The 60,961-nt window shown below is 43.1% G+C and overlaps 3 protein-coding genes, 1 non-coding gene and 1 pseudogene across 5 annotated transcripts; all 5 read left to right on the top strand.

Annotated features, from left to right (window-relative positions):
- The first annotated feature begins 1,818 nt into the window (after positions 1–1,818).
- Positions 1,819–4,591, top strand: LOC123080815 (probable splicing factor 3A subunit 1). The gene is made up of 2 exons (XM_044503770.1): positions 1,819–4,020; positions 4,115–4,591. The coding sequence occupies exons 1-2, from the start codon at positions 1,906–1,908 to the stop codon at positions 4,382–4,384; spliced, it is 2,385 nt and encodes a 794-aa protein (XP_044359705.1). The 5' UTR covers positions 1,819–1,905; the 3' UTR covers positions 4,385–4,591.
- Positions 4,592–11,742: 7,151 nt separating this feature from the next.
- Positions 11,743–18,795, top strand: LOC123080814 (myb-like protein L; annotated as a pseudogene).
- A 17,874-nt stretch (positions 18,796–36,669) lies between these two features.
- TRNAR-UCU (transfer RNA arginine (anticodon UCU)) lies at positions 36,670–36,742 on the top strand. The gene has a single exon. It is a non-coding gene; the product is annotated as a tRNA-Arg (tRNA).
- Positions 36,743–39,110: 2,368 nt separating this feature from the next.
- LOC123080813 (E3 ubiquitin-protein ligase RGLG3) lies at positions 39,111–43,606 on the top strand. 2 transcript variants are annotated; one of them, XM_044503768.1, is made up of 12 exons: positions 39,111–39,311; positions 39,923–40,056; positions 40,538–40,622; positions 40,723–40,863; positions 40,964–41,077; positions 41,855–41,952; positions 42,034–42,107; positions 42,178–42,283; positions 42,525–42,652; positions 42,766–42,910; positions 42,995–43,051; positions 43,206–43,606. In XM_044503768.1, the coding sequence occupies exons 2-12, from the start codon at positions 39,940–39,942 to the stop codon at positions 43,287–43,289; spliced, it is 1,149 nt and encodes a 382-aa protein (XP_044359703.1). In that variant the 5' UTR covers positions 39,111–39,311; positions 39,923–39,939; the 3' UTR covers positions 43,290–43,606. The 2 variants fall into 2 exon arrangements, with proteins under 2 accessions (XP_044359703.1, XP_044359704.1); XM_044503769.1 differs by lacking the exon at positions 40,964–41,077.
- A 2,489-nt stretch (positions 43,607–46,095) lies between these two features.
- LOC123080812 (E3 ubiquitin-protein ligase RGLG3) lies at positions 46,096–51,110 on the top strand. The gene is made up of 15 exons (XM_044503767.1): positions 46,096–46,361; positions 46,845–46,898; positions 47,013–47,087; positions 47,196–47,252; positions 47,366–47,540; positions 48,050–48,134; positions 48,235–48,375; positions 48,478–48,591; positions 49,317–49,414; positions 49,496–49,569; positions 49,643–49,748; positions 50,024–50,151; positions 50,265–50,409; positions 50,504–50,560; positions 50,721–51,110. Exons 2-15 carry the CDS (start codon positions 46,858–46,860, stop codon positions 50,856–50,858), a joined length of 1,434 nt encoding a protein of 477 aa, XP_044359702.1. The 5' UTR covers positions 46,096–46,361; positions 46,845–46,857; the 3' UTR covers positions 50,859–51,110.
- The last annotated feature ends 9,851 nt before the right edge of the window (positions 51,111–60,961 follow it).

Genomic DNA, 60,961 nt, shown 5'->3' with positions numbered 1-60,961 from the left:
CACGCCGGGAGCACACACTCCTCCACTACCTCTATGTGTTCTCCGTGCCACCAGACCCCCGATATGCCGAAAAATCGCCGGATCTATGTGTTGTCACCTGCATCATCGCCTCTGAGGATTGCCGGGGAAGGTCGTCAAGGAGGGAGGGGATGGAGGACGCATAGCGAAAAAGGTGGGAGATGGAGAAAAATAAGAGAGTCAGTGAGGCCAGTCCGTGAGTTCAATGGGCAAGGGAAAAAAGTTTGTTCACTCGCTTCGTTCGCCCGAGTGAACAACTGCAGAAAGTGATGTGGCAGCCACTCATGCGCCAATATCCGTGTTACCCAATCAATTGTAGATAAAGTGTTTTGATTCCAAATCCCAAGAATCCGATGTCCGATTTTTAGCCCTTTCATACCATATTTCAGACGAAAATTATCCTAACAACTTTCACCCTTATGCGTATCATATCCTTAAAAACGGATACGGATCTCGAACGAAAATTGTCTGTACCATTTGCATCCTTAGTCAAGTCTACTAGGTACGCCAGTATTTTTTTTGGACGGGGAAATATTTGGAGCTTTATTCAACAATCGAAGCCCCTGCAGAATCTGCAAGGAGGCTAGTTACAATGATACCAGGGGCAGAGTCAAACCAACATTCTGTTACATCCAGTGTGCTTGCATGTCTAGCACATAGGTGAGCAGGGTAGTTGGCTGTTCTCAAAATATATTGAATACAGAAAGACTTAAAACTAGTAGAGTGCTCCAAAATTTCGGACAGGATGGGCGCCACAACAGTCCTATCATCATGACGCGAGTTCCAGAGATTAACGACCTCCAGGCAGTCGGATTCTATCACGACTTTCTCGTAGCCCCTGAGCTTAATTAGCAAATATGACACCGTCCCGGATTGCTAGGGTTTCAGAGATAAGGGGGTCGGTAATCCCCTGATAAGGTTTACACCATGCAACTCTGAAAGTGGAGTGGGATCGAGCAACTCCTCCCACTCCTCCTCTTCGAGCTTCCAATGCAACACTGCCATCAGTGTTTATCTTGATCTCCCCCTCCTCGGGTGGCCTCCATCCATGGCCCGGAAGCAACCGGGCCTGAGCCTTTGGTAGATCAAGCAAAGCTAAAGTATCTCTGGTCATTTTCATGGACTGTATTGGGTCGAGACCACCTTTATCATGAGTTATATTATTTGTTGACGTCCAAATAGCCCACATGATCGTCACCAGCTTGGCTCGGTCGGACTTAGAGAACTTGGGATCACAAGCGATATCCTTTGACCATGTTAGAGGATGTAGATCAGGTCGTTGTACCTCAAGCCAAACCGGGGCTTGAGTCCAAAACCCTCTCGCATGGGAACAACTCAACAATGCATGCAACATGTCCTCATCTTCATGCTGACATATTTTGCACTGGCTCACTGTTGCTATATGTCGATATTTGAGTGTGGATTCTACTAGCAGGATACCTCGTAAAACCCTCCACCAAATCAAATCATTTTACTGTTGCAGGTACGCCAGCATGTACATACACCAAATCAAATCATTCTACTGGCAGGATATTTGAGTGTGGATTCTACTGTTGCAGGTACGCCAGTATGTACAAACACCAAATCATTTTTTTAGCAATATATGCACCAAATCAAATATACGGGGAAAGAAAAATGAAAATGTGCTACCAATTACCAAAGCCTCTGGCACAACGACTGGTACTGACTCGAGCCGAGTCGGCCGACCAGCCCGACTTCGACTTGGGCTGGGTACCGGTCCGATCCAAGTCCAACCGACCTCCTCTCCTCTCTTCACCTTCCCAAATCTGCGGCCCGCACCCCCTCCAACCGGATCCCCACCCACCCACCCCTACAATCGCTTCCGATCTGCCGCCGAAACCCTAGACCCCGCCGCCGCCGCCGCCGATGGGATCCCCAACGGTGGCCCCCGCGCCCCTCCTGCCCGCCGCAGTCCCGGACGGCGGCGAGGCGGACGCCAACGGCGAGCACGAGCGGCTGCAGCAGCTGCAGATCGTCCCCTCCTCCGCCCCCGCCGCCGCCGCCCCCTCCAAGCCGCCCGAGCCGGCGCCGACGGTGGCCACCCACACGCGCACCATCGGCATCATCCACCCGCCGCCCGACATCCGCGTCATCATCGAGAAGACGGCCACCTTCGTCGCCAAGAACGGGCCCGAGTTCGAGCGCCGCATCGTCGCCCACAACCAGGGCAACGCCAAGTTCAACTTCCTCCAGCCCTCCGACCCCTACCACGCGTACTACCAGCACCGCGTCTCCGAGATCGCCGACGCGCCGCCCGCCCCCGACGCCGCCGCCGCCGCCGACCCCGACGCCCTCCCCTCCGACGACTCCGCCGCCGACGGCGCCCCCGCCGACCACTCCGCGCCCTTCCGCGTCGGCCCGCCCGCCAAGGTGCTCGTGCCGCCCAAGGCCGAGCTCTACACCGTGCGCCTCCCCGAGGGCATCACCACCGAGGAGGTGGACATCGTCAAGCTCACGGCGCAGTTCGTCGCCCGCAACGGCAAGACCTTCCTCGCCAGCCTCGCGTCCCGGGAGAGCACCAACCCGCAGTTCAACTTCCTCCGCCCCACCCACAGCATGTTCCCCTTCTTCACCGCGCTCGCCGACATCTACTCGAGGGTGATGAGGCCCGACGAGGGCGTGGCCACCCTGATGAGGGAGCTCAAGGAGGGGACCAAGGACCTCACCACGGTGCTGGAGCGCTGCCTCAACCGGCTCGAGTGGGACCGGTCGCAGGAGCAGGCCAAGCAGCAGGCGGAGGATGAGGTCGAGATGGAGAGGATGCAGATGTCCATGATTGATTGGCATGATTTCGTCGTTGTCGAGACTATTGAGTTTGATGATGATGAGTTCGAGGGCCTCCCTGTGCCGCCTACGCTGGAAGAGTTGAAGCGCCGGAAGAGGATGGAGACATTGGGAGAGGAGGAACCCATGGAGTTGGCTGAACCAGCCAAGGATGTTGAGATGGAGATGGATGAGGAGGAGATGCAACTTGTCGAGGAAGGAATGAAGGCAGCAAGGCTCGATGAGAATGATGGAGGAGCACAAGTTAAGGTGGCCAGTAATGATGATGAGCCGCCTATGAGAATTGTCAAAAACTATAAGAGGCCTGAGGAGAGGATCCCTGCGGAGAGGGACCCGACCAAGGTTGTTGTCTCACCAATAACCGGGGAGCTCATTCCGATCAGCGAGATGGAGGAACACATGCGCATCTCGCTCATTGACCCCAAGTACAAGGAACAGAAAGAAAGAATGCTGGCCAAGATTAAGGAAACCACTCTTGCTCCTGATGATGAGATCTCCCGTAACATTATTGGTCTTGCACGTACAAGGCCAGATATTTTTGGAACCACCGAGGAAGAGGTTTCTAATGCCGTCAAGGCAGAAATTGAAAAGAAAAAGGATGAGCAGCCAAAGCAGGTTATTTGGGATGGTCATTCTGGGAGCATCGGTTGGACAGCCACTCAGGCAATGTCTGTCGGTGGAGAAGAACAGGGTGATGCCTCAAATGCTCCTGGTCCAGCTCCACTTCCCCGGCCTGGCATGCTGTTGCCCCGGCCTCCCCAACCACTTTCCTTGGTCAATGTTCCCCGATTTACACCCAATCCAATGCCTTATCATGTCCAACCCCCCCATCATATGCAAGTAGTTCCACCACATATGATGTCCAACATGCACCAACCTCTGCCACCAGGTCAACAACACATGATTAGGATGTCAGGTCCTATGGGTCATATGCCAAGTAATATCCCTCCACCGCCTCCAGGCCATAATACTCAGTTCATGCCTGGTCCACCACGGTTCGCTATGCCCCCTCCCCCGCACATGCAGAACATGCCAACCATGGTCAACCCCATCGGAATTCCCCAGCCTCCACCACCTTTGCCTCCACAACCACCTGCGGAGGAGCAGCCACCTCTACCTGAGGAACCAGAACCTAAGAGGCAGAGAACAGATGATGCATCTCTGATCCCAGCTGAGCAGTTCCTTGCCCAGCATCCGGTAATGTCTCTTTTCATATACTTCCACTCTAATCCCCTACTTCTCTTTCTTATTATTCTGCGCTGTCATGCTAATTTATTTGTTCCTCCTGCAGGGCCCTGCTCGCATCTCAGTTTCTGTGCCCAACCTTGATGAAGGAAACTTGCGAGGCCAAGTTTTGGAGATCTCTGTCCAATCACTCTCTGACACAGTCGGCAGTCTTAAGGAGCAGATTGCTGGAGAGCTGCAGCTTCCTGCTAATAAGCAGAAGCTGAGTGTGAGGACTAGTTTCCTCAAGGACAATCTTTCTCTTGCTTATTACAATGTTGGCCCTGGGGTGGCCATCAATCTAGCTCTGAGGGAGCGTGGTGGGAGAAAGAAATGAGCTTTTCTTATCTCAGTTTACTCACAGGACAATGCTTACAACCAAGCTTCAGTGGCTATCATGGAGATTATTTTTGTTGGTTGCTGCCTTCTGGATTCTTGTATTATGTGTTTTATAAGTCCAGCACTATGATTTGCATTGTAGTTTTCGGACTTGTCTATGCTTCTTAATATGGCTACATATTGTTGGAGATGTTTATCCTTTTTATTACTTTTGTGTTACTCAAGAAAGCTAACGATGCCTACCTGCCTACTTGATAGTGCTCCAGAGTTCAGGTGCCCGCATTGGCTCTACCGTTTGCCTTCTAAGGTGTTCTGATATCTTGAAAATGCACAATGCTTTTCCCCATGTTGGAATGTTCTGGGATGTTCTCTTATATGTATCTTTTGTGTTATTGTAGATGCTTCTGCACTGCATCAGTAAAGGTACTGTCTCTTCAAGTGCTTATTATGAAAGGTCTGTGGAAAGCCTATTATTGCAGTTCTAATTAAATTAGAGTTATGGGTGATGGCTGATGTTCAAAATCTTGTTGACAGAATAGCATGGCATCTATCAGAGATCACTGCTGCTGGAATCTTGTAACAAGTATAGTAGTGCATTGCTTATTGTGAACTTAATTATGCATGCAGTGAGTAGGGATGAGTATGGTTGCTCTTGCTGCTAAAAAGGCAGGCTGTGCCCTTTGTTGTGGTTGCTAGCGGTCATAAGTTGATTTCTGTAGGTTATGCATTTATTTTCATGTTTATTGCGATGTTTTCATCCTAAGTGACTAAAAAAATCACAATAGATGCTTTCCAGTTATTCTGAAGGTGGCATGTGTTTGGTCAACATAGGCATATATGGTTGTTTGGGTACTGATAATGATTGTGTGTTTTTTTCTGTTGTTAACCGACTTGTTCCATTGTCAATAGTAAATGAAGGGCAAAAGTAGGCACAAATAAGTTATGGTGCGACACTGTGTTTGCCATGTCACAGAAGTGTCATTATGATTGTGTCTCAACCAAACATTTTCACTTCATGAAGCCTTTCCCAACCCTAATAAATATCTGAGTTGGTGGTCGTCTGTTCGCCCCTTACCCATCCCCGTTTGAACTTCAAACCTAACAACCTTTTCATGCCAAAGCTCATCGAATCTTGAGAGCGAAGGCTACCAGGGTTCGTCCAGTCTATAGACCTTGCACCAATTTACCTCGCATTTAATAGCAGTTCCTTTGTTCATAGTCTATAATTGGTAAATGAACACGCCAGAGTGAATATCATTTGAGTAAACTATGTTCTATATGGGTTTTTTTTTTGCTTTGGTAGTGTAGTACTCCCCCCGTTCCTAAATATTTGTCTTTCTAGATATTTCAACAAGTGACTACATACGGAACAAAATGAGTGAATCTACACTTTAAAATATATCTATATACATCCGTATGTGGTAGTCCATTTGAAATCTCTAAAAAGACAAATATTTAGGAACGGAGGGAGTACATGCATCTTAACTAGTTCAAATATAAAATGTGTTGTGAACTTGGTCATTTACTATTGTCCACAAATATTCTGATCATCTCAGTTGTCAGGATGCGACTTTGATACTTGCAGGTTTTATAGTCTGCGTTGTGCATTGCGCTTATCTCAAAGTGTATGGTGCGAGCATAAGATTAGGCACAACTGGAGAAAGATTAGACACATCATGTTTGCTCTTCTTTTTTCTAGTTTAATTAATGCATTGAAGAGAAAGATTTCTTAGCATATCAACTAGATTAGACAAAACTGGATTTTGTATTCTCCAGTTGTTGTTAACTAAGTCCTGCTCTGGTGAGTAATAATAACCCTGTGGGCTTTATGACTGCCGAGATTTCAGTTAAATCACCAGTAGAAGGCTTTATGCCTTGCGAGCTATGAGTATCCCTTTTATTCATAATGTAGATGCTTATAAAGAGAAATAGTTGTTTACTATTTGATTTTTCACACATCAACACAGTATTATGTATGATGTTTATTTCTGTTTTTTTATCTGTTTCTGCTGTTTTTATCCGCGGGGAATAGGTGCACGTGGTATCCGCGGCGTAAGAGTTACGGACCGACATACATTACATTCAGTTTTTTTTCTACACATACGATTCTTTTTGTCCTTTACTGGCATTACCACGGGTACCCATTACCCACGAAACTGAACACGTGTGTACAACGGGCACCCAAGTTTAATATCCCAAAATTTCAGAATTTTTTGAATTTTGCTAATATGTTTGTTAATGCTATTTTCATATAGGGGTGTGTGGCACCTGAGAGCCACAAATCCTCATCCGCAAGCATGCTCCTTATGACGATTTAATTTTGCGGCCACAACCGTCATCCAAAACATTTAATTTGGACCCGGCTTCTGTCATTGGTTGGAGATTCAAACTGTGCGCATAGATCGGATCTGTCAAATTTGAGGAGATCGTTCAATAATTTAATTTTGTGCTTTCCTTTGTGTAAAATATCACAGAGGGCAACTTGGCCGGAGTGCTAGGCAAGTTGCGACAAGGCAGATCAATGTTTAGTTTCTCCACTTGATCTTACTAGTAGAACTCAGAAGAGTCATCAGGTACATGCAGTAGGGTGCTAATCCTCTGCACATCCACGTCCGTAGCATAATTCACGTAATAAGAAGGCCTGAACTGCAGAGGCCTTTGCAAGAACTGAGACTTCTGGACTGCGCCCCCTTGCCGCCCCAACTTCTGATCTTCTCTTCCAACCCCTTTGCTGGCCCCTCTTCGTCCAATCTCCGGCGGCCATGGTGGTCGGCGGTGAGCAGGAGCGGGCGTCCCAACTCTCAATACATATCTGACCACACAGAACTGGGAACAAAAATTCGGGATGGGGTCGAGCAAGTGTTGGCCAAGGAAGCTCAACATTGAGCTGCGATTACGCATATTGATGTTCTGACCATCGAAAAACAGAGATATTGGGGCCACCTGAATGCCAATATTCAATTCTTGCCTTCAACATCAACATCCAAAGGGGCAGTAAAGGATAAAAGGGACAATAACATACACAATCAATCACTCCAATGACCATTGTTGTTCAATTTCACTGACACCCGGGTTAAAAAAAAGTAAAGAATGACGGTTAAAAGACGAAGAACAGTATCTCATTTGAACAACATTTGTCTATGTTAATCATTATACGAAGTAGGGCAATATCACATCTTATAAGAAACAAACAACATAAAATAAATCAAAGTAAAAAAATCATATGAAATATGATACGATATAAACATTATCCTTGCTATTCCTGCATCAAGGGGGAGTACGATTCATGGAATAATTTCTTAGATGTACCGTCCTATCCCAGGTGTTGGGACTCTTTTTGACGGGATCAGTGGAATCTTTATGATCAAAACCCTGGATTTGATCTGGTTTCATCTATAAGAGCAGTTTTTATTTCTACAATTTTCTTTTCGGATTTTTTCTGCTTTTTTCCTTTCATTTTCCTTCCTTTCCTTTTAATTCATTCACAATTAAATAATATATTTTAATTTCATGAACATAATTTGTTGAAAACATTTTTAACAATTTGTGAACATTTTTACCTAAATGCCAGAACATTTTGTGCATTTTGGGATTTTTTTAACATGTATTAAGTTTGTCAACATTTTTTTTTAAATGTCAGACTTATCAAATTGTGTTTTTTTAGTTGACAAACTTTTTTATTTCATGAACGTTTTGAAATTTGTTATATTTTTTAATTCACCAACTTTTTTGGAATGTATAAACATTTTTTATATTTGCGATTTATTTGAATTTATGGATATTTGTTTGTTTCTAGTTTTTATTGAAATCGTGAACATTTATGAAATTCGGGAACATTTTAGAATTTCACAAACATTGTCATTATTTGAAATCCGCGAACATTTTTGAATTTTGAAATATTTTTAATTCACAAATATATTTTGTTTTTGAGGAAATTTATTGAAGCTATGATTTTATTACAATATGTAAGAATTTAATATTTTTTACATGCTCCTAAAATTATAGGATGATTAAAGTAAACTTGATAAAAGTCCGCCATGTTATTCAGAGTTCAATTCAGGCATTTGTCGACTTTTTCGGTAACCCCGTTGTGGAAAGTCCGCTATGTCATTCAGTGTCCAGTTCAGACTTTGGTCGACTTTTTCATTAAATACCATTGTGGAACGCCGGTCATGTCTACTTCAGTCTCTGATGAGAGCGACACGGGACGTGTCTATTTCCGGAGAGCCCCAAATGTGATGATTCGGTATTACCGAAATATTCAATTCTGGTTCAGAGTTCTTCTGTTATAGATTTACCTTCTCTGACTAATTGTTATTTCTATGGATCTAAATTGTACTACTTGCTAAGTAATCATTACTCACTCTTGTTTGTTTCTTTGTTGGATTTTATTTGGATTTCAGGTACATCGAGTAGTGAAATGCATGGGCAAGGGAGCAGCATCACTACATCACTTGAGCACACCATATACCTTCATACAATCCTTAGACGACACTCAGATTGTTATGTACTAGTTGTAGTATAACAATTGGATAATATTCATCTACCTATGTGAGTCTTTTTGCGTGACATGGGTGTCCGTTTAAACAAGAGAAACCCTGTTGAAACTTCTAAATATTCCAAGATTTCGTATTATTAGATTTGTGTGGTAGCACTGCCAGGTTGAGTTAAAATCTAGGGCGCTACAGTACATGGGTGTACGGATGTACATCCATTACTCTATTTTAAAAAGAGTATATAGGTCCATCTGTTAAACCATATGATTTAGCAAATATATGATTGAATTAGTGCATGGATGCTCCAAAAACCGAGTATATCTGAAACAATTCCTTACATACAATTAAATTTGTACTCTAGAATTTTCTACATATATGTTTTCCTAATCATATAGTACAACCATTATTACGATATTTGTCAAACCATATGTTTTAGAGATATATGTAACATAGATATGTATATAATTTACATAAGTATCAAAAATATTTGCAAAATCAATTTTGCTACAAAGTACAAATTGAATTCAGTGCAACACATGAGTATTTTTCAGTAATATATATTCCAAATATATAATAAATAAATAATATAATTAATATTTAACTTTGTTATATTGTTAAGTATGCCAAATAAGTAATAAAAATATAATCCTTAACACGGTAGGATGATAAGTATAAAATTTTAGTATAAAATATGTATAAACTCCAGGTCAAAGGGGTTGATTGGACCCATGAAAAAAATTAATATGACATTTGGAACAAAATTTTATCATTTCTAACATAAAACATAACTTAGAAAGATAAACTCCACATGCACACCATTAACAACAAACAAAGATTTTTTTGGCGACTGAAACAACCAACACCCACTTCTTAGTGCATCACGTCTATAACCTTGTGCCACGAGCTCGTTCTGTTCCTCTTCCACAAGAGAAGCAGAGGCCTGACAGATATCTCGCAATGGTTGCCACTCATGAGAATGCGTTCATCAACACCCGGCATGGTCTCAACAGCCTTGGAGAGTATTTCGTGAAAGTTATTTTGGTTGAACTCAGTGGTACAACTCGGCTTGAGGTGAACCATTGATATGATCATATATCAAATACAAGCTTCAAAATTATCCAGCACTGAGTGGTAGCATCCTTATTCATTTCTAATATCTTATTGAGCTTGTTCACCACTGATGTATTCACATGGTCAGAGATGACACCACTAGAATCTTCTCCACTGATCTTTTGGCATGTCTCCACCATGAGAGACGGGGGCGAACCCAGGACAAAAATGGCCTGGGGTCCCATGTCTATCAATCCTTACCTCCATTAAGGAGGCTTTGGTTGAATGCAGACATTTAATGACATTCACAATATATGATTATTCTATTGTACTGCCAATGATATTGCGTTTGTGATTAGCAATATAGTGGACATAACCCCTAAGTAGAACACAAAATCAAAAGACTGGAAATAAACAAGAAGACGACATGCTTGCCTTCTGTTTATGTCATCCCTGTCTTCTTCTTTCATATATTCTAGCACTTTGACAATTGTAGGAACATATAAGTCAAACTCTTAGTTTTGTAGTGAGAACTTCATAGAGTGTCTACAAAAGAAAAAAAACCATGAATCATGTGTACATACTGTTGGGGAATGGCGGTTAAAATACGAAGACCAGTATCTCATTTGAACAACATTTGTCTATGTTAATCATTATCCGAAGTAGGGCAATATCACATCTTATAAGAAACAAACAAGAGAAAATAAATCAAAGTGAAAAAACGTATGAAATATGATACGATATAAACATTATCCTTGCAATTCCTGCATCAAGGGGGAGTATGATTCATGGAATAATTTCTTAGATGTACCGTCCTATCCCAGGTGTTGGACTCCTTTTGACGGGATCAGTGGAATCTTTATGATCAAAACTCTGAATCTATTCCGGTTTCACCTATAAGAGCGGTTTTATTTCTGCAATTTTCTTTTTGGGTTTTTTCTGCTTTTTCCTTTCATTTTCCTTCCTTTCCTTTTAATTAATTCACAATTAAATAATACATGTTGAATTTCATGAACTTAATTTGCTGAAAACATTTTTAACAGTTTGTGAACATTTTTACCTAAATGCCAGAACATTTTGGGATTATTTTGAACACGTTTTAAGTTCGTCAACATTTTTTTTGAAATGTCACACTTTTCAAATTGTGTTTTTTAGTTGATGAACTTTTTTATTTCATGAAAGTTTTGAAATTTATTATATTTCTAATTCACTAAGGTTTTTGGAATTTATAAACATTTTTTTTATATTTGTGATTTATTTGAATTTATGAATATTGTTTTTTTTCCAGAGTTTTATTGAAATTGTGAACATTTATGAAATTCGTGATCATTTTACGAATTTCATAAACATTGTCATTATTTGAAATCTTTGAACATTTTTTGAATTTTGAAATATTTTTAAGTTCACAAATTATTTTGTTTTTGAGGAAATTTTGTGAATCTGTGATTTTATTACAATATGTAAGAATTTAATTTTTTTATAATTGTTTTTGAAAGGATATTTGGTATAAAAAATAAAAGGTAGTAGAAACAGAAAAGAAAAGGGAAAATATACACGTAATAGAAGAAAATGGGGCCCGCGCCCCGTAATGGGCTGGGCATTTTTTGGTTTCAAGGACATTTTTCGAATCTACGATTTTAATTTACAATATGGAATCATTTCTCTATTTTGTATAAATTTTAAAAAGTAGTAAAAACAGAAAACAAAAGGGAAAATAATAAAAAAAACGAAAAAAGCCGAAAAAGTAAACGTAAAATAAAATGGCGCCCGCGCCCTGTAATGAGCTGGACCAAATCGCGCAGGGGAGTGCGCGTTCGGTAGGTGTTCTCCGACCCGCGCGTGGATTAGGTGGTCGCAGACGAGAGCGGCGACAAGCTCTCCAAAAAAAACAAAAAAAACGAGAGCGGCGACCGAGCAGGGAGACCGGCGGCGACCGGCGGCTGCGCAGGTGCCTCCCCCCCTTCCCCATCTCCGCCCCATCCCGCATTCCTGCTCCCTCGCTCCTTCCCCCACGCCATGGAGGTCAGCAGCGCCCCAGGACCGGCGCGCGCCGCTCCCCTGTGCCACACCCCGCCCGCCGTGCCCCGCCATCCTGTCTCACGCCCCCGACGTCCTCCATGTCCGCCCCTCACGTCCAGCCCTCTGCTTGGCTCGTCTTCTGCAGCCACTACTGCATCTGACACTAATGCTATTATGCAGCAGCCACTCGTTAATGTGTTCTTCATGTTTTAGGGTGTTAAATCAGTCTCAAGCTTCAATCTAGTATTGCAGATCATCACATTAGGTTCACCGTTTCTTGTTCAATGATGTCTTATCAGATTGCAAATTGCAAATTGTACTTCCACCAATCTAGCTCTGCTTATCAGATACATAATGAAACAAACTTGTAATTAGCATATTATACTGAGAAAGCTTAAGATTTAGAACAAAGATAAAATAAGGAAAAAGAGAAAGAAAGATAAGGTTAACCTGTAGCGTGTAATTTGCATAAATTGGTACAACTCAAGTTCCCATCAGCTGGACAACGGCGGTGGCGGCAACTGATGGCTTGTCTGATGAGGAGGAGGAGGACCTTGCCCTTGTTCGCAGCATCCGCGAGAACCTTCACCTGAACAAGGCCTCGCCCTCCTCGCTGCGCCCGATCTGCATCTGGCCGCCTTCCTTCATGGAGGATGACCTCGAGATGCTCCGTGCGATACAGCGCCGCTTCTCGCACTACCACTCCGGTGAGTCCACTCACAATCCAGTTCTTTCCGGTTCCAGTTTGGAAGCGCCTGGTGAGTGTTTTCGGTTTGTTCGAGACTTTGTGTGTGTTTGCATTTCTTTTGTGTATGAACATGTCTCTTTGATGGTACATCTAGGATAGTATGATATAGCCTGGTAATCCCTATTCTAGGTAGATATCTAATTTTTTTACCATGAGAAACTTCCAAGCTGAATTTTGATTACATTTAACCATAAAATATTAAGTGCATTTCGTTTGGTAGGAAAGAACTATCGGATGGCCATTATTTTCTTATAGTATTTCGGATTTTTTACTGTTCTGAATTTCATGTAGCAATGATGTCTTATGAAGGCTAGTAACTAAAACATGCTACATTTGTAGTAACTTCCATACAGTGTTAGCTTTGAATGTTAAACTGTGGGCTGTGCTAACACAATATGTAGTGTTATCCTGATACCAGAATTGCAATGCATTATAATAACCCATTACAAACTCTCTGCTGACAAATTAGATGCTATATATGGTTGATTTTCTGATTCACGAGTTATTACATGTAAGCAGAGCCCTGTTCTCTTGAAGACACGTGTACCAGTATATAATCGAAAACTCAACATATACAATGTTATCATAATTCCTGTATAGTGTAAAAAGGCATATATGTCGATACATAAAGGGGCCCTTAATATTTATTTACCTACTGAAGGTACCTCCACTGGTCCATTGGAAAACATGAAAAATGAGGCATCAAAAGGAGGGGACGATGAATTTATTGCACATCGACCTGGTGAAGAGGATGTACAGAGCAAAAATACGAAAGCTCTCACTCAAACTGGGTTCCCCAAAGCTGCACTATTGTTAGTGGATGCTCTCAAGAAGAACAGAGCATGCCAGAAGTTTATTAGAAGGAAGATGATTAACATTGAAGCAAAGATTGAAGTAAATAAGGATCTTAGGGATCGCGTCAAATGCCTTATGGACTATCAGTTAAGCTGCAGAAGATCGTTTAGCAATTTTTTATGCCAGAAGGTGGATCCTCGTGTTCGATTGATTTCCTCTGAAAAACAAAGCGCACAATCCGCAAAGGTAATAACGTCAGTATTTACAGCTGTGTATTGTATATTAGATAACATATATAATCACCTTATGATATATAAACTTATAGAGCACTTGTACCTTCTGTTGTTGATGTTCCTATTTGTTCTCTGAAAACGCCACATAGTTATTAACTTTCATTACAGATTTTTCTACACCAACGCTTGTTTCCTGCATAAGATAGTTGTAAATACCTGTATGAAAAGGCGAATAGGTTTCGTATCCTAGTCATGTCGAGTCTGTTGACTAAATTACTTAAGATCCTTTTCTTGTGAACATGTATGTATATTGTGGAATTTAATTGAATTGCTGTTCTTAATTTTAGGGATATTGAATTGCTATTCTATCACACTAAAATCAATTTATTTATTAGACAGATCAATTGTAAATATTGTTTCTATTGTACACTTACATATTCTTCCTCTGTTGCCCGAACCATTGTTTTCCGTTTCATAATGGAGAGAATGGTACATAAAAACAAGGTAGCTCGCGGATCATGGGAATATAGTCACATATTGCTCTGTCATGTGCATGAACATGACTGTCAAGTGATTATCTTGATTTTTAGGAACAGATAATACGACACTTACAAAAGAGTATTCTATTCTTGCAGAATAAATGTAAGATGTCTCCATTGCTTCTTGGCCCAGCTGAGAACCCTCATATTGAAAAGTACAAAGTAGTTCTGAAGCAATTCCCAATTTCGCTTCAGAAGCATTCATGGTCAGATACAGAGAAAGACAGGCTTGCTAAAGGAATAAAGCAGCAGTATCAGGAAATGTTAATTAAGGACTCCATGAAGAATGGAAGGTTTGTCGAATTATTGAACTCTTGCACCAATGTAGCATTTTCATCTTCTATTTCGGTCATGGATTTTGAATCATGACTTAATCACTTAATATCACATTGAACAACCCATTGTCATAGTTTATCAATTATTCTTTGCTAATACTTGAAGAGCACCCCTTTTTAAGCTTCAAGAGTGTTAAAAGTTTTGTACTCCCTATGTCCCAAAATAAGTGTCGTTGATTTAGCACAACTCTATGCTAACTTTGTACTAAATCAGCGACACTTATTTAGGTACGGAGGGAGTATATGGTTCTAATAGCTATTTTCCATTTTTCTTGATGGTTTTCTATCAATATGAATTCAATGGGTTTCTGACTGAACTATCTATCTCTACTCTTATAAAAAACTGAGTTGGTGATGATGGTGTGCCTGCCATCTTGTAATATAGACCGTCCGATCTATATCTGATGGATAGAAAGCAAACCATGACAATTTTACAAAAAATACCCGCACCTCTCTCCACATTTACAGATAAGGCCTTGCCTCGTTCATCCTTATCTCCCACAACCTCATTGTTGAGCAATTAAAAAAGGAAGTCTCTGGAACAATCTGGCATGGTGGCCGCTGCCGGCGCCGTCCAGTATATATCTAACATAGATATATCCCCATGCCTCCGCCCAGTCCGACCACCAGTCACCACCACGCCCCACACCTCCTCACCTTATCTCTCATCTTTCTCGAGAAATCATTTTTCCGATGAAATTCTCGAGATACTATTTTTCCGATAAAATTCTCGAGATATCATTAGTTTTTACACATGGGATTACTCCTGCATGGGTCAATCACAACAGATGTTTTGTAAAAAAATGCATCTTGTTGTTCCGTGCAATGCACGGGCATCTTGCTAGTAAATCATGAATTGGCAGTCTTTACAGTCTCTATAGTTGTGCTACTGGGGTATTTGTTTTCCGCAAATTGAGATGTGGGTTTGATGCCAAACTTATGGGTTTTAATATAATTTTACTTGGTCTTCTGCTAGAAGATTTGACATGAAATCTTATTCTGCTATTCCTTTTTTGTTCTGCAGTTCCAGTGGTGACTTCAGTGCTGTAGATATGGCCTATGCACTGACGAACACTGGGGGTAATTTTGAGGCGACTCACGAGATTCTCCGGTCAGTCTTACCATTAGTAAACTGGGACTATATTGCTGCTATGTACCTGCCTGGTCGATCCGGTGCTGAATGCGAATCAAGGTACTTTCCCTCTACAAGTTATTTTTCCCTTCTAGCGCACGGAGCAATTTTCATTTCGCTCATCTTGCAAAAGTTTCACCAGATCTTACTTTGCCATCTCTCCTGATATTGTTATTTAACGTTTCTGCTGTATTTGTCTGCATCTGTGTTTTCAATTGGTTAGTCCTAATTCAAGAAATTGTAATTGTATTCTCTAGGTGGCTAAACTATGATGATCCACTGATTAATCACAACGCCTGGACTGCATGTGAGGAGAAAAGACTTATACTAACTGTCCAAGAAAGAGGAATGCATAATTGGATTAATATTGCGGTTGCGTTGGGCACACAGAGAACTCCTTTCCAGTGCTTTGCCCGTTATCAATGAAGTCTTAATCCCCACATATTGAAGAGGGTCTGGACAAAAGAGGAAGATGTTCAACTTGTAGTTGCCGTCAAAACTTTTGGTTGTAACTGGCAACTTGTATCAGCTAATCTGGTTGGTCGCGTTGGCAACCAGTGCTCTAACAGGTACTGTTCTTTGACTTGTCTTTCTATTACGGTACATATCTTATGACTCTTTATCATGGTTACCTTTTCTAACGGAATTTAATATTTTTCCTCACTAATTTTACATGGATCATGCTTTCTATTATGGCACCTTTGTTATCACTCTTTATCGTGGTAATCTTTTCTAATGGTATTTAATCTTTGTCCTCACTTAGTTTTACGTGGATGTTCTCTTACTTTCCTTGGGTGGGGTATATTTGACATACCTTACGTCAAACTTAACTAGGTGGAGGAAAACGCTAAACCCTGAAAGGAAAAGGGCGGGGAGATGGTCTGAGGACGAGGACAAGCGCCTCATGGTATCTGTCAAGCTTTTTAGGTCTGGCAGCTGGAATAAGATTGCGCAGTTTTTACCTGGCCGCACACAAAGTCAAAGCAGCGAGAGGTAAGGTAGTAGTTTTACCATGTCAGTTGGAAGTTTATGGTTTGATGGTGATGCTAGTTTTTATCCTCGTTAAACAGGTGGTGTAATGTTCTTGATCCGGATATAGATCATGGGGAATGGCGCCCTTAAGAGGATTCCAAGTTACTGGCTTCCGTCCATGAGGTTGGTGCGTGCTGGTCCAAGATTGCTGGGGCTATGATTCCTCACCGTACTGATAGTATGTGCTTGAGGTAAACCATAAACCCATCTCTTTCAGATTTTACATGATGTAATTCTGATGTGTTGCTCGAAACTTCAAATCGATAATGCACTTCATGATGGAGGAGCTGTCCCACCAACCAAAGCAAGCACAAACTTTGTTGCTAATAGTTATGCCGTTTGTGACTGCAGGCGATGGAAAAGACTGTGTCAAGATGAATTACCTTTAGTGATAGCAGCCAATCAAGTAAAGAAAACTATTTTCCAGACCAACTTTGTTGATAGAGAAACAGAGCGACCTGCAATTTGCCCCAGTGACTTCCCATCACTTGTGTACTCGAAAGTTGACAGGCGTGATGAGAACACTGCAAGGTACAGTAATTTCAGTTGCAATGCTTTTCAAACAATAAAAGTGAAAAAAAAAACCGGTACTTTTAGCTATGTTCTCTTCCTCATCATTCCCTGTTTTTCAGTGATCAAGTCAAGAAACCTCGAAAACGGTCGAGAATATCATGTTCGGATAACGTGCCATCTGGTGATCCCTCGAAGTCTTCTGCTGATGTTGCCGTACTTAATTGGTAGTTCACATCATGCACATGGCTCCCCTTTTATTTTAGCGATAAAACAAATTAACTAGATGGATTGTTGAGTCGGCCCAACCTGCCAAGCTTTGCGTCTGTAAATTCTGTTTTCCACTTTTACAATTGCAGTGGCATGCCGTTAAATAACGCCATGCAATCTGACGGGCCCTGAGGTGCCAACTGTGGCCATTTATGCTCGACCGGATCCTACTCCTGTTGAGTATAGCAGCACACCAAAGACTCAAGTTGTCGATTAGGTACAAGCTTATATATCTTGAGAAAATTCCTTATATAACACTATTTTAAATATTGGTTCCTTATTTAACACTGGAAATTTTCTTCTTCCTTATCTAACATCATGCATAAATTTTTTCCCCCTATCTAACACTTCCGTCAATTCTGTTAGCTCACACCGTTAAAACAGGCATGGAGTGATGTCAGTTTTTCTTAGCTGGACAAAAATGCCCCTGCCCATAAGCATGAGAGAAAAGAAAACAGAACAGGACCGAACCGAACCGGGCATCTCTCTCACGATCCACATCCCCTTCCCCGCTTCCCCTTTCTCAAACCCTAGCGATTGCGGGCGGCGGCGACGGCGGAGAACCTGCTAGCGGCGGCGGAGATTCGGCGTTATGGATGGCGGTGGTGCTGAGGATGGGGAAGGCGCTGCGGAGCAAAGCCAGTGCGCGGCGGCGGAGGGGTCCGACCTTGGCGCTCCCGCGGATCCGGCGATGGCGAGCCTTGGCGACGGCTGTGGTGCGGAGGGGTCGGGCCAGCACGCGGCTACGGCTGCGGAGGGGCTGCGTCAGCGCACGGCTTCAGCAGGAGGCGGTGTCTCAGCTGCAGCAATCACGGGCCAGGGCGGGGCATGGGCTGAGGGCTCGACCGCCGGCATGGCTGGAGGCTCAGGCCAAGGCACGGCTGGTTCGGGCTCGACAGCAGCTGTAGGCTCAGGCCAATACGCTGCTGAATCGGCCTCGGCAGCAGATCAGGGAAGGGGAAGAAGATGGAGCTTGCTAAAAAGGATGAAATTTGTCCTATGGTGCCATTTGACAGCCCCGCAATGAGCACAAGAAGCAAAAAAACTAACCCAGCCAGCCACGCAATGAGCACAAGAAGCAAACGAAGACTTAGCTTGTGAACCAAATTTAATTTCTTTTAGTTAGAGTCACTTTTGTTGCTGCTCATGTCATGTTGTGTGGACTTGGACTCATGTATGTGAACCTTAGGTCACTTTTGTGTAGTCCATATCATGTATGTATGGACTTGGACTATGTACGCGAACCTGGACATGATGACAATCCTTTTGTGTTGCTCGTATGATGTAGAGTATGATGTATGTGTGGGATTGGACTCATATATGTGATCATGTATATGTTGGAAGTGATATGTGTACTTGGATGGGGGCCTGTATGTTTATGTGCAAATCTGAATACTATTTGTTGAAATGTATGTATAAGTGAATTGCATGATCTGGATGTGCATCAAATTACAGATCATGCATTGGGAAGAATTTACTTATACATACAATGCTAAATAGTATTGGTGTTACATAAGTGAATTTTGGTCACAAGTTTTGAACTAAATTGTGAACTAATGTAACACCAATGCTAAAATTTGGGCAGAACCTTTAAAATTTGTTACATACTTTGACTAAAATTCACTTATTACAGGTTCTGCCCAAATTTTGAACTAAATTGTGAAAAAGTTGTTGCTTTTTACTATGGGAAGAATTTTGGTCACAAGTTCATCAGGGGTAAAATCGTCTTCTCATGTGTCATTTCACACCGTTAGAGGTCAAAATGGATGGAAATGTTAAAAAGGGAACAAATTTTAGCATTGGTGTTACATAAGGAAGAACAAGTTTTGCAGTGTCAAATAAGGCAAAAAAATTAAGCTAGTGTTAGATAAGGAATTCTCTCTTATATTAATGCTATATACGTAGTACTGACATCATTTGTTTATGGAGAATGCTTTTGTGACTGCAGATCGCAGTCAGTGCAGAGTTTGGTTTCTTGTCTTCTATAAAAAGGGTTTTCCCTACCCTATCAATATTGGTGGCCGCTCAAAGAGCATCTCTAGCAGGTCCTGCAAAAAGCCTCAACCTGCAAAATAACCGTCAAAATGAAGGTCGGCGCGAAAAATCCCGCCCGAACAGACCCCGCAAACGCGTCCGACCCGTAAATATTTTTGAGGGGCGCGACAAAATCTCGACCCCAACCCGTGATACGCGGGTCCCCCCTCCTGGCCCTTCGGCGCCCTACATATAGCGCGAGCGGTTGGTGGGGAGGACATTTCAGCCCGCGCTTTCCCCACCTACCACCGCCCCTCCCCCCCCCCCCCCCCCGCCCCGCCACCGGGCCGCCACCAACGATTTCGACGAAAGTAGCTGGCAGGATCACGCCGAAAGGCCGCCACGTGCCCGAGGTTGCCCTCCGCCACCCCTCCTGCATCGGCGGGCCGGAAAGTTGCAGATCTGCGTCCGTTTGACGCGGGTGGCCAGATTTGGCTTTTCCAACCGCTGGTGGTTGCGCCAAGCGATGGAATGGTCGGGGAGCACCCCGCGCAGCACCGGCAAAGGCCCATCGCCGCATGCAGGTACGGGTTCGTCTTGTCGCCGCCGTCGACGGTTTGCCGGCATGGATTCGGTCAGCCGTCCGCCGGGCTCGGCGCTTGCGCAGTGGCTCCGCGGCTCGCCGATGCCGCTCATATAGTGCGACGACTGCACGCGGACAGTGCTGCGGCTAACTTCGGGCACGCCGAAGCACCCGGATGGGTGTTCTTCAAATGCAAAAACGACGGGGTATGTGTTATTTTTATTCGGCTTTGTCACCGTATTTTTCGGTTCAATTGTGATAGCTCATTTCGAACATCATCATGTGTGTAGGAAAATGGATGCTCATTTTGGTTTTGGGAAAGAGAATACATTGATTTATTGATAGAAAGAAACTTAATAGATGTTCGTGTACTCCTTAGTAGAATCGAAGCTAATGATGCAGCTGCATGTGCAATTAGAGAAGAAAGTAGAGGGGAAGGAACGTCTACTTCTTTAGAACCAAAGAAGAAGAATGAAGAATACAAAATCAAAAATCCGCAGATCAACAACGAATGCATGGAGAAGATATTGGTCCAACTAGTGGGAGCAGTTATGGAAGTTGGATATCTTCTAAAATGCATAATTGTGGTTCTTGTTTTCTTTGGTCTTGCTATTCTAGCAAAGATTTGGTGAAGTCCTATGTATCCAATGCCATTGAAAAAGCAAAGAAATGTATTTTCTTGTGTGAAATTAAATTGCAAATTTTGGATTTGCGGGCCGACGGGAGTGGCGCCCGAACAGACCCCGCAAAGCCGACCCGTAAAAGAGCATATTCTGCGAATATTCTTTTATACGGGTCCGTTTTGCGGGGTCTGACTCTGCGGCCGCACGCGCCTGCCCGCAAAGACGTTTTTCCGCGAACTGCAAACGCATTTTGCGGGTCGGCGTTATACGAGGTCTGCTAGAGATGCTCTAACTTTGTGAAGCTAGAGAAACAAGAAGACACATGGGCAAAGGTAGTAAACATACCAAGCAGAGTATGATTTTACAGGCTTAAGAGAGGATAAACTTTCTTATCTAGTCATTTTGCTTGTGTCTAGCAGGGTTATCAGCTAAAGGCACATCAACTTGGATTGCCCAAGACTCTGTCTGATATAGTAGTTTGTGTTAATTTTCTGATCGAGTTGAGCAGAGCAATTTAAGACTAATTCATAGCATGTTGTAAACAAACTGATGAACCAACAACGAAATTAAAACTTGGGCATATGAAACAACCAAGGGCTCCAGCCAAGTATCATCAATCCATCCAACATCCCAGCATACTTCCACCAACATGGTTGTAGACACAAGTCACCTGCTTTAACTTCGGTGTTTTACTTGCTCTAGCATGGTTCATGGTATTTTTACAAAACTAACAAAAAACTGCCAACAATTTGTTCTGCAGCGGATATGGTTTTTGTGTTGGTTTGCCTGGTCGTTTGGCACAGAAAAAGAAACACGCCAAGTACTATCTTCAGTTGGGTTCAAACAAACAAAGTGCAATCAATCAAGGATATGGGCACCAAAGTAAATTACGAAAGGGGATAATTAAGAGGAGGGGAGAGAAATCTGGGTGGCCACACCACATATTCTTTCAACCATTCGATCTTTGTTTCCCCCCTTAGTTGTGAGTCTCTGCGGTTGTTAGATCTTCATCCATTGAACGTATGTATATAGCGGTTGATAAGACATTCTCGTCTTATATGTTTGGCAAATAAAAAGAGAAAACATGCTAATGAATTGTCTCCAACTGTTGTCGCTAACAATTTATGTTTACATGCTCCTAAAATTATAGGATGATTATATTAAACTAGATAAAAGTCTGCCATGTTATTCAGAGTTCAGTTCAGACATTTGTCGACTATTCCGGTAACCCTGTTGTGGAAAGTCCACTATGTCCTTCAGCGTCCAGTTCAGGCATTGGTCGACTTTTCCGGTAAATATCGTTGTGGAAAGTCCGTCATGTCTACTTCAGTCTCCGATGAGAGCGACACAGGATGTGTCTATTCCAGAGAGCCCCAAATGTGATGATTCAGTATACCGAAATATTCAGTTTTGGTTCGGAGTTCTTTTGTTATGGATTTACCTTCTATGTCTACTTGTTATTTCTATGGACCTATATTGTACTTGCTGAGTGATCATTACTCACTCTTGTTTGTTTCTTTGTTGGATTTTATTTGGATTTAAGGTACACCGAGTAGTGAAAATGCATGGGCAAGGGAGTAGCATCACTACATCACTTGAGCACACCATATACCTTCATACAATCCTTAGATGACACTCAAATTGTTATGTACTAGTTGTAGTATAACAATTGGATAATATTCATCTACCTTCTGCAAGTCTTTTGTCGCTTAAGTTATGCTACTGATTATTCTGATATATGTCAATTTGTGTGACATGGGTGTCCGATTAAACAAGAGAAACCCTTCCGAAACTTCTAAATATTCCAAGATTTTGTAGTATTAGATTAGTGTGGTAGCACTGCCAGGTTGAGTTAAAATCTAGGGCGTTACAGTACATGGGTGTATGTACACCCATTATTTCTATTTTAAAAATAGTATATAGGTCCATCTGTTAAACCATATGATTTAGCAAATATATGATTAAATTAGTACATGGATGCTCCAAAAATAAATATATCTGAAGCGGTTCTTTACATACGATTAAATTTGTACTCTAGAATTTTCTACATATATGTTTCCTAATCATACAGTACAACCACTATTACAATTTGTCAAACCATATGTTTTAGAGATATATCTAACGTAGATATGTATATAATTTATATAAGTATCAAACACTATTTAGAAAACCATTTTTATTACAAAGTACAAATTGAATTAAGCGCAACGCATGAGTATTTTCAGTATATATTAAAAATATATAATAAATAGATCATACAATTAATATTTAACTTTTTATGTTGTTAAGTATGCCAAATAAGTAATAAAAACATGGTAGGATGATAAATATAAAATTTTAGTATAAAATATGTACAAACACCAGGTCAAAGAGGTTAATTAGATCCATGAAAGAGCCGATAATTTTAATATGTCATTTGGAATAAGATTTTATCATCTGCAACATAAAACATAACTCAGCAAGACAAACTCAACAAGGACACCATTTGAAATAAACAAAGATTGTTTAGGAACTGACACAAGTAGGACCAACTTGTTAGTGGATCACGTCTCTAGCCTTGTTCATTTTTATTATCTTCTTGAGTTTTTTCAACACTGCTGCATGCAAATGGTCAAAGATTGCACTACTAAAATCCTCTACATTGATCTTCTTACATATCACCACCATAAGGGATAACATGGCAGAAAACATTTTGCTCCCTTCTTTATTTTCCCGAGTCTTTCTTCCTAACTAAATACTATTTAACTAACCACATAAAACAATATTTTCAGCATAAAGGGACTATTAGCAATGTTATAATCGTGATATCATTTTTTGCAAGGCTTAATCATATCACATATGACTCTAATACATATGGATGCAATGAAAATGATACATATTAATGCAATGCAAATAGCCAACAAAAACAGAGTACCCCACAATTGCTCATCAACAAAAATAGAGTATTTGTAGGATTATTTATCAACAAGAATAGTCTGCTTGTAGAATTACTCATCTTTATAACTCCAAAATGATATTAGAGGGAGAATACTAAAATGACAGGTATATGCAACCAAAAACTACCAACTGATTTCGCCCTACAATAACTCATGCCCAGGAGCCAAAAGCAACCATTTTGACCCATTTATGCATGTTTGAACTGCTAAGAATCCTTAGAGAAAATGGGAATAAGATTAAAACTAGGTGCATGCAGAGACAAAGAGTTACCCTCGTCAATAGTTTGATTCCATCTTCCAAGTAGATCAATATTGTTGCCTCTTGCACTTAAGACCCTAAACAATCTGACCAGTTCTTCCCCAACGTTTCTAATCACTCTTCTCTTTCTCTTCATTATGTTCTGTCTCTATATCCTTATCCTTAAGTACGATGTGATGCAGCCTCTCATGCTGCATCTCGAGAAAAATTTGTTTCATGCTTGCAGATAATGTTACAAGAATTTCAATGGCTTCATTTAGTTCATCAATGTCAACCTCCAAAATATGGAACAAATTTTTGGTCAACAATCTCATTGCTTGACATGTCATTGTGCAGCTTTGTACCGTCGTCTATAGGCCCAGCAGTGACAAGTCTGGTCACAACTGCGAGTGAATTACTTAGCATCACAACCGTGTCCCATTCATGGCTGAACAGTCCTCGCAGCTCAATGGTGTTGTGATATTCCAGAGAAGCCGTTGATGCTTGATTATTTCTATGCACTTATCTTGGTCTCCGGTGATCCTCTTAAGGACCAATCTGTCTAGAAAAATCAGTTCTTTGGTTCCTTAGATAGATAAAAATAATGATACTCATTTTCAAAGTTTGTCTCCCAACCTTGCCTTTCTTCACGAGCTCTTCCCATGCGAATGAGGAGGCTATCGATCCATGATCCTATTTTGGGTGATGCTACTACACTCAGGGCATATTCTTGGTTCTCCATGGCCACTTTTGGATCACTATATTATTGCATAGAGCTTCCAAGGAGGCAACATATGCATAGTGATTGTAAAATGGAAAGTATAGTTGTGATAAGTTGTAAAATCGGACGTTTTTTCTTTAGGGAGGGGGGCATTGGTTGAAGGAAATATGCACTAGAGGCAATAATAAAGTTATTATTTATTTCCTTATTTCATGATAAATGTTTATTATTCATGCTAGAATTGTATTAACCGGAAACATAATACATGTGTGAATACATAGACAAACAGAGTGTCACTAGTATGCCTCTACTTGACTAGCTCGTTAATTAAAGATGGTTATGTTTCCTAGCCATAGACATGAGTTGTCATTTGATTATCGGGATCACATCATTAGGAGAATGATGTGATTGACTTGACCCATTTCGTTAGCTTAGCACTTGATCGTTTAGTATGTTGCTATTGCTTTCTTCATGACTTATACATGTTCCTATGACTATGAGATTATGCAACTCCCGTTTACCGGAGGAACACTTTGTGTGCTACCAAACGTCACAACGTAACCGGGTGATTATAAAGGTGCTCTACAGGTGTCTCCGAAGGTACTTGTTGGGTTGGCGTATTTCGAGATTAGGATTTGTCACTCCGATTGTCGGAGAGGTATCTCTGGGCCCTCTCGGTAATGCACATCACTATAAGCCTTGCAAGCATTGTAACTAATGAGTTAGTTACGGGATGATGTATTACGGAATGAGTAAAGAGACTTGCCGATAACGAGATTGAACTAGGTATTGAGATACCGACGATCGAATCTCGGGCAAGTAACATACCGATGACAAAGGGAACAACGTATGTTGTTATGCGGTTTGACCGATAAAGATCTTCGTAGAATATGTGGGAGCCAATATGAGCATCCAGGTTCCGCTATTGGTTATTGACCGGAGACGTGTCTCTGTCATGTCTACATAGTTCTCGAACCCATAGGGTCCGCACGCTTAAAGTTCGATGACGATTTGTATTATGAGTTATGTGATTTGATGTACCGAAGGTAGTTCGTAGTCCCGGATGAGATCGGGGACATGACGAGGAGTCTCGAAATGGTCGAGACGTAAAGATCGATATATTGGACGACTATATTCGGACATCGAAAAGGTTCCGAGTGATTCGGGTATTTTTCGGAGTACCGAAGAGTTACGGGAATTCGCCGGGGAGTATATGGGCCTTATTGGGCTTTAGGGGAAAGAGAGAGGAGAGGCTGCGCGCCCCCCCAAGGCCTAGTCCGAATTGGACTAGGGGGGGGGGGCTGCAGCCCCTCCTTCCTTCTCTTCTCTCTTCCCTTGCCTTGACTCCTACTCCTACTACTTGGAAGGGGGGAATCCTACTCCCGGTGGGAGTAGGACTCCTCCAGGGCGCGCCATATGGGCCGGCCCTCTCCCCCTCCTCCACTCCTTTATATACGTGGCCAGGGGGCACCCCATAGACACAACAATTGATCCCTTGGATCTCTTAGCCGTGTGCGGTGCCCCCTCCACCATAGTCCACCTTGATAATATCGTAGCGGTGCTTAGGCGAAGCCCTGCGTCGGTAGAACATCATCGTCGTCACCACGCCGTCGTGCTGACGGAACTCTCCCTCAAAGCTCGGCTGGATCGGAGTTTGAGGGATGTCATCGAGCTGAACGTGTGCTGAACTCGGAGGTGCCGTATGTTCGGTACTTGGATCAGTCGGATCGTGAAGACGTACGACTACATCAACCGCGTTGTGCTAACGCTTCCGCTTTCGGTCTACGAGGGTATGTGGACACACTCTCCCCTCTCGTTGCTATGCATCACCATGATCCTGTGTGTGCATAGGAAAATTTTGAAATTACTACGTTCCCCAACAGTGGCATCCGAGCCAGGTTTTATGTGTTGATGTTATGTGCACGAGTAGAACACAAGTGAGTTGTGGGCGATATAAGTCATACTGCTTACCAGCATGTCATACTTTGGTTCGTCGGTATTGTTGGATGAAGCGGACCGACATTACACGTACGCTTACGCGAGACTGGTTCTACCGACGTGCTTTGCACACAGGTGGCTTGCGGGTGTCAGTTTCTCCAACTTTAGTTGAACCGAGTGTGGGTACGCCCGGTCCTTGAGAAGGTTAAAACAGCACTAACTTGACGAACTATCGTTGTCGTTTTGATGCGTAGGTAAGAACGGTTCTTGCTCAGCCCGTAGCAGCCACGTAAAACTTGCAACAACAAAGTAGAGGACGTCTAACTTGTTTTTGCAGGGCATGTTGTGATGTGATATGGTCAAGACATGATGCAGAATTTTATTGTATGAGATGATCATGTTTTGTAACCGAGTGATCGGCAACTGGCAGGAGCCATATGGTTGTCACTTTATTGTATGCAATGCAATCACCATGTAAATGCTTTACTTTATCACTAAGCGGTAGCGATAGTCGTAGAAGCAATAGTTGGCGAGACGACAACGATGCTACGATGGATATCAAGGTGTCGCGCCGGTGACGATGGTGATCATGACGGTGCTTCGAAGATGGAGATCACAAGCACAAGATGATGATGGCCATATCATATCACTTATATTGATTGCATGTGATGTTTATCTTTTTATGCATCTTATCTTGCTTTGATTGACGGTAGCATTATAAGATGATCTCTCACTTAATTATCAAGGTATAAGTGTTCTCTCTGAGTATGCACCGTTGCGAAAGTTCTTCGTGCTGAGACACCACGTGATGATCGGGTGTGATAGGCTCTACGTTCAAATACAACAGGTGCAAAACAGTTGCACACGCGGAATACTCAGGTTAAACTTGACGAGTCTATCATATAACAGATATGGCCTCGGAACACTGAGACCGAAAGGTCGAGCGTGAATCATATGTAGATATGATCAACATAGTGATGTTCACCATTGAAACTACTCCATCTCACGTGATGATCGGACATGGTTTAGTTGATATGGATCACGTGATCACTTAGAGGATTAGAGGGATGTCTATCTAAGTGGGAGTTCTTAAATAATATGATTAATTGAACTTAAATTTATCATGAACTTAGTCCTGGCAGTATTAGCATATCTATGTTGTAGATCAATAGCTCGCGTTTAGCTCCCCTGTTTTATTTTGATATGTTCCTAGAGAAAACTAAGTTGAAAGATGTTAGTAGCAATGATGCGGACTTGGTCCATGATCTGAGGATTAACCTCATTGCTGCACAGAAGTATTATGTCCTTGATGCAGCGCTAGGTGACAGAATTATTGCAGGAGCAGATGCATACGTTATGAACGTTTTGACAAAAACTTGGTATGATGACTACTTGATAGTTTAGTGCACCATGCTTTACGGCTTAGAACCGGGACTTCAAAAATGTTTTGAACGCCACGGAGCATATAAGATGTTCCAAGAGTTGAAATTGGTATTTCATACTCATGCCTGTGTCGAGAGGTATGAGACCTCTGACAGTACTTTGCCTACAAGATGGAGGAGAATAGCTCAACCAGTGAGCATGTGCTCAGATTGTCTGAGTACTACAATTGCTTGAATCAAGTGGGAGTTAATCTTCCAGATAAGATAGTAATTGACAAAGTTCTCTAGTCACTATCACCAAGTTACTAGAACTTCGTGATGAACTATAATATGCAAGGGATGATGAAAACAATTCCCAAGCTCTTCGCGATGCTAAAATCGGCGAAGGTAGAAATCAAAGAAAAACATCAAAGTTTTGATGGTTGACAAGATCACTAGTTTCAAGAAAAAGGGCAAAGAGAAGATGGGGAACTTCAAGAAGAACGGCAAGCAAGTTGCTGCTCAAGTGAAGAAGCCCAAGCCTGGACCTAAGCCTGAGACTAAGTGCTTCTACTGCAAAGGGACTGGTCACTGGAAGCGGAACTACCCCAAGTATTTGGCGGATAAGAAGGATGGCAAAGTGAACAAAGGTATATTTGATATACATGTTATTGATGTATACTTTACTAGTGTTTATAGCAACCCCTCGGTATTTGATACTGATTCAGTTACTAAGAGTAGTAACTCGAAACGGGAGTTGCAGAATGAACAGAAACTAGTTAAGGGTGAAGTGACGATGTGTGTTGGAAGTAGTTTCAAGATTGATATAATCATCATCGCACACTCCCTATACTTTCGGGATTAGTGTTGAACCTAAATAAATATTATTTGGTGTTTGCGTTGAGCATGAATATGATTTGATCATGTTTATTGCAATACGGTTATTCATTTAAATTAGAGAATAATTGTTGTTCTGTTTACATGAATAAAGCCTTCTATGGTCATATACCCAATGAAAATGGTTTGTTGGATCTCGATCGTAGTGATACACATATTCATAATATTGAAGCTAAAAGATCAAAGTTAATAATGATAGTGCAACTTATTTGTGGCACTGCCGTTTAGGTCATATTGGTGTAAAGCGCATGAAGAAACTCCATGGTGATGGGCTTTTGGAATCACGTGATGCTTGCGAACCATGCCTCATGGGCAAGATGACTAAAACTCCGTTCTCCGAAACAATGGAGCAAGCAACAAACTTGTTGGAAATAATACATAATGATGTATACGGTCCGATGAGTGTTGAGGCTCGCGGCGGGTATCATTATTTTCTGACCTTCACAGATGATTTGAGCAGATATGGGTATATCTACTTGATGAAACATAAGTCTGAAACATTTGAAAAGTTCAAAGAATTTCAGAGTGAAGTGGAAAATCATCGTGACAAGAAAATAAAGTTTCTACGATCTGATCGCGGAGACGAATATTTGAGTTAACAAGTTTGGCCTTCAGTTAAAACAATGTGAAATAGTTTCACTACTCACGCCACCTGGAACACCACAGTGTAATGGTGTGTACGAACGTCATAACTGTACTTTATTAGATATGGTGCGATCTATGATGTCTCTTACCGATCTACCACTATCGTTTTGGGGTTATGCATTAGAGACAGCTACATTCACGTTAAATAGGGCACCATCTAAATCCGTGGAGATGACACCATATGAACTGTGGTTTGGCGAGAAACCTAAGCTGTCGTTTCTTAAAGTTTGGGACTGCGATGCTTATGTGAAAAAGTTTCAACATGATAAGCTCGAACCAAAATCGGAGAAGTAAATCTTCATAGGATACCCAAAAGAAACTGTTGGGTACACCTTCTATCACAGATCCGAAGGCAAGATATTCGTTGCTGAGAATGGATCCTTTCTAGAGAAGGAGTTTCTCTCGAAAGAAGTGAGTGGGAGGAAAGTAGAACTTGATGAGGTAATTGTACCTTCTCTCGAATTGGAAAGTAGCTCATCACTGAAATCAGTTCCAGTGATGCCTACACGAATTAGTGAGGAAGTTAATGATGATGATCATGAAACTTCAGATCAAGTTACTACCGAACCTCATAGGTCAACCAGAGTAAGATCCGCACCAGAGTGGTACGGTAATCCTGTTCTGGAAGTCATGTTACTAGACCATGATGAACCTGCGAACTATGAGGAAGCGATGATGAGCCCAGATTTCGCAAAATGGCTTGAGGCCATGAAATCTGAGATGGGATCCATGTATGAGAACAAAGTATGGACTTTGGTTGACTTGCCCGATGATCGGCAAGCCATAGAAAATAAATGGATTTTCAAGAGGAATACGGACGCTGATAGTAGTGTTACTATCTACAAAGCTAGACTTGTCGAAAAAGGTTTTTGACAAAATTCAAGGTGTTGACTGACGATGAGATTTTCTCACTCGTAGCGATGCTTAAAGTCTGTCCGAATCATGTTAGCAAATTACCACATTTTATGAAATTTGGCAAATGGATGTAAAGACTGCATTCCAGAATGGATTTCTGGAAGAAGAGTTGTATATGATGCAACCTGAAGGTTTTATCGATCCAAAGGATGCTGACAAAGTGTGCAAGCTCCAGCGATCCATCTATGGACTGGTGCAAGCATCTCGGAGTTGGAATATACGCTTTGATAAGTTGATCAAAGCATATAGTTTTATACAGACTTACGGTGAAGCCTGTATTTACAAGAAAGTGAGTGGGAGCACTACAACATTTCTGATAAGTATATGTGAATGACATATTGTTGATCGGAAATAATGTAGAATTATTCTGCAAAGCATAAAGGAGTATTTGAAAGGAGTTTTTTCAAAGAAAGACCTCGGTGAAGCTGCTTACGTATTGAGCATCAAGATCTATAGAGATAGATCAACACGCTTGATAAGTTTTTTCAATGAGTACATACCTTGACAAGATTTTGAAGTAGTTCAAAATGGAACAGTCAAAGAAAGAGTTTTTGCCTGTGTTACAAGGTGTGAAATTGAGTAAGACTCAAAGCCCGACCAAGGCAGAAGATAGGAAGAGAATGAAAGTCATTCCCTATGCCTCAGTCATAGGTTCTATAAAGTATGCCATGCTGTGTACCAGATCTATTGTATACCCTACACTGAGTTTGGCAAGGGAGTACAATAGTGATCTAGGAGTAGATCACTGAACAGCGGTCAAAATTATCGTTAGTAGACTAAGGAAATATTTCTCGGTTATGGAGGTGATAAAGAGTTCGTTGTAAAAGTTACGTCGATGCAAACTTTGACACCGATCTAGATGACTCTGAGTCTCTGGATACATATTGAAAGTGGGAGCATTTAGCTAGAGTAGCTCCGCGCAGAGCATTGTAGACATAGAATATTTGCAAAATACATACGGCTCTGAATGTGGCAGACCCATTGACTAAACTTCTCTCACAAGCAAAACATGATCACACCTTAGTACTCTATGGGTGTTAATCACATAGCGATGTGAACTAGATTATTGACTCTAGTAAACCCTTTGGGTATTGGTCACATGACGATGTGAACTATGGGTGTTAATCACATGGTGATGTGAACTATTGGTGTTAAATCACATGGCGATGTGAACTAGATTATTGACTCTAGTGCAAGTGGGAGACTGAAGGAAATATGCACTAGAGGCAATAATAAAGTTATTATTTATTTCCTTATTTCATGATAAATGTTTATTATTCATGCTAGAATTGTATTAACCGGAAACATAATACATGTGTGAATACATAGACAAACAGAGTGTCACTAGTATGCCTCTACTTGACTAGCTCGTTAATCAAAGATGGTTATGTTTCCTAGCCATAGACATGAGTTGTCATTTGATTAACGGGATCACATCATTAGGAGAATGATGTGATTGACTTGACCCATTCCGTTAGCTTAGCACTTGATCGTTTAGTATGTTGCTATTGCTTTCTTCATGACTTATACATGTTCCTATGACTATGAGATTATGCAACTCCCGTTTACCGGAGGAACACTTTGTGTGCTACCAAACGTCACAACGTAACTGGGTGATTATAAAGGTGCTCTACAGGTGTCTCCGAAGGTACTTGTTGGGTTGGCGTATTTCGAGATTAGGATTTGTCACTCCGATTGTCGGAGAGATATCTCTGGGCCCTCTCGGTAATGCACATCACTATAAGTCTTGCAAGCATTGTAACTAATGAGTTAGTTACGGGGGAACGAGTAAAGAGACTTGCCGGTAACGAGATTGAACTAGGTATTAAGATACCGACGATCGAATCTCGGGCAAGTAACATACCGATGACAAAGGGAACAACGTATGTTGTTATGCGGTTTGACCGATAAAGATCTTCGTAGAATATGTGGGAGCCAATATGAGCATCCAGGTTCCGCTATTGGTTATTGACCGGAGACGTGTCTCGGTCATGTCTACATAGTTCTCAAACCCGTAGGGTCCGCACGCTTAAAGTTCGATGACGATTTGTATTATGAGTTATCTGATTTGATGTACCGAAGGTAGTTCGGAGTCCCGGATGAGATCGGGGACATGACGAGGAGTCTCGAAATGGTCGAGACGTAAAGATCGATATATTGGACGACTATATTCGGACATCGGAAAGGTTCCGAATGATTTAGGTATTTTTCGGAGTACCGGAGAGTTACGGGAATTCGTCGGGGAGTATATGGGCCTTATTGGGCTTTAGGGGAAAGGGAGAGGAGAGGCTGCGCGCGCCCCCAAGGCCTAGTCCGAATTGGACTAGGGGGGGGGGGCTGCGCCCCCTCCTTCCTTCTCTTCTCTCTTCCCTTGCCTTGACTCCTACTCCTACTACTTGGAAGGGGGGGAATCCTAATCCCGGTGGGAGTAGGACTCCTCCAGGGCGCGTCATAGGGGCCGGCCCTGTCCCCCCTCCTCTACTCCTTTATATACGTGGCCAGGGGGCACCCCATAGACACAACAATTGATCCCTTGGATCTCTTAGCCGTGTGCGGTGCCCCCCTCCACCATAGTCCACCTCGATAATATCGTAGCGGTGCTTAGGCGAAGCCCTGCGTCGGTAGAACATCATCGTCGTCACCACGCCGTCGTGCTGACGGAACTCTCCCTCAAAGCTCGGCTGGATCGGAGTTCGAGGGACGTCATCGAGCTGAACGTGTGCTGAACTCGGAGGTGCCGTACGTCCGGTACTTGGATCGGTCGGATCGTGAAGACGTAAGACTACATCAACCGCGTTGTGCTAACGCTTTCGCTTTCGGTCTACGAGGGTATGTGGACACACTCTCCCCTCTCGTTGCTATGCATCACCATGATCCTGTGTGTGCGTAGGAAAATTTTAAAATTACTACGTACCCCAACATTGGTCCCCATGCCCCCCCCCCCCCCCCCCCCCCCCCCCCCCCCCCCCACATACAAAGTCATGTACTATAATAAATATGAGTTTTCCTTCAGAAAGTGGGCTATTCATGTTGATCCGAAACCTACTATGTGAAAAAGATTAGTTCCCGATGTCCTGCGAAGAGATGAGAAGATAAAGAGAAGGAAGTTTTCTTGTTGTCCGTTGAACCATTACCACTGTCAATTGCCTCGAACGTGACGACCATATTCTTGATAGTTTATATGAGTGTTCCATGGTATATTTTTATCGTAAATGTTGCACCAAAGTGGACCCCCTCTTTGTAACACCACGTAAATAATTGAATAGTGCATTGGTTCTCCCACATACCACTTCTTGGTCATCAATCAAATAAGTGTTCTTTTTTGTAGGCAAAATCAAATATGTGTTCAATGTTAAAGCACTCATGGGTGGTACTCCCTTCTTCCCAAAATATATGGCGTGATTGACTTTGCACAGTCTTTGATGCATGACTTTTTGACCACTAATATATATATCAAAGTACATGGATTGAACACGTATAAATGGCATCATCATATTTATCTTGCAAAATAATTTTATTTCATATGTATGTATACTAATTTTATAGATATACTAGAACAATGCCCGTGCGTTGCAACGGGATATAAATATTCTAGTAGGTTAGCTTGTCATTTATCTGTCAATAATAATGTGATTGTGTAAATAAATGTTCATCAAATTCTGCCAGTGAATTACCTTGTATTTTGATTAGAAGTTTGGTAAATAAATTAAAATAGAATTGGTTCAGAAGATAAATAAATTAAGGTGATTGATTATCATATACATGAAAGGTTGGACAAAGGGGTAGTAAAAAAAAGGTGAAATGAGAACCTTACATTTTTTTAAGTAGTATAGAGATAATATGTGAAAATCATAGTCAAAATTGTGCAACAAAGACTAGAAAAGTCAACCGGCGCCTTATATTTCGTGAAGGATGGAGTATTTTTGTAGACCGGCACCATTCTCCCGTTAGCAAACAAATCCAGTTATAACTAACCCAAATACGTTGATTCATAGGATTTTCATAGTATTGTCATCCAATGGAATTTTTTTCTATAGGTGTTTGATTTTGTAGGAATGCGAGTTAATTGCAAAAAGCCACCACATTTGGGGCATCGATTGCAGAAAACCACCTAGTCCCTAATTTTGTGAAAAATCACCATGTTTCTGGTAAACTTTTTGCAAAATGCACTCATCAGGTGATTTAGCCCATTTAATCACTTTCTGATACATGGGACCGGACTGTAAGGAGCTGACTTGGCAAAATAATCACACAGAGACCCCTACTAGATTTAAGAAAAAAGCAATCAGCCCCCCGGACCATGCCCGACAGAGCCCGCTGCCTCGATCCCATCGGATCGAGAGAACCCGAGCTGGCCGACCCCCGGCGCCACTCCGGCGATGTCGTCGCCGCTGACAAGCACGTCGCCGTCGTGATCTTCTCGCCCCACCTCTCTCTCCCACGTCATCCTGCTAGGGCCGAGTTGCGACACGCGGGGAGAGGATCCCTCCTATGCGTGCTCGCCGGAGCTCAGGGCGCGTGGCCGCGGGGAGGAGGTACGTCGCCTCGCCGGAGGGCATGGGCGCGTGCTCCCGCGGGTGGAGGGAGATGAGGGAGGATCCCTCGCCGGAGCACGTGGTCGTGCGGGGGAGGGAGGCCGCCTCACCGGAGATGTCACGCGGTCCTTCTCTTCGCCGGGGCACATGCTCGCGGGAGGAGGGAAGCCGTGCCACCGGGACCGGCGGTACGCGCCCTGTGCAGCTCGTCGCGGAGCCCAACAGCTCCATCGCCAACCTCTGCGACCTATGCGCCATCGCCGTCTCCGCGGCGGCCCACTAACCGAATTTGGACGGGAATGGGACGGCGATGAGCGAAGGTGGCCGGAGGTGGGGGTGCAGGCAAGCTAGGCGGCGCGGTGGAGCTCCATCCATCGATGGCGCTGGGCAGCGGAGGTCTCAAGGCGACGACGGCTTGCAGGATCGAAGGGAGGAGGGACGCCACCGGCTGGGTTGGATTGCGTTTTTCTTTTTGATCCAGGGGGGTGTATGTCAATGTTTGCCAAGTCAGCTCCTTACAGTCCGGTCCCATGTGTCAGAAAGTGATTAAATGGCCTAAATCCTCTGATCAGTGCTTTCTTCAAAGAGTTTACTATAAACACAGTGATTTTTGTACAAAATTAGGGATTGGGTGGTTTTCTGCAATCAATGCCCCAAATGTGGTGATTTTTTGCAATTAACTCGTAGGAATACAATCCTTTAGAATCAATCCTATGGAAGAAGCTCCGGGGAAAATATCTCATAGGATTCAATTGAAGGAGATCCTTCATTATTTCTTCCAATCATATGAACCGATATCCCTCCGCCTCTTTGATGTGAACATAGCGTTGATCCATGTATTTCTTCTTGTATCTAAAATGAGAATTTGTATATTTTGTGCAAGCGGACATTTGTGGGGGGAGACTAGAATGAGATCGGAGCTTCATATGCGATCATGCGATCTTGGGCCATCAGATGGTTGTCGTACGGTACAAATGATGAGGTGGGTTTGGATAATAAATTATACATTCAGCCCCCTAACCTTTCGTAATATTGCATTTAGCAGCTCCCTCACTTTGATTTTGTACCTGGTATGCATAAAATGGATTGCGTGAAGTACAATATATGCATGAAACAATTTTTTTGGAAATGTAAAAAATATATACTCCATCTCATCAGGCAAAAGGGGAACAACAGAGCTGCGGCCAGATCCGCAGCCGAGGGTATCGGAACGCCATAGCCAACGAAGGCGGGTGGCAGGAACTCGATGACGTCTTGGAAGAGGGAGCGACGCTTTCTAGCAGCTGGATTGCACAGGATGGTGGCGGCGGGTCTCGTGATGGCCGGAGACGGAGGCAGCGTGCCTTCGAACCATCAGATCCAGCGACATGAAGGATTGGGACGGGCGAATCTGGGTGGCTGTGAGGCTCAGGCATGGTTGATCCAGCGAGGTCAGCGGCGCACGTCGGAGCGGCTCACGACGATGCACTCCGGCTGCTCGCGCTGAGAATGGCTTGATTTTGGGGTTGGCTGCTGAATCATGTGGTGAGAGGAGCTCGGACTGCTATATTTCGGCACTTCGAGGTGTTTCGTGCAAAATGTGTAGCACCTCTCCACCTTGCTCGATCTGTACCATGGGATCGCCATTAGATGGTTCAGATGTATTGATCGTACGATCGCATGCTAAGTCCTGAACGTATACAGGTTGTCCCCGATATTTGTGTGCTTTCGGTCGGCCCACTGATTAAATAAGCCGATATTATTTATGTGAACGCAACAGCGCCCGTGGCCTAATGGATAAGGCGTCTGACTTCTAATCAGGCGATTGTGGGTTCGAGTCCCGCTGGGCGTGCTTTTGTTTTCCTAACGTTTTGCAAACACCTCGCCCGGTGCTTCTAATTTTTTTTAACGTTTTGCAAACACTTCATTTTTCGTGCGTTTTTTTTCTTCTTCTTGTGAAAATATATATGTCGAGCTATGCATCGTCGACACTGACTCTGGGCTGCAAATTCTATCCCATCTGTTGGGTGAGCATGAGCACATACTCGAATCTTTTTGAGTCAAAGAAAGTTGCCCGCCTAGCTAAAAAATCTGTCTCATGTTCGAGAATCATGTGCGAGAATCATCCCTCTTGTTGCTTTCACGTGTCCACACCCGAGGCAAAAATTACCTGGGTGCCAGCTTCATCATCGGCGATTTAAAATCCTACTGTTTATGTTTACGCACACGAAAAGTGACGGAGCTCGGAAGAACAACAAAGATGTGCTTAAAAATTTGTGAGGACGACCATTAGAAGTTTGGTATTACGACACAACATGTAGGAGCAGAAGGAAGATAAATGATGGAGGAGGAAGGGAGGGAGGTCGATTGGTGAGGCTCCGCCGCCCTCCAATTTGCAAAACAAAATACACCAGATTTAGGATGAAACGACAACGGTAGTTTTAGAACTATCTTCCATCTTTTTTTTCATGGCACTCTTCCTTTGTCATGCTTGTCTTGGAAATGCTGGTGGATCACTCGCTTCGAAGGCAAACACTATGTTATCTAGACGTGGCAATGGCAGATGAAAGGGGGTGTGTGTGTGTGGGTGCTGAACGAGGCATGACACAACACCGCCATATGTAAGAGATGGTGTTGGGCGACGGTAGGATTAACATCATGGGTGTGGGAGCCTACAATAAAGACCACAAAGATGCAGTGCATAGAGGTGGAGGTTAAGAGAGTGACAGTTCGTAAGAGAGTTACAAGATCAAAATAGGGTGAAAAGTGTCGCTAAAATGAAAGCGATCAAAGTGTACTTTTACTTTTCGAAGAACTTTGTATGGTGAATCCCTTGACCTTTGGTTAAATCTGATGAAATTCAAATGAATGGGGGTAAGCATCACATTAAGTGGATGTTGAGTCGCTGACAACTGACAGAAAATTTACTGTTATATCTTTGTATTTGTTTTTGGTTAAATCTGACATTGGCTTTCCACAGAATTTTTTGTGAAAACTAATGTCCCAGCTAAGATCAAAATCCTTTTGTGGCTCATAACTAGAAAAAGCATTTTAACTAAATATAATTTGCCTAAAAGGGTTTGGAAAGGTACTAAAAATTGTGCCTTCCGTGGTTAGGATGAGTCTATTGACCATCAGTTTTTTACTTGTCCGGCTGCTAGGTTGATGTGGAGCCTGAGGAAATGTGCTTTTGACCTAAACTCTATTCCTAATTGTCTCACTGATTTCTTGGATAGATGGATATGATTATTCCCTAAACATGACAAGAAACTTGTTTTGGTTGGTGTTGCAACCACGTTTTGGACTATCTGGAGATGTAGAAATGACATTATATTTGAAAGAAAAACCCTTGTGAGGTTGTTGTGTTCGTGGATCGCTGATTGGTCAATTTTGCAGACAAAGCAGCCAGAAACAAGGAGGCCGTGAGTTATTTGGATTGGTAGCTAACATATGGAGATACTCCAGTTCCTGACTTGGCGCCCGGCTTCCCCCGCTTTCTTCCTTAGTCCCATGTTTTAGCTTTGTTAATGTGATGTTTTCTCGGAGTCAATTTTACTTGTTGGAGGGTTTCCAGTCTTGTCTGGCCTTTGGTCCTGGATCATGTTCTATTCTTGATGTGATGGTAGGTCTTCGTACCTCCAGTTTGTAATAGACTTAGTCCTGAATATTTGTTGATGGCGCTTTAATCTCTTTGTATGAAATTGGAGGGGAATAAGGTCCCTTTGTTGCTAAAAAAAGAGCATTTGTTTTTTTGCTAATTAATCGGAAAATTATCTTCTACCTAATCAACGGATGGATGTAAAACCTTTTATCTCCGTTAAGGAAAATAAAACAAGTCGGATTACCGATTTTGTCCCCGCTTTTGCTGAACGTTGCTTTTTTTTTGGGTAAATATCGGTCCCCTAAAGTCATGATTGGAGTTGCTGACCTATTGACCGGAAACATCGGGACTCGAGTAATTTCCAGACAACTAACGATGAGACAACCTCCTAATAAAAAGTTACTCCCTTTGTTCATTTTTATAAGACGTTTTAGAAAGTTCAGACAACTCCTAAAACTGTTCAAAATCAGTTGTCTAAAACGGCTTATATGAAAATAAAGGGAGGGAGTACTAAGGTACAACTCGCTGAACCTATCTAGCGCTGAGGTCAGGATGGAAACCTACTCAAGTGTACTTTAGTAAGGCAAAAATCACACGTGGAATGGGTCACGTCGAAAGCAAAGGCAGCAACTCAAAACGAATAAAAAAGGAAAAAAAAAAAGAGAGGAAAGAATGGAGTGAACGCCGTGCTCTGCTTCACCTTCACGCACGCACGCACGCTTCCCCAATCCCATCCAGCAAGCAAGCAGGCAGCAAGGGGTCTCCCCGCCGTCTTCCCCGTCGCCGTCGTCCTCACGGTCCAGCCCTCCGGCCGTCACTGGTACGCATCCCTGTGCCTCTCCCTGTGAACCTACGCCCTCCCTCTCCGCGCCACCCCAGGGGGCGGGCCGAATTCCTCGCCCGCTCGTCCCGCTTTAGTCGCCGGCGGCGGGGACTCGGCCCCTGCTCAGGCGGGCGGGGCGGGGGAGGGGTTCCGGCCGATTCGGCCCGACGGTAGCTAGCGCCGACCGATCGATTCACCACCGACGGAGCCCCTGACGCTCATCCACTGTGGCTGCGGTCCGTTCCATGGCCCGCACCGCACGCATCACCCGCGCCAGCCCTTCTGCTCATGCTTGCTTGCTTGCCTGCCTGCCCGGCCCGGCGAATCCGTCCGTCAGCCGGCGCACTGCAACCTTGCAACCGCCTAAACCGACGCCCTGTCTGCTCTGCTCTGCTGTTATTTCACCGGGACGGATCTAGATTCCAGTCCAGTCCACACTGTTGCTGCTCTTGTGACACCACGCGCGGATTTCCTGGCGTGTAGTAGCTAGAGCGCACTGCCGCCCAGTTAAATGGCGAGGAGGAAACTGTTTTTCGCGGCAGCCATTTTCTGCATAGTGCGTTGATCCAGGTTGCTGACGCGTGACCGGAATTCGTGCGCTTCTGCAGATCGTCGCCGGCAGACAATGTGGGGCGAGAGGGCTCATCACAGGCATGGGCACCATCACGACCACGTTCCGTCCGGGGGTTCCAGGGACCGGCAGCCCAAGTTCATAGCAGACAACTACAGCTCGGTGGATGAGGTGAGTGTCCTCTCTCGGTCTCTCCTTTTCTCATGCATATCAAGTGTTGACAGATTTCTCTGCTACTCCTGTTTGCTCTGAATCCTGCTGCTGCTTGTTGAGCATCAGTTACTGCAGAAAAATAAATCAGATAGAGGCCATCACCCGGCTTGTTACTCTAGTATCTGCTTAGTATTAAAACCTCAGGGCATTGCTCAAATTATGTGTCTCTGTTATTCAATCTTCGGCGCAGTCTCCTTGATAAAAGTTGAGAAATGTCAAATCCTGACAGGGTATAATCTGTTTTCCCCGTATGCTACATGCCCAAATCTGCATAACATAAACTGTTTCTCCGAGCCACGGATTTCCCTTCTGTATTGTTGCTCACAGTAAACATTGTTGAAGTGCTTTGAGCTACCTCAATTCCTTTAAAAAATAAGTAATCTTATCGTTTGCATTCTCTACCACGATGTAATTTGGTACTGTTCCGATATATATGAAGGTCATCGCTGCATTGAGAGAAGCTGGGCTTGAATCATCAAATCTAATTCTTGGCATCGACTTCACCAAAAGCAATGAATGGTCAGGTAATGTTACCTCTGTATCACTGTCACATCAGATCTGCTGTTTTACCCAACAAGGCCCTTGTCGTTCTAACTGAATAAATGTTCTGCTGAATTTCTGCAGGTAGGCATTCCTTTGGAAGAAAATCTCTGCATGCCATTAGTGGTACCCCAAATCCATATGAGCAAGCCATCTCTATAATTGGGCGGACACTATCACCTTTTGATGATGATAACTTGATACCATGCTTTGGATTTGGTGATGGTAAGTATTCGCTCACTGTTTTTGGCTTTTCCATTGTAACTTTCCTTAAAGGAATTTGGCACCTCTTCCATGACTTGATGAAATGCAATTCAACCTGTAGCTTCTACACATGATCATTCAGTCTTCAGCTTTTACCAAGAAAACCGCCCTTGTCGTGGTTTTGAGGAGGTTCTTGACAGATACCGACAAATTGTTCCACATTTGAACCTTTCCGGTAATGAGGGCTTATTCCCTTTTTGCCTCCAGTAGAGATTCTGGGATTGTAAAACGATAACAAATATGAGTTTTATTTGCCCCAGTAACTTTGACAGTGGAGACAGTCTTTTTCTAATCAACAAACTGTTTTTAGGACGACTTATGTTTTAAAGTAACCATATAGTGCTATGCTTTGTTTCTTTGCTTCAACTTATTTGATGGCGTGCACGCCAGGCCTCCCGACCCCTCCCTGCTGTGATGGATAGCTAGCTGTACAGTTTTTTATTTTCTGGTTCTGTTTTCTGTCTCGCTACCAGTTCTTTCGGCTAGCTTAGGTAGTTTTTGTTTTGTTTTCACTGGGTCGCTTCTACAGTTTGCGTCATCTTGACACTCACTCCTAATATACAAAATGACACACATTTTGGTGTTTGTTCGAGAAAAAAAGATATTTGATGATGTCCCGAGATTGCCGTCCGATAGCACATAGCAAATAGCCAAATAGCCCTGTCGGTGCTCAACTATTCGGTGCATCTGTAAGTTTTTTACATCACTTGTTGATACGATTTGCATCATTGTGATTCTTGCATCATGATTACATACATTATGTAATCTGTGAACATGATGCAATAGCTATTTGACTAAGACAAAGGTGTTCGCAGTATAACTCATGTATTGTGTTCCGACTGAATAATAGTTTATCTATGATGCCGTCTCTGTTTGAGGACAGCTGAATACTTCACCAGCAATACTCAAATCTTTTGTTTCCCTCACAATTTTGTGGAACTGCTCACTGTAGGACCAACTTCTTTTGCACCTCTTATCTACGCGGCGATGTCAGTTGTCGAAAGCAGTAACTGCCAATACCATGTCCTCGTCATCATAGCTGATGGACAGGTAATGTGTTCATCGTAGCAGTAAATTCTTCAATGGAACTGCAGCCATTCAGCGTGAGCCTCACTTTAGCAAGAGTTGTAGGTGACCACCTCAACTTCAGGTGGAAGATTAAGTCCACAAGAACAGGCGACTATACAAGCAATTGTTGACGCTAGGTAAATGCAGTTCATATATCGTTATTCAACTTGGTGTTGTATTATTACTAAAGCCTTTTTTGTTCGCTAGCTTCTATCCTCTTTCAATTGTGATGGTGGGGGTGGGCGATGGGCCATGGGATGCAATGCAGCATTTTGATGACTGTATTCCTGATAGAGCTTTTGATAATTTCCAGGTGATTTAACAATACTATTATGTTGCTTCCGTTCTAAATTTCTTCAGTGCCAAGAAAAATGATTCTAGCAGTGTGTCTTGGGAGTAAATGATACGAGGAGACTCATGATTCCAATAAAAAGAAAATATCATACTGCATTGAGATTAATTTACTTTGTTCTTGGACTTGGAATAATTTCTGATTTGCGTTGCATTTATCTGTCTGTTGCTGTACTTACAACCTTGTTGGGAAATTACTGCAGTTCGTGAACTTTACTGGTCTCATGTCAGCAAGCAAGGATATCTCGAAGAAGGAGGCCGCATTTGCGCTTGCAGCGCTGATGGAAATACCCACTCAATACAAAGCGACTCAAGGCCTCCGACCTCCAGAGTACTTGCTCTTCTTCATTCCTTGAGGCCCTGCATTAGTTATTCTTGGCATCCTTATGAAAGTGTGCACTTTACGATCTTGTACTCATCATCTTAACCTAACTAATCTATCAGGAGGCATGCACAAAACGCCAACCCTCCGAGGATCCTTCCCCCTCCCAGCAAAGTTCTTGAATATGACAATATTGTCGCAGCTTCTCATACTCCAGCCGCAACCTCGCAGTCAACCGACATTGGCTACACCGTTTCGGATGAAAAGGTTGGTGCACCCTGAGGCCAGTAAGTCTGCGCCATATTCTTTTTGCAGTATGATCTTAACTCTCTTTTTTGTATAACTTGAAAGGTATGTCCCATCTGCTTAACGAATCCAAAGGACATGGCTTTCCAATGTGGCCATCTGGTAAGTCTCTAGCGCCAAAACTAACTCAACCTCTAAACATATAATGAAGCAGTTTACTGTGAAACAACACTGTTAAAAATTCCGATACATCTCCTTTCTTGGATGAGTACCCTGATCTAACCCTCCTTCTGTCTCTCTTTATGTCTGTCGCAAGACATGCAAGGAATGCGGGCCGACGCTATCGACATGCCCCTTGTGCCGTGCGCCGATTACTGTCCGTGTAAGGCTCTTTTCGTAAAGATGATGCAGCCTTCTGGAAGTGAAGGATCGGCCATTCGTGCAATATGGTATCGGTACTAATCAAGGAGCAAGAAGTTTGGAAGGGCAAGGAGATATGTAAATGTTCATAAAGCTTTACTGTATATGTCCAGCGCCAACTGTTTTGGCTGTCCGATGGATAATTTCCATCACCTCTTGTACAGTTTATTACTGTCATCTTGTAAAAAGTAGTAGCAGTAGCAGCAGTAGTAGTAGAAAATGATGTTTTCTCGTAAAACCTAAATGAATCAATACTAGCAATAATTGTGGTTCAATAAAATTTGCATCTTCGTATCACCATCCTCATAGGTTGGAGCGGATTTGGAGGTGTGGGGGCGTCTTTGGAGCGAATTTTTTTACTCCAGCCGGCCATGGGCAAGTGTATTTAAGGATCGAGAGGGGCTGGAGTAAAAATCATCCTCCTCTAAAGCTTTTGAGGATCGGTTAGGTGCTGGTTAGAGGAGGAAAGGCGGATTTATCCTCTAACGCTTTTAGGGTGATTGTACGGTTAAAAGCAATCGCCCAAGCCATACCTGTTTATTTCAACAACCAGCTGATCCACAAGCTAGAGCAATCGGTTTTCCGCTAATCAACTGTGCAATTTTTTTTGAACACAATACAGATGCAAGCACTCATATATACGTGCATATACTCTCTCCTATGAATGCACACACGTACACCCCTCCGAAAGACTGAGCTGACGTATCATCTTTAGATTTTACAGAGTCATCATAGGCGCCTCGTAGTCGATGGAAACGTATTTTCCCACTGAACGCTCATTACCGGCAATCCTGGAAATAAATCCAGAATAAATACGAGCACCGGGATTTGGAGTCTGATGAGCTAGAGATACAACTGTCCTTCTAACTATCCAACCACAGACAGGTTAGTTCGCACCGAGCAATTCTCTTACGTATGCTTAATCATCAATAGATGAGCAAACCTTTAACCTCCGTTAGGAAAAATAAAACAGGCAGGAGCACTTTAGAAATGTTGAGCGCTCTCGGTGTTTGGCAAATCTCGATCACCTAAAAATCGCATAGCGGAGTATAACTAGCAAAGGATCTCCTTGACGCAAGTTTTATATCCAAAGACAAGGCAGCGATTGCAGTTTCGGTCATGTGGGGCGATTTGGTCCAACCAAAACAAATATGTTCATGAAGAGATAAGATAAAGTATCAGCCTATGAAATCCATGCAGATAATTGATGAGCTACAACATGTGGAGAGAAGTAAATGTGGCTGCCCATATGAGTGCAAGGGCAGCGTGTAGGGTAGTACAGTAGATGCTGCTTGTTTGGTTTCGATGTTGTCCCTGAATTTCTGATTGGCGTTGTACAATCAGATGCAAATCTGCCAAACACTTAATAAATTGCCTTGATGGCGGGTACCAAAAATGAGTATACCTAGTCCTGAAATCGCACCATATGATGCATGCAAATTCGGTGAAATATATTTCTGGCCGAAGAAAACTTGGGGTGAAATATCGTAGTATAGGCGCAGGCGAGTACTAGACGCTGGTGCGCCAGCCCAAAGTTGGGCCGGTCGCACCCTGGACCTCCCCCGCTCTCAATTTTTGTTGTAGATCCCGTTGTCGACAGGTTGCAACTTCCTCGTCGACTGATGGCAACTCCTGCCGTCGACACTCCATGGTCGCAACACTCTGGTGCGTCCCCCACCCTCGCAGCCTGCATGAGTTCCGTGAACAACGGCCAGCAGTCACACCATGAAACGAATGTAGCAAAAAAAAATTGTCGGTCGTAGCAAAAAGCACCGACAGTTACAACTTTTTGTTTGTTTCGAGAAAGATATCGTCTGATTCTCCTTCTATTGATTCTTTTCCGATCGAGATGTACGGATCCATGTGTCTACATACATAGATTCTGGATTAACGAAAATGTGCAAGAGCTCTATTTGCCTCTGCCATTCTATGAGTCGCTTCCTTTTTGCGTACGGCACCCCCACTCCCTTTGGCAGCATCTACTAATTCGGAACTTAATTTGAAAGCCATATTTCGACCCGGACGCTTTTGGGATGCTTCTAATAACCAACGAATGGCAAGTGTTCTTCCTTGTTTAGATCCTATTTCAATCGGAACTTTCCGCGTCGATCCTTTTTTATTACGTCTTGTTTTTACTCCTATATTGGGAGTTACTCTACGTATTGCTTGATTAAGTAATCATATTGTTGTATCAATTCTTTTCATTAATGGATCATTTTGCATTAATCATTTTGTCAAACGTTATTCTTTAATCTTTTTCTTTAGTTTTGTTTCACTCATGTAAGAAACTCTTGTATTGTAAGTTGTAATGTAAGAAAGAGCCATTATACCAATTCATAATTTCTCAATAAAAGAGGTGAGGCTTTTGTATGGGCACATCCATGGTGACCGTTGCGTCGATATCTCAAGTGCGTCAAGGCCACCACAAAGATGACTAAAAAAATGCCGCCCGCGTCACAGCAGCCCAGGTGTGTCGTCTTCAGCGCGTGCTCAGGGGTAGAAGGCGATGGTGTGGGAGAGAAGACGGCTGAGCGACAAGCGGTAGAGATTCGCGTGCGCGCGTCCGTCTGGCCGAACACTCGCCGGACTGCTTGCCGGCTATAAACTTTTCTCATATATATAGTAGGCGCAAGTAAAGTATTTAGAAAAAAGAATGCTCTCATTCTAAAAAGTGACGGAGAGACGTTGACTTTTTTTTTTCCGCGTCTCACCAGAGACGTTGACGTGACCGAGACTTGAGAAGGAATTTCCGGACCACCGATAAAACAAAACGAGTAAATAATAAAAGAAAATAAAAGAAAAAGGAAAGAAGTGAAGGTCGCCGCCGCTGCCAGGCTGCCACCGCGCGCTGTGCTGGCTGCGCAACGCTGGTCGAAATAGCCGCCCGCCCGCCCGCACCCACGGGAAACTGCCGCTCGTTTGGCGTCTCCAGCAATCAATCAAGCAGCAGCAGCCCAAGGCCGGGGTCTCCCTCCGCCTCCGCGCGGCGGCGTCTCTTCCTTCCTTCCCCGCTCGCCGTCGCCGTCGCGGCCCGGCCCTCGGCGCCGCAGCGGTACGTACGCACGCACGCCGCCGCTCCCCGTCCCTCCTCGGCCCTTCGCCGGCGGCAGCGGGGAATCGGTCCCCGCTCTGGTCGTGGTGGGCGCGATCGGGGGTTCCGCCCGATCTGGCCTGACGGCAGCGAGCGCCGATTGATTGATTGATTGATTGATTCATCGATGCTGTGCCCGCTGTCCCTCATCTGACGCTTACTCGTTACTAGTACTAGTTCTGTTCATGCTCTGTTCGTGTTCGGTCTTATTTTATCACTGTATTTTATCTATTGGGAGGGATCTGGATCCCACACCGCCCCGGTCGCCGTCCTTGTTTACCTCACGCCACGCGTTTTCCGGCGTGCTAGGGCGCGCTGCCGCCCACTAAATCTCTCGCAAGTCTATAAAAATCATCTCTCCCAGCCATTTTTATTTTCTGCATGCGTGCTGCGTTGATCCAGGGTCGCCGACGCTTACGCGAAATTCATCTTGTGCTTCTGCAGATCGCCGCCGACAATGTGGGGCTGGGGCAAACAGGAAAAGGCTCATGACACCAAGTAAATTTCCCGGAAACTGAGAGAAATCATTTTTCCAAAACATTTTTATTTCTTGCATAGCGCGTTGATCCAGGGTCGCTGACGCTCAGGCGAAATTCCTGTGTGGTTATTCAGATCGTCGCCCGGAATGTGGGGCTGGGGCGAAGAGGAAGATGAAGAGGAAGAGGCTCATGACGAGCATGCCACCCGGTAAATTTCTCGGAAGCTGCGAGAAATCGTTTTTCCCAACATTTTTTTTTGCATAGTGGGTTCATCCAGGGTCGCTGACGCCCAGGCGAAATTCCTGTGGTTCTGCAGGTCGTGGCCGATAACGTGGGGCGAAGAGGAGGAGACTGATGACGAGGAGGACACCCGGTAAATTTCTCGGAAACTAAGAGAAATCATTTTTCCCAAGCATTTTTATTTTTCTGCATAGTGCGTTGGTCCACGGTTGCTGGCGCTCACTCGGAATTCGTGTGGTTCTGCAGATCGCCGCCGACATCGTGGGACGAAAATACTGATGATGAGGACGTTCCTTCCGGGAGTTCCGAGGACGTTCCCTCCGGGAGTTCTGACGACGTTCCTTCCTGGAGTTCCGAGGAAGTTCCCTCCGGGAGCTCCGAGGAAGGGGAGCCCATGTACAATTACAGCACGGTGGATGAGGTGAGTCACAAGCAGACATTGTCCCAGTATGGTCACTCTCTGTTTCCTCATGCCTATCAAGTGTAGCTACATTCCTCTGCTACTTATGTGTACACTCTTTGCTCTGAATCCTACCGCTGTTCGTTGAGCATAAGTTACTTCAGCGAAAAGTCAGACCAGAGGCGGTCACCCAGCTCATTCCAGTGTTTGCTTGGTTAAAACCTCAGCGTGTTGCTCAAATTATGTGTCTCTATTATTCAATCTTCGGCGCGGTCTTCTTGATAAACGTTGCGAAATGTCATATCCTGGCAGGGTATAAAATGTTTTAACCTGTATGCTACATGGCCAAATCTGCATAACGTAAACTGTTTCTCCGAGCCACACATTTACTTTCTGTTTAAAATATTTTCAGCTACTTTATCTCCATTTTGAAATTATAAGTACATAAATCGCATCCACATCATGTTGTCGTGCGCTTGCCTTCTCTAGACTACCACAGTGTTATTTGGTACTAATTTCGATATATGAAGGTCATTACTGCACTGAGAGAAGCTGGGCTTGAATCATCAAATCTGATTTTTGGCATTGACTTCACCAAAAGCAACGATTGGTCAGGTAATGTTACTTCTGTATCACTGTCACCGTCAGATCTGCCGTTTTACCCAACAGGGTCCCTGTCGTTTAACTGAATAAGTATCCTGCTGGATTTCTGTAGGTCAGCATTCCTTCGGAGGAGAATCTCTGCATGCCATTAGTCGCACCCCAAATCCATATGAGCAAGCCATTTCTATTATTGGGCGAACACTATCACCTTTTGATGATGATAACTTGATACCATGCTTTGGATTTGGTGATGGTAAGTATTCGCTCACTGTTTTTTCCTTTTCTATTTTAACTTTCTTTCAAGGAAATTTTGTACTTCTTCTGTGACTTGATGGAATGTAATTCAAACCTGTAGTTTCTACATGTGATCATTCCGTCTTCAGCTTTTACAAAGATTACCGTCCTTGTTGTGGTTTTGAGGAGGTTCTTGACAGATACAAACAAATGATTCCATATTTGGACCTTTCAGGTAATGAAGGCTTATTCCCCTTTTTTTCTTCAGTAGAGATTCTGGGATTGTAAAACCATAACAAATCTGAGTTTTATCTGTCTCAGTAACTTTGACAGTGGAGACAATCTTTTTCTAATCGATGAACTGTTTTTAGGACAAGTTATGTTTTTAGGTAGCCATATAGTGCTGTGCTCTGTTTCCTTGCTTCAACTTATTTGATGGCGTGCACGCCAGACCTCCTGACCCCTCCCTGCATTGATGGATACCTAGCCGTACAGTTTTCTGTTTTTTGTTTCATTTACTCCAGGCCTCCCTTTGTTTAATTTTGTTGGCTTTGCCTTGCTTTGTTTTCAGTTGGTCGCCTGTACAGGTCGCGTCATCTTGATACCTCCTCCTAATACAAAATAACGCGCACTTTGGTGCTTATTTGAGAAAAAGAACTTATTTGATAATGTTCCCAGATTACCCTAGGATAGCACACAGCAAATAGTTCTATTTAGTGCATCTTTTAAGTTTCTGACATCACTTGTTGATAAGGTTTATATCCTTGCGATCGTTGCATCATGATTACACACATTATTTTGACAAAGACAAAGGTATTTGCAGTATAACTCATGTATTGTGTTTTGACTGAATAATTTTGTATCTATGACGCCGTCTCTGTCTAGGGGCAGCTGAATACTTCACTAGCAATACTTAAATCTTTTGTTTCATCCATAATTTGGTTGAGCTGGTGACTGTAGGACCAACTTCCTTTGCACCTCTTATCTACGCGGCGATTTCAGTTGTTGAAAACAGTAACTACCAACATCATGTCCTCGTCATCATAGCTGATGGACAGGTAATGTGTTCATTGTAGCAGTAAATTCTTCAATGGAACTTCATCCCTTTAGCGTGAGTCTCACTTGAGCAAAAGTTGCAGGTAGCCACCTCAAAGTCTTACAGCATCGTAAGTCCACAAGAAGAGGCAACTATACAAGCACTTATTGATGCTAGGTAAATGCAGTTCATCTATTGTTATTCGACTTGGTGTTGTTGTATTACTAACTAAAGCCTTTTTGTTTGCTAGCTTCTATCCTCTTTCAATTGTGATGGTGGGAGTGGGCGATGGACCATGGAAGGAAATGCAGCCTGCTGATGAATGTATTCCTGCCAGGGCTTTTTACAATTTCCAGGTGATTTAACAATGCTATTACGTTGCTTCAGTTCCAAATTTTTTGTTGTGCCCACACTAAAAACAGTGCTACCTTCAATGCTAATGATTCTAGCTGTGTTTCTTGGACTTAATGATGTGGGAAGGCTGATGATTCCAATAAGAAATAAAATAACAAACTATGTTGAGATCAATTTACTTTGTGCTGTTGCCTTCTCTGATTAGAAGAATTTCAGATTTGTGTTGCATTCATATATCTATTGATGCAGTTATAACCTTGTTGATAAACTACTGCAGTTTGTGAACTTTACTGACATCATGTCAACAAGCAAGGATATGGCGAAGAAGGAGGCTGCATTTGCCTTTGCAGCTCTGATGGAAATACCCACTCAATACAAAGCGGCCCAAGGCCTCTACCCCCCAGAGTACTCGCTCTTCTTCATTCTTGGAGTCCCTGCATTAGTCATCCTTGGCATCCTTGTCATATTCTCATTTGCCGGCGTTGTACTTATTGTCTTATCCTAAACTAATCTCTCAGGTGGCACGAAGAAATGGCTGATCCTTGGATGATCCTTCCGCCACCAATTGAAGTCCTTGAACGTGACGATGCTGTTGCAGCTACCTATGCTCCAGCCGCAACCTTCCTGCCAACCGACGTTGGCAATGACGCTTCAGTTGAACAGGTTGGTACCTTCAGGCTAGTAGTAAGTCTGCACCATATTCATTTTTTTTACAGTCATGGCCTCTTATTAAACTCTGTTTTTGTAAAACTTGTAGGTATGCCCCATCTGCTTAAGGAATCCGAGGGACATGGCTTTCCAGTGCGGTCATCTGGTAAGTCTAGCGCCGGACAAACTCGACTTGTGAACTTGCAATGAAAACCCGACTATACTATGAACAAACACGGCTAAATCCAGATACAATGAAGTAGTAGCCCTTTTCTCGGATTAGTGCCTGATCTAACCTCCTTTTGCCTTCTTTTTGCTGTCCGAAGACATGCAGGGAATGCGGTCCGACACTATCGACTTGCCCCGTGTGCCGTGTCCCGATCACGCATGAGGCTCTTCTCGTAAAGAGGGTGCGGCCTTCTGAAGCGGAGGATCTGCCGTTCCATCCAATTTGGTATGAGTAATTCAGGAGCAAGAGGTTGGAAAGACAATCCGTTCAAAAAAAGGTTGAAAAGACAGATATATATGAATAGAACTGTACTTTATATGTCCAGAACCAACTGTATTTCAGACTTCCAGTGACCTGTTGATTGCACCGTTTATTACTGTCATCATGTACAAAGTTGCAGTGGTAGTTAACTGTGTTTTTTCTGGTAAAACCTGAATGGAATACCAGTAACTGTGTTACAGTATGATCTGCATGACTCTTATCTTCATATCACGGACCTGATACTTCCACCATTAAGGATGCAAAGCGGGCAACCCGCGAAGCATTTTCGTGTGTTTGCACAAAGTCAACCAGTGTAATCCCTCCCTCGGCATTAACATAAGGTTGACTTTCAGCATGCTCACATTCGAGCTTTCGCGGGTTCCGCTTGCATAGGTACTTGCCATGTAGCTGTTGTTTCTTATGAAAAATCATGGGAGACGAATGGACTAGTAATCAATCAAATGAAAATGTTTTAGCTAGAGCGGAAAAATTATGAAAATGCTAAAGGTCTGAAGTCAAATTTTTGGACATGGCAAATTGAACATTTTTCATGGCAAATTATATTAGCGTCAGGACGGCAAATTTAGTTTGAAGCATGGCAATTTTCTGACAAAAAATGAACTGAGCCGGATTTGCTATGCTCGCCAACTAAACTTACCATCCCGGCCAACACAAGTTGCCATGAAAAACGTTTGTTTTGCCATGCCTAAAAATCTGACGTTCGCTAGATATACGGATCCAAAAAATATGGGTTGCAGAACTAGGGTTGTCAATTCACGAAAGACTACTATTGACACATAGTCAGTGCAGCGAGTTGAAATACTCTGTGCGGGCATTTCTGAGACTAGGTTGTTTCGATCAGTTCGGATTCGCTGTCCGATTCGGTGAACCCAAACTAAAACAGCGCCCTGCTAGTTGTGCTCTTGGTTGTGGTCATCCTCGCGCGTCACTCCGCCCACTGCCCCACGACGCATTGAGAGGAGTGATTCCACGTTTCCTTTCTTTCCTAGAAAGAAAGACTCCCAACCGTCTAGGGTTTCTCTGCCCCCTGCCGGCACCGCCGCCAATCCAGTGCCATTAGTCGCACCCCAAATCCATATGAGCAAGCCATTTTTATTATTGTGCGAACACTATCACCTTTTGATGATGATGATGACTTGATACCATGCTTTGGATTCGATGATGGTAAGTATTCACTCGCTGTTTTTTCTTTTTCCATTTTAACTTCTTGCAAGGAAATTTTGTATTTCCCACAAAAAAAGAGGAAATTTTTTATTTCCACCAACAATAGAAGGAATTTTTGTACTTCTTCTGTGACTTGATGAAATGTAATTTTACTAGGATGCTCATGACTAAATTCAGATACAGTGTAGTACTGGCTCCTTTCTTGTATGAGTACGCTGAGCAAACACGACTAATGTATGCCCCAAAAGACATGCTAAGAAGCAGGAGGGTTGTGCGTGCTTTGCTGCGCCGTTGATGTTGTTAGATTTTTCATAATTTTATTACTCCATCTATTTCAAAACATAAGGTGTATTAGATTTTGAAAAGTCAAACCTCTGTAAGTTTGACCACATATGTGTAGAAATATATCAATATCCATAATATCAAATCGGATTTTTAGATTCATCATGAAATGAATTTTCATATTTTATTTATTTAGTATTGTGGATGTCGTTAATTTTTTTTCTCTCTGAACTTGGTCAAAAGAATTTGACTTTTCAATAAAGTAATATACCTTATATTTTGGAATAGAGAGAATATTTGGTTTGGTTAGTGGGGAAGATGATGGAGTGTGTTTTATTTTTTATTCATATAATGCGGTGTTTTGATGGGACTTTTGTGGTGTGATTTTGTATTGTCTGCTAATCAAGTTGTACTTATGTGAGATTTTTTTTTTGCATCGGTGGCTGCATGTACTATAGTGTCTCTACAGTATCACTTCATTTTTCTAGGTGATGAGAGGGTGCACGGGATTGGTATGGTTTTATAGGACGGATGCTTCCGATTGATTTGAAAAATTATTGACCCGGTCAAAATCATTGTTGTCCCGGTCCAACAAATTCAATATGAAATTTCTCAATGGAATGAGAGAGCTCCAAAATTAGAGAGCATAGGGAATTAAAAGAATTGAGTGAGAGATTGTTGTCCCGGTCAAAATTGGCGACCCAATTTTAAATTGGTGACCTCAATTGAATGAGAGGCCTCCAATGCTAGGGAGCTTAGAGCATCTCTAGCACACCCCGCATCCCGCCGACCCGCAAAACGCGTTTGCAGTTCGCGAAAAAACGGTTTTGTAGGCCGGCGCGGACGGAATAAAACTTTCGCGATGATTTTTCTTGGACCAGAAGACACCCAGGAGACTTGGAGTGCAAGTTAGAAGAGCCACGAGGCGGCCACAAGGGGGAGGGCACGCCCCCCAACCCTATGGGCCCCTCGGTGGCCTCCTGACCTAGATCTTCCTCCTATATATACTCTTATACCCCAAAAACTTCCAGGGGAGCCACGAAACCAGTTTTCCACCACCGCAACCTTATGTACCCGTGAGATCCCATCTAGGGGCCTTTTTGGGCATCCTGCCGGAGGGGGATTCGATCACGGAGGGCTTCTACATCAACACCATTGCCTCTCCGATGAAGCGTGAGTAGTTTACCTCGGACCTACGGGTCCATAGCTAGTAGCTAGATGGCTTCTTCTCTCTCTTTGATTCTCAATACCATGTTCTCCTCAATGTTCTTGGAGATCTATTCGATGTAATACTCTTGTGCGGTGTGTTTGCCGAGATCCGATGAATTGTGGATTTATGATCAGCTTATCTATGAATATTATTTGAATCTCCTCTGAATTCTTTTATGCATGATTTTATATCTTTGCAAGTCTCTTCGAACTATCGATTTGGTTTGGCCAGCTAGATTGGTTTTTCTTGCAATGGGAGAAGTGCTTAGCTTTGGGTTCAATCATGCGGTGCTCGATCCTAGTGGCAGAAGGGGAACCGACACACATTGTATTGTTGCCATCGAGGATAAAAAGATGGGTTTTCATCATATTGTTTGAGTTAATTCCTCTACATCATGTCATCTTGCTTAAGGCATTACTCCGTTCTTTATGAACTTAATACTCTAGATGCATGCTGGATAGCGGTCGATGTGTGGAGTAATAGTAGTAGATGCAGAATCGTTTCGGTCTACTTGACACGGACGTGATGCCTATATTCATGATCATTGCCTTAGATATCGTCATACTTTGCGCTTTTTCTATCAATTGCTCGGCAGTAATTTGTTCACCCACCATAATATCTTTGATCTTGAGAGAAGCCTCTAGTGAAACCTATGGCCCCCAGGTCTATTTTCCATCATATAAGTTTCCGATCTACAATAGTTTCCTATTTACTTTCTTTTGCAATCTTTTACTTTCCGTTCCATAAACTAAAAATACCAAAAATATTACTTCACCATTTATCCATCTCTATCAGATCTCACGTTGCAAATAACCGTGAAGGGATTGACAACCCCTTTATCGCGTTGGGTGCAAGGTTGGTGTTTGTTTGTGCAAGTATTCGGTGGCTTGCGCGTTGTCTCCTACTGGATTGATACCTTGGTTCTCAAAACTGAGGGAAATACTTACGCTACTTTGTTGCATCACCCTTTCCTCTTCAAGGGGAAAACCAACGCAAGCTCAAGAGGTAGCAAGAAGGATTTCTGGCACCGTTGCCAGGGAGATCTACGCCAAGCCAAGACATACCAAGTACCCATCATAAACTCTCATCCCTCGCATTACATTATTCGCCATTCGTCTCTCGTTTTCCTCTCCCCCACTTCTAAAACAATTTTCGAAAAGATTCGCCTTTTCTTTGCCCCTCTTTCGTTCGTCTTGTCGTTTACTTTTTGTGTACTCGTGTGTTGGATTGCTTGCTTTGTCACGATGGCTCAAGATAATACCAAATTGTGTGACTTTTCCAATACCAACAACAATGATTTTAATAGTACTCCGATTGCTCCTGATGCTAATGCGGAATCTTGTGAAATTAATACCGCTTTGCAGAATCTTGTTATGAAAGATCAATTTTCCGGCCTTCCCAATGAAGATGTCGCATCCCATCTTAATAATTTCATTGATTTGTGTGATATGCAAAAGAAAAAATATCTGGATAATGATATTGTTAAATTGAAGCTATTTCCGTTCTCGCTTAGGGATCATGCTAAAACTTGGTTTTCATCTTTGCCTAAAAATAGTATTGATTCATGGAATAAGTGTAAAGATGCTTTTTATTTCCAAGTACTTTCCTCCCGCTAAGATCATCTCCCTTGGGAACAATATTATGAATTTTAAGCAACTTTATCATGAACATATTGCACAATCATGGCAGAGGATGAAATTGATGATTAGAAATTGCCCCACTCATGGTTTGAATTTGTGGATGATTATACAATTTTTTTATGCCGGATTGAATTTTGCTTCTAGAAATCTTTTAGATTCGGCCGCGGGAGGCACTTTTATGGAAATAACTTTAGGAGAAGCTACTAAACTCCTAGATAATATTATGGTTAATTATTCTCAATGGCATACTGAAAGATCCACAAGCAAAAAGGTGCATGCGATAGAAGAAATAAATGTTTTGAGTGGAAAGATGGATGAGCTTATGAAATTGTTTGCTAATAAGAGTGCTCCTATTGATCCTAATGATATGACTTTATCTACCTTGATTGAAAACAATAATGAATCTATGGATGTGAATTTTGTCGGTAGGAACAATTTTGGTAATAACACGTATAGAGGTAATTTTAATCCTAGGCTGTTTCCTAGTAATTCCTCTAATAATTATGGTAATTCCTACAACAATTCTTGTGGAAATTATAATAAGATGCCCTCTGATTTAGAGAATAGTGTTAAAGAATTTATTAGTTCGCAAAAGTATTTCAATGCTTTGATTGAAGAAAAATTGCTTAAGATTGATGATTTGGCTAGGAACGTGGATAGAATTTCTCTTGATATTGATTCTTTAAAACTTAGATCTATTCCACCTAAGCATGATATCAATGAGTCTCTCAAAGCCATGAGAATTTCCATTGATGAGTGCAAAGAAAGAACCGCTAAGATGCGTGATAAGAAAGATTGGTTTATAAAAGCGTGTTCTTCCAGTTTTCGTGAAAATAATTATGAAGATCTTAAAGTGATTGATGTGACTCCTATTGAATCTTTGTTTTCCAATGTAAATCTTGATAAAGATGGGACTGGAGATGCGTCAACTTTAGTTAGAAGGCGTCCCAATGATTCAGAGTTTTTAGATCTTGATGCAAGAATTGATAAAAGTGGGATTGGAGAGGTCAAAACTTTAGGTAGCAATGAACCCACTCTTTTGGATTTCAAGGAATTTAATTATGATAATTGATTTTTAATAGATTGTATTTCCTTGTTGCAATCCATGTTGAATTCTCCTCATGCCTATAATTAAAACAAAGTTTTTACTAAACATATCGTTGATGCTATGATGCAATCTTTTGAAGAAAAGCTTGAATTGGAAGTTTCTATCCCTAGAAAAATTTATGATGAGTGGGAACCTACTATTAAGATTAAAATTAAAGATTATGAATCTATGCTTTGTGTGATTTGGGTGCTAGTGTTTCCACGATTCCAAAAACTTTATGTGATGTGTTAGGTTTCCGTGAATTTGATGATTGTTCCTTAAATTTGCATCTTGCGGATTCCACTATTAAGAAACCTATGGGAAGGATTAATTATGTTCTGCTCGTGGATTTCATTGTTCTAGATATAGATTGCAATCCTACATGTCCTATTATTCTTGGTAGACCTTTCCTTAGAACGATTGGTGCAATTATTGATATGAAAGAAGGAAACATTAGATTTCAGTTTCTGTTAAGGAAAGGCATGGAACACTTCCCTAGAAAGAAAATTAAATTGCCTTATGAATCTATTATGAGAGCCACTTATGGATTGCATACCAATGCAAAGATGATAACACTTAGATCTATTTGTGTTTTATGCCTAGCTAGGGGCGTTACACAATAGCGCTTGCTGGAAGGCAACCCAATTTTATTTTTGTTCTTGTTTTTTAGGTCCTGTTTCGCAATAAATTTTTCATCTAGCCTCTGTTTAGATATGGTTTTGTGTTTTAATTAGTGTTTGTGCCAAGTAAGACCTTTGGGATTGTTGGGGAACGTAGTAATTTCAAAAAATTTCCTACGCACACGCAAGATCATGGTGACGCATAGCAACGAGAGGGGAGAGTGTTGTCCACGTACCCTCGTAGACCGAAAGCGGAAGCGTTAACACAACGCGGTTGATGTAGTCGTACGTCTTCATGATTCGACCGATCAAGTACCGAACGCACGGCACCTCCGAGTTCAGCACACGTTCAGCTCGATAACGTCCCTCGAACTCCTATCCAGCCGAGTGTTGAGGGAGAGTTTCGTCAGCACGACGGCGTGGTGACGATGATGATGTTCTACCGACGCAGGGCTTCGCCTAAGCACTGCTACGATATTATCGAGGTGTAATATGGTGGAGGGGGGCACCGCACACGGCTAAGAGATCAATGATCAATTGTTGTGTCTATGGGGTGCCCCCTTGCCCCCGTATATAAAGGAGCAAGGGGGGAGGCGGCCGGCCTAGGAGGAGGGCGCGCCAAGGGGGGAGTCCTACTCCCACCGGGAGTAGGACTCCTCCTTTCCTTGTTGGAGTAGGAAAAGGGAAGGGAGAAGGAGAAAGAAGGAAGGGCGCGCCCCCCCTCCCTAGTCCAATTCGGACTAGTCCATGGGGAGGGGTGCGGCCACCCTTTGGGGCCTTTCTCTCCTTTCCCGTATGGCCCATTAAGGCCCAATACGAATTCCCGTAACTCTCTGGTGCTCCAAAAATACCCGAATCACTCAGAACCTTTTCGATGTCCGAATATAGTCGTCCAATATATCGATCTTTACGTCTCGACCATTTCGAGACTCCTCGTCAAGTCTCTGATCTCATCCGGGACTCTGAACTCCTTCGGTACATCAAAACACATAAACTCATAATATAACCGTCATCTAACTTTAAGCGTGCGGACCCTACGGGTTTGAGAACTATGTAGACATGACCGAGACACGTCTCCGGTCAATAACCAATAGCGGAACCTGGATGCTCATATTGGCTCCCACATATTTTACGCAGATCTTTATCGGTCAGACCGCATAACAACATACGTTGTCCCTTTGTCATCGGTATGTTACTTGCCCGAGATTCGATCGTCGGTATCTTAATACCTAGTTCAATCTCGTTACCGGCAAGTCTCTTTACTCGTTCCGTAATACATCATCCCGCAACTAACTCATTAGTTACAATGCTTGCAAGGCTTATAGTGATGTGCATTACTGAGTGGGCCCAGAGATACCTCTCCGACAATCGGAGTGACAAATCCTAATCTCGAAATACGCCAACCCAACAAGTACCTTTGGAAGCACCTGTAGAGCACCTTTATAATCACCCAGTTACGTTGTGACGTTTGGTAGCACACAAAGTGTTCCTCCGGTAAACGGGAGTTGCATAATCTCATAGTCATAGGAACATGTATAAGTCATGAAGAAAGCAATAGCAACATACTAAACGATCGAGTGCTAAGCTAACGGAATGGGTCAAGCCAATCACATCATTCTGCTAATGATGTGATCCCGTTAATCAAATGACAACTCATGTCTATGGCTAGGAAACATAACCATCTTTGATCAACGAGCTAGTCAAGTAAAGGCATACTAGTGACACTCTGTTTGTCTATGTATTCACACATGTATCAAGTTTCCAGTTAATACAATTCTAGCATGAATAATAAACATTTATCATGATATAAGGAAATAAATAATAACTTTATTATTGCCTCTAGGGCATATTTCCTTCAGTCTCCCACTTGCACTAGAGTCAATAATCTAGTTCACATCGCCATGTGATTTAACATCAATAGTTCACATCACCATGTGATTAACACCCATAGTTCACATCGTCATGTGACCAACACCCAGAGGGTTTACTAGAGTCAGTAATCTAGTTCACATCGCTTATGTGATTAACACCCAAAGAGTACTAAGGTGTGATCATGTTTTGCTTGTGAGATAATTTTAGTCAACGGGTCTGTCACATTCAGATCCGTAAGTATTTTGCAAATTTCTATGTCTACAATGCTCTGCACGGAGCTACTATAGCTAATTGCTCCCTCTTTCAATATGTATCTAGACCGAGACTTAGAGTCATCTAGATTAGTGTCAAAACTTGCATCGACGTATGTAGGGAATCGTAGCATAATTTTAAAATTTTCCTACGCTCACCAAGATGCATCTATGGAGTCTACTAGCAACGAGGGGAAGGGAGTGCATCTACATACCGTTGTAGATCGCGAGCGGAAGCGTTCCAATGAACGTGGATGACGGAGTCGTACTCGCCGTGATCCAAATCACCGATGACCGAGTGCCGAACGTACAACACCTCCGCGTTCAACACACGTACGGTGCAGCGATGTCTCCTCCTTTCTTGATCCAGCAAGGGGGGGAGGAGAGGTTGATGGAGATCCAACAGCACGACGGCGTGGTGGTGGATGTAGCGGCTCTCCGGCAGGGCTTCGCCGAGCTTCTGCGAGAGAGAGAGAGAGAGGTGTTGCAGGGGAGGAGGGAGGCGCCAAAGGCTGTAGCGTACTGCCCTCCCTCCCCCCCTTTATATAGGCCCCCTAGGGGGGTGCGCCAGCCCTAGGAGATGGGATCTCCAAGGGGGGGGGCGGCGGCCAAGGGGGGAAGGGGTTGCCTTGCCCCCCAAGGCAAGGGGGAACTCCCCCCTAGGGTTCCCAACCCTAGGCGCATGGGGGGAGGCCCAAGGGGGCGCCCCAGCCCACTAGGGGCTGGTTCCCCTCCACTTTCAGCCCACGGGGCCCTCCGGGACAGGTGGCCCCACCCGGTGGACCCCCGGGACCCTTCCGGTGGTCCCGGTACAACCCGATAACCCCCGAAACTTTCCCGGTGCCCGAAACTGGACTTCCTATATATAATTCTTCACCTCCGGACCATTCCGGAACCTCTCGTGACGTCCGGGATCTCATCCGGGACTCCGAACAACTTTCGGGTTTCCGCATACATATATCTCTACAACCCTAGCGTCACCGGACCTTAAGTGTGTAGACCCTACGGGTTCGGGAGACATGCAGACATGACCGAGACGCCTCTCCGGTCAATAACCAACAGCGGGATCTGGATACCCATGTTGGCTCCCACATGTTCCACGATGATATCATCGGGTGAACCACGGTGTCGAGGATTCAATCAATCCGTATGCAATTCCCTTTGTCAATCGGTATGTTACTTGCCCGAGATTCGATCGTCGGTATCCCAATACCTAGTTCAATCTCGTTACCGGCAAGTCTCTTTACTCGTACCGCAATGCATGATCCCGTGACTAACGCCTTAGTCACATTGAGCTCATTATGATGATGCATTACCGAGTGGGCCCAGAGATACCTCTCCGTCACACGGAGTGACAAATCCCAGTCTCGATCCGTGCCAACCCAACAGACACTTTCGGAGATACCCGTAATGCACCTTTATAGTCACCCAGTTACGTTGTGACGTTTGGCACACCCAAAGCACTCCTACGGTATCCGGGAGTTGCACGATCTCATGGTCTAAGGAAAAGATACTTGACATTGGAAAAGCTCTAGCAAACGAAACTACACGATCTTTTATGCTATGCTTAAGTTGGGTCTTGTCCATCACATCATTCTCCTAATGATGTGATCCCGTTATCAATGACATCCTATGTCCATAGTCAGGAAACCATGACTATCTGTTGATCAACGAGCTAGTCAACTAGAGGCTTACTAGGGACAGGTTGTGGTCTATGTATTCACACATGTATTACGATTTCCGGACAATACAATTATAGCATGAATAATAGACTATTATCATGAACACAGAAATATAATAATAACCATTTATTATTGCCTCTAGGGCATATTTCCAACAGTCTCCCACTTGCACTAGAGTCAATAATCTAGTTACATTGTGATGAATCGAACACCCATTGCGTCCTGGTGTTGATCATGTTTTGCCCTAG

Source organism: Triticum aestivum, chromosome 3D (assembly GCF_018294505.1).
Source record: "Triticum aestivum cultivar Chinese Spring chromosome 3D, IWGSC CS RefSeq v2.1, whole genome shotgun sequence".
Lineage (NCBI taxonomy): Eukaryota > Viridiplantae > Streptophyta > Magnoliopsida > Poales > Poaceae > Triticum > Triticum aestivum.
The sequence above is the reverse complement of the archived record's forward strand: the minus strand, read 5'-3'. Positions and strand labels throughout refer to the sequence as shown.

Coding starts and splice junctions, on each gene's coding strand:
- LOC123080813 (XM_044503768.1), top strand. CDS start 39,940: ATGTGGGGCGAGAGGGCTCATCACAGGCATGGGCACCATCACGACCAC. Junction 41,078..41,854: donor TCCACATTTGAACCTTTCCG/GTAATGAGGGCT, acceptor TGCTCACTGTAG/GACCAACTTCTTTTGCACCT. Junction 42,284..42,524: donor GAGCTTTTGATAATTTCCAG/GTGATTTAACAA, acceptor AAATTACTGCAG/TTCGTGAACTTTACTGGTCT.
- LOC123080815 (XM_044503770.1), top strand. CDS start 1,906: ATGGGATCCCCAACGGTGGCCCCCGCGCCCCTCCTGCCCGCCGCAGTC. Junction 4,021..4,114: donor AGTTCCTTGCCCAGCATCCG/GTAATGTCTCTT, acceptor TTCCTCCTGCAG/GGCCCTGCTCGCATCTCAGT.
- LOC123080812 (XM_044503767.1), top strand. CDS start 46,858: ATGTGGGGCTGGGGCAAACAGGAAAAGGCTCATGACACCAA. Junction 46,899..47,012: donor GAAAAGGCTCATGACACCAA/GTAAATTTCCCG, acceptor GTGGTTATTCAG/ATCGTCGCCCGGAATGTGGG. Junction 49,749..50,023: donor GGGCTTTTTACAATTTCCAG/GTGATTTAACAA, acceptor AAACTACTGCAG/TTTGTGAACTTTACTGACAT.